Genomic DNA, 68,686 nt, shown 5'->3' on the forward strand with positions numbered 1-68,686 from the left:
CTATTAATCTTATCATGAAATAGTTCTCAACTATCATCATTAGTTGGTGTATAATATATACAGTATAGCAACCATCCTACAATCAATTTCGATTATGGTTAATTTTGGTTAAGCCTTCTTATTAACTTACTTAACTGACATCGTCATTTGGATAATAACAATTTGCATATTCTTTGTACTGTTATATGACCACTAGAGTACATGACACTCCAGCCAAAATGTTGAATGCTGAAGTATCATTTGATGACTCATCCGATGCCGATGCCCTCTCACGACTTATTGGAGTTCAGCATTCCGGACCGGAGGACATGATCATTGCCTCGATATCAGTTGATCCAGAAATACGGAGTGTAGTAGCAGCGGCACTCCAGTGTCGTCAGATGAAGTCAGAAAAGAGACTCTTCGAGACCCTGTTCTACAATAAGTTAGAAAGTTCCACCTAGAAGGGTGGCCCTCGAAGATCAGTTCAACAGAGCTTCAGCAGTTTTATCAGCTCAGATTATCTCTTTCAATCATCGACGATTGTCTCATGTTTGCTGAACGTGTCATAATTCCAAAGAATTTGCAACCGGCAGTCCTCGAACAGCTGCATGCAGGACATCCCGGAATAAACCGCATGAAAGCTCTAGCACGAAGTTATGTATACTGGTCACAATTAGATACCTAACTCGAGCAGCTATCTTGTTCGTGTACAAAATGTGCATTGGCAGCAAAAGCACCACGAAAAGCAGAGTTGCAATCATGGCCGATACCACAGTCACCGTGGCAGCGTATACATTTAGACTTCTCTGGTCCATTCCATGGACAAACTTACCTTCTGGTAGTGGACGCATACAGCAAGTGGCCGGAAATTTTCATCATGGAACATCCAACAGCAAGTTGCACAGTTAGAAAACTGAGGCAATTATTCAGTAGTTTCGGGGTACCAGAACAAGTAGTCAGCAACAACGGCACACAATTTACATCATCTATCTTTTCAGAATTTTGTCAGCAGAACGGAATCAGGCACATCCGAACACCTCCATTCCATCCGCAATCGAATGGCCAGGTAGAAAGTTTTGTTGGTACGTTCAAAAATGCTCTAAAAAAATCAAGAGGGGAGGGTACCACCGACGAGATCTTAGAGAGGTTCCTGTTTATCTACCGTCCTACACCGAACCCTCAAACAACAAATGGGGTCTCTCCAGCGAAAGCGTTACTTGGCAGAAAAAAAGGACACATTTCGATGTCATCCATCCGACGCCAGCTCGTGAGCCCCAACGAAACTTATCGATGGAGAAGCAGTTCAGTCGACACCATGGGGCACAAAGACGATTGTTCACGGTGGGTCAAAAAGTACTTGCTATGGACTATCGTGGTAAACATCCTACGTGGACAGCTGGTCGGATCGTGAGAAAGAAAGGGAATGTGGTTTATGAGGTGTCAGTTGGCTCAGAAGTTTGGATACGTCATGCTAATCAACTGAAAGCAACTTCGATAGCCAGCAGCAAGAATCGACACCGGATACCTCTTGACGTTCTGCTAGACACCGTTGAAATCAAAACGCCCGGAACAGACAGGTCAGTTTCTGTGCAAGTAAAGAGCGATACAACTTCCTTATTGCCTAGACGATGGACAGATCGAAAGCGCAGGCCAGTCACTCGGTTGCAGTTGGACCCTAGCACCAGATCCTACGAATCTGCTCAAGGGGGAGGTGTTAGCGGGACATAGATTGGATTAAAGCATGTTTCATGTATGATGGTGTTGCTGTGCGCTGATTGGCTAATTCTAAACCGATCAGCCCGGGCAAATTATTGGAGAAAAATCTAGAAGCTTCTTATGTATATACTATAAATATATGAACGTTATTCAATCTAGTGATTGCTGTTCACTTACGATTGTTATTTTGAATACAATTTCATTCCTGTTCAACGTGTTCTGATTTTGGGGTCTTGTTGAGTGTCATTGTATAAGAATACTAAGCAATAGGAATAACTGGGTCATTTATTAGCAAAATACAATTATAACACCATATATGTATGCACGCAAATCCTATTATCAACTTTTGTTTTGTATTGCTGTGTCCTTATTCAATTTGACTATAAATTGCCTATGTAATTACTTTCTACTCGCTTGCTCGCTGATATTCGCTCAGGTGCTGTTAGCTTTCTGGCCTGAGTTATTTGACAATAAACTGTAGTTGTTGTTTCTCTTTGCTTTCTGATTTTATGCACCGTTAAGATTGGAATTATAACATTTATCAAGGTGAACGATTAACGAAGCACGGCACTACAACAGTTTCAATGTAAATGTAAAAACGATTCATTTGTTTCAAAAAGAACACATACATATGTTTTCCAATTGATTAAATACTGTAAAACAACTTTTGTTTGAGTTATACAAAATCACTTGTATAAATATTATTTAAATGTTTCCAGATGTATGTAGGAGTTTCTAACTTCTAATAAAATTCAGTAAGATAGTAACACCGAATTCCTATAAAACAAAGTTGTCATGGAAATCCGCGTCTAAATTGAAATATTGTTTTCATTAAGTGCATTACATATTTAAGATATAAAGTATTACCATAACTCGATTATTACTACATAGAGAATTTTGCTTTTTGTGTACAATTTAAGGTGAAATGAAAATAAGTGACCGAAGAAATATAAACTATTCAGACATTATGAACATTATGAAGATCAAAAAAAATGAATAAAGTGCAAATAACTCAGTAAAACGTACTTACAGACTAATGTATATAGATACTATTAAAACAAGCAAATAAACTGAATCATTGCTTATAAAAAAAATAATTGTAAATTCATTCATCTATAAAATCTGAACTTGACTTTTATGGAATAATGTAAATTCATGCATAGATTTCACATAAAAATTAGCATTCACATAGCTTGAAATATATATGTGCATAAAATATAATGACCTTCTTATTTATTGATTTAATATTTTAGCTAAGTTACACAAATGTAATAAAATGGTAAATTGTAATTCATAATTTGTTGATTCTTCCTCAATCTTTATCAACTTTGATAGAAATCACTGTGAAAGATTTCAAGAAATACAGTACTGTTAATAGTGACAAAATATGGCAGGTTACTGTTGATAGTTGACAAAAGACCCTGTTTGACCTACTTTTCGTTCTAGCTGGTTCTCATCAACAGGATGTGTCTGTTATCTCAAAGAAACTGATGCTTACTACGGGAATAGAACCCGTGTCAACCCACTTCAAAGTATGGGACTTTAATACTGAGTTACTGAAACCTCGAGTAACGTGAAAAGGAATCCGCCTTAAATCATCAATCCCATCAAGATTACAGGTATGCTTTACTAATGAATGTCAAATACTACGAAACTTAGGTTCAAAATGTTCTCTCGACAACTCTCAATAACCTAGCACCTTAACACTGTTCACATAACATCCAGTTGCTTAGATTAGTGACCAAACTGAGCCAAAAAACTAGAGAGACATACCACTGGCCTCTACTCAGAAATCAGACAGCTGCTACAAAGTATACTCATTGAATTGTGTTCCATTAGTACATCAGTAAGTAATTAAATTGCGTTCATTGGTGCTTTTGAAGGTAAATATCAGTTGACTCCAATAACCAGGTTTAATTTCACTTCAAGTTCTTCAATATCAAGAATCTGTTTACCAATACGTGTTAGCATAAAACTTAGGAATCAATGTATCTAACATGTCTGGGTAATCGTAGTTGTACTTGGGCAGTTTCCTTCGTGTTTTCTAGTAAAAAATGAAAAAATTGAAAAAATATTTGTTGATTTTATAACGAAACTTATCAGAATTCGTACTTTCGTAATACATGGTCATAACAACTAAAAGAATATCTGGTTAATGATCGAATTGATTTATCGCTGCAATTTGAAAAAAGATGTTAGTTAAGAGAGTTTTGTCAGTTACTTACACAAATGAATCATGTTATTCACAAGCATGGATGGATGATGGCCGACAGTGGAACCCAGAAAGCTCGTGTCGAACTATTTCGGGACTCGTCAGCCGGATGTACCAGCATCCCACAGTTGATATTCACTCTAAGACTGGAACCCATTACCGTTAGCTTCAAACGCAATCACGTTATCCACTTAGCTAATGAATCCTGATAGTCACTAGCTTGTTCAAAATGAACCATGTAATTCATATTCTAAAAATCAGTGAACAGAGGCTTCTACTACTTAGTAAGGACACTTGTGAATTAATTGTATATAAAATCAATTTAGAATCCATTCCAGTTGTTCAATTCAGTTGTATATCTCAATAATTTCTTTGAAAATAGTAGCCAGTCGTTAATTTGACGGACGTGGAAATTTAAATGAAAACAGTGTTATGTAAATAGTTAGTTATTACAACAAACTACGTAATAATAGGAATAGGAATTGAATATGTTTGTAATTAGGAAACTGAATAATAATGTTTGGTGTTGTTTGTAAAAATAGTAAGGAATTAATTAAAACGAATGTCAATAAGATCAGGGAATCAAATTAGTAAAACAAACTATTTAAGAACGAAATCATAGATTTAAATTAAACAAAATGCAAACAAATGGAAAACATATTAAGTGGTGCAAACGTAATTAAGTAAACTAAGAGACTGTGTAGACTTTTTCGTACACATACATTAGGGTTTATTCATATGTATCCCTATGGCTTCTGTCGCATGTAAGAGATGGATTCTGAAAGAATAGACGAACTCGAAAGTTAACTTTGTGCTGATGAAGTGATCAATATAAAATAAAACATTTGATGGTTTTTTTTTATTCTTTGGTTAACGAAGATTGGCTATATTAGACATACACACAATCACGTACGTTATAGTATTTTTAAAAGCCATCAATAAATATTCCTAATGAGAATAATTACTGACATTTATTTATTTATAGTTATACTTATCTCTAAGCCGTTGTATGATAAAAGATAACACGCATTATATATATCAGTCTGAATGCTACTCCGATCATCTAATTCATGAAAGAAAAATTATCTTGTTTCGATATGCATGGAATAATTTGGAAGCAGTTATTGCTTTGATATAGTGGGGGGGGCAACTTTGCCATGAACACACATAATTAGCCTCAGAACAATAACATTTTTTGAGAGTTAAACATATGCATATTTTACAGAGCATAACATTCAAGCCATACTTAGTCAGGTTTAGGTCATGGAGTTAGGTTGTATTGTTAACCTTACTGAATTGGGTCGGTAGTTAAGTGATTCCTTTAATACCGCCATGTTTATCTAATAATCCTCTCCGTAAACAAACAGATGAATTAAAAATAGTCAGGAATTAAAATAGCACACCTCTCGCTTCAGTGTAACAATGTGAGTCAATGTCAAGCCCGAAATTACTTGTAGCTAGTCCTCTATATAATGAAAAAGCATAATTCATGTATTAAATGACAATGTTTTTATTTTAATCATAATTATCTGTATAAGTAGTTTGCAGATTACATATTTCGCGGATTAGTTGAAGTTAGACATTAACACTGTTGGATGCCTGCTCAGTGATCTAGAGCTTAGGCATTCGCGCGCGAGACCGATAAGCCCTGGCTTCGAACCCCTTGAGCGAGATCGTGAATGCGCACTGCTGAAGAGTCCCATAGTAGGACGAGACGGCAGTCCAATGTTTTCAGGTTTTCTATGGTTGTCTAGCTTTTCTCGACTCATGAATTCAACTATTAAAAATTCTCTTTCTGATTGTAGATACAGTTTAGTGCTTTGAAATTTATAAACTAATATTTTCAAACGTCTACCTTACTAATGACAAATACCGATGAACCTTATTTGCCTTCACAATTGATTTATATAATTTTAAGCTATTTCAACTTTGTAGTTTTATCATCCGTAAAATGATCTGACCGTTAAACAGTCGTAAAGCAAATTTACGGTCAAATAAAATAAAACCTATGGGAAGAAATCTATCAAGTTCACGTAGTCTTTAAAAATGACAATTTCAAGCTAACCATTATTAAGATATTCAAAGATTATCAAAGTGGTTACTAATGTGTTAGTTAAATAAATAAAGATACAGTTATATTAGCCAAGTAGATTCGTAAATAACTCGTCAATGTTCAAAGAGATGAATACCGGTTTTATTTAACAGTGTGAATTCAGATGCATTTAACTGAATTGTAACAAATACGACAAACTGACGTATTTCTTTGTCTGATTATCGAAATCCAAAATAATCAATAAATGTAAAAAAAAACCTTTAAATACAGTCGGTGAAACCAAAACACACTGGATAAATTTGATTAAATTGTCACCAGTAAATATTGTGACGTCGGTTTATTGATTTCTGGAAAGTCGATCATGCTGATTACTATTGGTTCATTAATTTATTTAATAAGTTAATGATTCCAAATTCATGTTAAACAATTAGGAGTAAAATCTTAAAGTTTGTCCAATGCTTCCAGGTTTTCCATGGTTGTCTAGCTTCGCTGGACTCATGAATTCAACTATTAAAAATTACTACAATATCCATAAACCTCCATTCTGATAAAAAGAAAATTCTCAAACGCTGATAAAATATAGTAAACAGGAACTCTTTATATTTTCTTTGGTTTCTAAAACCTTTTTACGTAATTGATATATCCCAATGAAGACTAAAGTGCGGGTAAATTCCGGGTTATATTAATGGACAATTATTCTACATATATTCTTGATGTTTGACTATTGAATGATTAGATTATGTATATCTATATTCATATTATTATAAGCTTCATTTTGACCTATGGATTATTATTATGCGAATTACTGTTCCTAAACTATACTCACTTTATTGATGACTGTCTCCCACGTTCACAGCTACATTTGGCTTGATCTTGTACAAATATTATTATCTACTTTATGGTGTGATGCGGTCTATGTGTCTGGTATATAAACCAAGTATACTTGAAATAAATGATTCTCATAGCAGAAGCTGTAATTGGAGTTCTGGACCCGATTGGAAGGGCTAGGCGGACAAAGGATCAATAAGGACGCTAAACTGATCATATCGGTCGAACGTTATTGTTTTGGCACAGTGCTAAGATTAGACAAGTCCTATTCCAATTGGTGGATAAATCACGTGATAAAAAGTCAGGCATAAAAATACAACCAATCTGCATGCGGCCTTCTTTTTTAAATTTATAACAGTAAGATAATGTTATAACTTATCATCACATATGCTTCTGACACTTCAACAAATTTAAAGATAGTTTATAACACGAATCAACATTGGTTACAGCACTTTCAAGAGACAAATATTACATTGTACAGCTATTTCAATCCATTGAACAATCACGAATAAGATTTCTGTCATATAATGAATCTTCAGGTTTTGCTGGTTGGAACAATCTGATAACTAGTCACTTCTCCATAACATATTAATTAAAAATTTTAAAATCCAACTGATTCATTAAAGCTTGTAAATCTTATCAAGTTTTTTTCAGTGAGTATCTCATTCCTCATTTGAACGACTTAATATATCATACTTCTCATCACGGTACCATGAAATCCATTTTGAAGTCAATCACTAGTACAAATTTCATATATATTATCCAACAGATTTCTCCTCCCGCATTTTTAGCTGACATTACTTTTAACAATCCCTTTTATACGTATACAATCTTCTGAATGGCGTCGATTGTTCTATGTTATCCGGTGTCATGCCGCAAGCACATGTCGTAAAGAGTTTCAAAGGTATCTACATCTCCTGAAAGCTAATTTGAAATCATCCTCTTGCAGACCATACTTATGATTATGACTTGGAATTTTCAACATGATTATGAATATAACTTCAAATGAAATCAAAAGTAGACTGGAAAATAAATTCACAATCACACTAACTCATATCAATCTATTTCATTGTAATTTCTTGTTAGATATTCAATTTCATTTTATTATTCAAGATTGAATTCAATGTTTTTTTTCTCAGTATGTCTGATTTAGTTAAACAAGGTGAAACATGATCTTAACTACTAAAACAAATTCAATGAAGGTTGTTTTTTTCTCATGTTTTTCTCAAAAATTTGAATTTTACACATTTTTAAAGAAATATTTCGTTTAGATTTTATTACGAAAAATCAGATTACTGTTTATCTATTGTATTCATATATGACTAAAAATAATAAATAAACAAAAATACAAACACAATCCTTGCAGTGATGTACATTTTTAATTTTAGCTATATCTAGATTTGGTCGATAGCAACAGCGTTTTATGGGACAGGACAAACCAGCTTCCAGCTGAAGAGGAAATTAGGAAAAGACGTTGGAAGTGGTGGATGGGACTTACATTGAAGATATCACCGAACTGCATCTTGAAGCAAGCCCTAACTTGGAATCCGGAAGGGAAGTGGAAAAGAGGTAGGCCAGAGTACACATTACGCCGGGAAATAGAAGCAGACATGAAAAGGATGAATGTTAACTGGAAAGGATTGCCCAGGACAGAGTTGGATAGAGAATACTGGTGAGCGGCCTATGCTCCTCCACGAGGGGTAACAGGCGTAAGTAAGTAAGTAAGATTTGGTGAATATTCATTTCATCTAGCTTAAATTCACCGCCTTTATCTTTAAAAAAAAGAAAGAAAGATATATCCATGTCGTAATAATGATAAACTATGTATTTAAATTAGATTTAAATATATAAGAAACTTCAATTTTGAAAAATATTTAATTTATTCATTTTATTTTGTTCAATCAAAGTGTTTATTTTTTTCTTATTTTACGTAAATTAAAGAACTTCATTTCTGTGTATAGAATGATATATACATGTACAATTATATATGTATATTCTGTAAAGATATTAGCACACATATACTGGGGAAGCAGTATTCATACTATGATAAACCATGTATATACTGTAATCGATGTGACACGCGTACAAGAAACGAATATACTTGTGAATTATGCTAATTTATATTATAGATAACTTCTATGTATATGTACATATATTTAAGTGATGATGTACGTATTAAACAAGCATACAAACTTAAATTAACGGAAATACTAATGTACTTCTATTTCATTGTACAGTACATGTATCTTACGGATATTAGAATAGGAAGGTTGATTAATGCAAACAGATATTTACTAGAATTTAAAAACCAAACGGAAAGGAAAACAAGTTACATGTAATGGAAGATAAAATACTTTTTTGTATTGATTTATTAAAATTTATTCTGAATTCATTGAGTAAAAATTTATCTTAAAAAGGGGTATGTGGATACGACAAAGTGTTTCTTTCCAAAACATGAGACAGAAAATAAAGACAGAATAAAACCCTGTCAATGGAAAAATATGAAAACTTCATCAGTTGTCATACAGTAAAGTATGATTTACCTTTCAATGTAAATAATGAAATTTGAACTAAGAGAATGAATAATAAATTTCACAGCTTATATGATTAAATAACCCTAATTAAACAATCACTGACATAAGAAAACATTGGATAGTCATTTCATTATATATGGTTAGACAGAAAATATCATTTGAGAATACTAAAAATATAGATCTATTCAAGATTATCAGATTTTCTAATAATAAACAAGGTAATACATTCACTAAGATCTTGTCAAATTTCATTCATAAAGACTTTTGAAAGTGAAGGTATGAGTATAAACTGACAATCAATAAATCAGACCGTAATACCGTTATATAAGTGAAGTATTTTCATAGATTTTGATATATATATATGTTCACATTAATTTGCATTTTAATTACTTAATATAGATTCTTGGATAACAATGAGTCTTGAGTGTAGTTATCATACAAAGTGATATTGATTTGTTAGTATGTTAAAGTTTCCAGTCTTTAGAATTCAATTAGTGATAAATAAACTTACATAAGTAAAAAATAGCATATGGCTGAAAAATCGAATTCTTTGATTCACATTATAGATCTTACTTTTCACTTTAAAAATCTTATAAATGGGCTTTCATCATAAAACAGCATAGAAAATTAATAAAAATGGAAAGTAATGAACAGTTTGTTCACCATAGCTTAAAAATGCTGACCAGCCAGTAAAGACGGCTATATGAAGTATTGAGTTCATTATCCACATGTCTTGAGGAGTGTAGGATATTATTTCAATTTCCCTCATTTTGTGATTTATCATTGATCATGGTTTTTTTTAATTATAACTCAAAGTAACTTTTTATTTGACATGCGGTTAAGACATTTTTGTGGCAAGGGTTCATCGGTCTCTGAGGTGATGTTTTTTTTATATCACAATGTGACTTTATTTGAGTTACATAATTTACAGTTGTAACATTAAATCTACATAAAAACAGAATGAATGATGAAATATATATTTCTTTGTTTTTCGAATACCTACAGCTTGAACACACAATGGGGAGAAATTAGTTTGAGAAATTACTTTGGTACAGAAAATTACAGGATCTAAGCGTACAGAAGGAATATCTTCAACCCTTGCTCCTCCCTTGGCCAACCACAAGGCCAATTAATCAATAGTAATCTTAACTATTGGATGACCTAATTTGACTATGTACCTACGACCTTTCGTAGTCAAATGTAATCGTCTCTCTTATCTTTATTCACAAATCTTTGTATTATTATTATTATTATTATTATTGGTTAAACACCATTAATAATCTCCTCAATACATGATTCCTTCACTTCGCATTCATCCCTCCTTATTACGTCTTACTAATTTTTCACACAATTTAGTCTTCCATTCGATCCAATTGTAATTGCACTATTATATCTCTCTCACCCTATCTGACCCATATTTATTCCGATCACAGATCTCAAATTTTCACTTAACATATATACAGATTCAAGTTAACATTCTATATGAGAGTCATATCAACATTAACAATTTTATTCTATTTGGTTTGACAATCCTAAATCTACATGCTTTAAACGATGTACTTTACCTTTAACCTGGCCATTTTTTCGGATTATCAATTTGGATATATAATTGTAGAACCTGAAGAGAATTTATCGAAAAGAATATTCTTCGTTCAAATATTAGTTTTTTAAATTACTACTTGTCAAAAAATTCATAATATTGAAGTGTCAACAAGCTATGCAACAAATACCATATAGAACAAAGCAAACAATTCAAATCAATCAAAATAAACAAGTGAATTAAACTCCATTCACCTTAATCAACAAATATCGACGAAGCCGTACATTTAGGTAAACCTAGAAACAAAATGCGAGTCCTGGATTCCACTGCTAACCACTATCCATCTTTGCTTATAAAGCCTGTGACTTAAGGCAATATCGCGGCAGGATGAAAATATACCAACAAGAGACTGATCAATTGCAGTCCTAAACTACAATAAGAAGATACGAGCAAACATTATCAAGTGAATCAACCTAAGTACATTAGTTACAAACATTCTGAATTATAACCGCTTTGAAAAGATTATCCTTTCAAATAGCACCATTTATTAATAGTTTACATTATAATACACTCATACCATTTAATTCATTGTTTTTTTATTAGTTTGTCATTTACAATGACCTTGATTTATCCACTTATGAAATTGCACCATAATATTTTATTACATAAAAGAGTACTTTATTATTAGTCTACCGAACGTTTTTTTTGGAATGGTTCATTTATTACCTTATTTATTGCATAGTAAATTATGTTCACTACAGTATTTGTATATATACATAAGGATAGATGAATTAATATGAGGACAAATATATATTGAATGATAGCTTGGTAACAAAAAAATAAAATGATTGCTTACCACGTTTCTATAGAAAGAAAATAAATATTGTCAAGTGATCTCATAATAATTAGTTTCTTTTATGTTTTAATTATGCAACGAAATGTTTTTTTCCAAATTATATATGTCAAATTCAAGGCACGGTATATTCGAAAATAATATTTAATAGAATATTCAAGGGGTTAAGCTCCTACTACGAGACCTAAAGGTCCTATACGTTTGAACAAACTCTTGAGGAATCATGCATACACAATACTGAGGTGTGAAATATAGAAATAGCTGTCCATAGATCTTTAATTTTCAGTCGTACGTCATCAACAACTTGTTGCTGATGTTATTTTTTATTGAGATTTTGAGTAATCAATTAATAATTACAACCATTCTCAACAAGTCTTAATAAGCTTCACATACTTAATGATACCTTTATCCTGCTCATTATTTAACCTAGTTTATCTCAGAAAATGAAGAGCTTTTTATCCTAGATGCTGCTAAGGTTAAACATACAAACCGAACAAAACCTTCTGCCATATAGTGCGTTACGTATTACTGCTTATATTAAAACAAACATGTTTAGCTTTATCTTGCCATTAGTCATGAACAGAATGTTGATTGATCAATCAAACAACGTTGATATAAATATATTTGAATAAATTTTTATTTATCCAACCACTGGGAAGTAAATAATTACCGTATTTAAAATTGTCCATTAAATGAGTAATAAGTTCTATATACTTATAAAGCCTTTCAAAGCTCAGTTATTCCTAAAGAAGTCTTCTTCACAAAGTGAACTTAACGTCTCTACACTATATATTGTTTAGAAAACTTTTACAAACTATCCATGATATTTTCTAAGATTCATTTACAAACCCGAAGCATTTGACAGTTACGTTTCTACAGTTTATAACTTCTCAATAATACTCCCCAAACATCTCACTTCAAGTCGAACCTACAGTCTTCATATTTCTCAGTGATTATTTTACGCTTAAACCAAAGAAATATAATCTTAATGTCTTAGTTAAAAGTTATGACCAGAAAGATATCAGTTAATGGTAGGAATGAAATACCGATAAACCATCTCAAATTATCATTGGGTATTTAAAAATGCTAACAACAATATTCCATATAAGTAGGAAAAAAATGTTTCGTGATAACCCTTATACTTCTAACAAACAATCTTCTTGAATAATGATAAGTATTACATATCAGTATAAACACCATTATCTCATCCTTCAAATTAGGTATTTCAAAGAAAGATTCAACTCAGACAACTACGACAGTAAACTGTCTTTTTTTCATAGTTAAAAGCGTGAGCCAATTGAAGCTAGATCACCATGGAAAATCTGGAAGCACTGGACGGTCGTTTCGTCTTATTATGGGACTCCCTATCAGTGCGCATCCACGAGATTCGAACCCAGGGCCTACCAGTCTCGGTTGAAGTTAGACATTAACACCTTTGGATGCCGGTTCAGTGGTCTATCGGTTAAGTGCTTGCGCGCGAGACTGGTAGGTCCTGGGTTCGAATCTTGCGAGGCGGGACCGTATATGCACACTGCTGAGGAGTCCCATAATAGGACGAAAGGGCCGTTCAGTGCTTCCAGGTTCTCCACGGTGGTCTAGCTTCAATTCACTCATGATCTCAACTATGTAAATACTAAATCTCCACAAAACCCCTTCTGTCTTTTTTTTCTTTATAACAGTAACCGAATGTGCATAAAACATTTAATTAAATAAACATTCATATCATTGCATTCATAACTCTACCTTAATATTCGAATCATGTCTAGTAAGTAGCTTCACCTTTCTATAAAATTTATATTTCAAAATTACATTTTCAAATGTAATTCATAAACATGGATTGAAAAAAAGGTAGTAAAATAAATAACTCATTGTTATTTCATTTACATTTGAATTAATTAGAATTAAGATTTTGTTTAAAGAGAAAAAAAATTAAATTAATTTAAATCATTTTGAATAGATAGATAGATATTCAAATTTCAATTTAATTGTTCATATACTAACAGAGAAGTCGTCATGTGGTGTTTGCTACTTATATTGACATGAGTAGTATATAACGATAGTCAGGATTAGAATGTCTGGAAGCAAAAGATCGAGAAGAAAAGAATAGGAACAGAAAGCAGTTGGTATGATAATGGAGGAACAATGAAGTTTGAGACGATTGACTGATATTTGCGAAAGGAACAGTCAAGTTTGAGACAATTAAGTGATATTTTACAAATTAAGTATTCACTATATGGTTCTCAGATTTGACTAAGATGTTCTGTAATGTTGTGGTCCAATACATTCGATTGTCCCCACTTGTGTTCTCGTTCAGTATACTCATACAAACATAATTGAGCAAACGAACAAATGTTAGGGATATTCAAACATTATGCCCAACCACCGACTGCCCCGACGTGCAGTGAATTGTGGTGTAGGAGTAGGCTGGAAGAAAGCTAAGGACGGCCAGACCAAAATGTGGCACAAATCCATGAAGTCTCTGACAAGTGGACTGAGTCATGTTGGTAATTGTAGACTATCTGGTTGGGATCCGCGAGATGATAGCAATCGATGGTTAGAGACCTTGAGTGACATGGTTTAAAATCGTTTACAATGGCGAAAGTGCATCCACACTTTGTGTTTTCCCAAATTCTAATCTTCTGAATTCTTCATGTCTCTATCTTTTTTCTCTTGCCAAATTTATTTCTCTGGATTATACTCCTTCAATAACATCTTCAAACCCTAATCTTTCGCATTACTGTTTATACTCTTACTACTTCTACCACTATAGGATTTGAATCGACAATTGCATCTCTGTGCTAATGTGGTATGGCAACTCGAACTGATGTACGTACGTATGAAGTTCTACGTTGTGACTGACTGTCAAACATTATTATCCATAATTAAATATTCATTTTATTCTACTTATAGTTTGTCATTATTTTATTGAATGATATATTACTATTTATTCAATTTTTAATTACCTTTTGCTTCTCATCTTTATTTTAACGCAGAAGTACATTAAATATTATCATGATTTATACCGTTGCTATGAGAATTAATAATTTTTTTTTTAAAAAAAGAAAACTTCTGTAACCTTGACAATAATATAATATTTATTCCATTTATGATCTCAGTCAAAACTTAACAATCTTTACAATCTTATATCGATAATTGAAAATAATAAGTACTTGCTTTTTTTTGTTGTTGTTATCATTATAGTTTTCACAAATTGTTACCTTATTAAAAATCACGTGAACTATTAGTATATTATCATTACAATTTGAGTAACACGTGAATTACTTTATCCTAATTGAATGGATTCAAATTTATTAAGATTTTTGTTATTGGTTGTACTAAAGTTATTTTTTATTAGTGTCAACATATATTACAGTAGGTTAACAATACTACAAATGATTACTGATTAATTAAGTGCAAAGTAGTATGTATATGTGCGTGTACTATTTAATTTTATAAAAGAGCATTCTTATTTATTAGTGAAACAGTAAACATGTTTTGTTTTCTCATATTTCCCCTCCTTTTCCCACTCACATTGAAACCCTAAAGTATTATAAATAATGAAATGATGTTTGTTGTTAGAAAACATTAAAAAAAAAAGAAATATCAATCGAATATTATTATAAATAAAATTGAATTTGATTTAATCTCGCGATGCGGGATCGTGTATGCGCACTGCTGAAGAGTCCCACAATAAGACGAAACAGCCGTCCAGTGCTTCCAGGTTTTCCATGGTGGTCTAGCTTCAATTAATTCATGATCTCAACTATTAAAAATATAACTGTTTAAAAGCTAAAAGAGTTGGAAAATATCAAGCTAAGAATATGACGTATACACTATAGTATTTAATAGTATTCGTTACAATAGTACCATTTTGTTCCAATACAGAGTTCTCAACAACGTTAAGAGGATATTGCAATAAACATATCTCTTTAATATTTATTCAAACTATAAATAGTCAAAACTTGTTTTATTAATGTGTTGGCAGTCGGTAATTACCATCCTTATTCAATTAAAAACTTCAGATGTTAAGCGGTTTTTCTCATCCACCATATATAAAGTGCTTGATTTTGAATGTATTCATCTCTCATTTTTTCAAAGGATAGATTGACCAATTCATTATTGATCAAATGGATATTCTTATTATAACCTTTTCAAAGATTTCTTTTAGAAAATCACTTAGTAAAGAAGTATTATTTAGTATTACATTTTAATAAAACTGCTCAAACTTGTTATTCCAAATTTAATTAATTTGATGGTATTGTAGTGAAGAAAACATGAGTGGGGATAATCGAATATATTTAAGCCCGAATTACAGACTATTTCACTAAATTCTGATAACCATACAGTCAACAGTTAATTTGCAAAATAACTATCAATTGTTCCTTTTGCAAATATCAGTACGCCTTCTCTGATTTCATTGTTCATGCATTTTTGTACCGATTGCGCTTCATTTCTGTTCTTTCCTCACCGATCTTCTGTCAAAATACATTCTATGTCTGACCATCACCATATACTACTTATATGGATATAAATAGACCACACCACAGTATGATGAAGTTTAACCTATAGATTACCTTGATGTAATACAAACAATTAGGATCATTGTGATAGATGGTTAATACTTTGCTGAATAGATTTTTTTATCAAAGTGTTTTTAAAAACTAAGTTAAAGAGAGGTACTTTCCGAGGTATTTAAATAATACATCGTTTATACCTACTGTTGTTCCGATTGAGTTAGGGTGAATTTCTCAAGTTCTTATTATTTAATGAATTTAAGATAATAGTTTAGCTAAATTGTTATTTTATAAATTGATTGAATAACATTTTCATTTCACTTGAGAAAATAAATTACTAAACAAAAATTTATTTATAATCAGAAAATTAATTATTGTTAATCAATAATTCTGATTGATTGGGTTCCGTTCCTGTGAACAAATAACAATAGAGTAAATAATGATGTAAACAGAAAATAGTAATTTCATAATGGGATTTTTTCTATTGTTTTAACGATACCTGATCAGATTTTTTTAAAATGAAAAGAGTTTCGTTCTGGACTTATTGTCGTTCAAATGAGTAATATTCATCATAATTACGGTGCTCCTGAAAATTCTGAGCCGAATAAAAATAACGAAAGTAACATTTGCAAATTATAAATAATTCACTTCAATTCCTAGTCTTTACAGTAACTAAGACAATTACGTTTACTTATTTAATCATACTCTATTGATATTAAATAACTGGAGCACATATGGCCAATAAGAGACTGACCAGTTACAGTCCTAAACGTCAATGGGAAGATACAAACAACAATACCAAGTAAATTTAAACTTCACCCCATTGCACAAGCAAGTAGCTATCAGGATTCAATAGCTGAGTGGATAACGTGATGACGTTTGAAGCAAAAAGTCCTGGGTTCGAGTCCCAGAGTGAACATCAACTCTGAGATGCAGGTACATCCAGCTGACGAGTCCCAAATATGACGAAACGCGCGTCCTGGATTCCACTGCTAGCCATTATCCATTCTTGCTTATAATGCTCGTGATGCCAAAGCTGTTTATGGAGAATGGAATTTTTTCGCTTCTTGGTGAAAGGAGCTCTCATAGCTAATCTTGTACTTATCGATTCCTTGATTTTCCCCTCTATCTGAGTTAATTTTATCTTGTGTTAGTTAGTTATCTGATAACTTACTGATATCTCTTGTTGCATGATTAGATTTTTCATATGTATATTTATATATCCAAACAATAATCTCAGTTTTATCGTACAATCTTACTCTTTATGTATTATACTCTCTATATTCTTTATTCGATTTCAAAACTCTATATCCACTACATTAACTGAAGTTTCACAAACCGTATTCTGTATAGACTATCAACTAATTAATGTAAAACATCAAAACGGAATTTTAAAAACCACTTTATTTCTTTAGATCCTATAGTTCTTGCCGTGTTTACCACATACTTCCAGTATTATATCTCTACATTCTTATAGAGTGGTACGATATATTATTTAACGTATTATATGTTTCAAAGTGATTTAAATATTTTCTATGATTACCATAGTTCATGCAACATGATAAGAAAATACATGTATATGTATATACATTTTGTTATACACGTGGAAAATCAAGAATGTATTCATCATTCGATAGGTAACCTATTTTAATACTCTATATATATCAAGCTGAGCATCTTATACATCTTACACAAGCATAAAATATCATTAAATATATTTCAAACTGAACTTTGTAATTGTAAGCTGAAAATTTAGCATCAGTTTATCAATAATATAATGTAGTATGAACGTAGTAACACTGAAATGGAATAACATTTCAAAGTGTTCAAGTCCAATAAATTTTGTACTCAAAACTATATTATTGTTTTTCTACTGTACTTTTTTCGTATTACAGTGTTTATTCGAATTTTTTGGCAGACCACATTATTATTACTTATATGTAGGCGTTTAAATCTTCCCTTTTTAGATGTTAATAAGTGACTTTTAACCAGTCTTTGCTAGTATACATACATCCTGAGCTGATTGCCTGAATGTTTTCATGAAGTCACAAGTACTTAAGTTAAGATTGATAGCAGCTAGCAGTGGAATCCACAACGAATCTTACGTCCTATGCAGGATTCATCAACTATATGTACGATTCATCCCAGTGTTAATGTTCACTTAGGGATTTGAAGAGAAACGTACTAGGTCCGAGTCCCGGGGTGGGTATCAACAGCAGAGTATAGATACATCCAGCTAAAATGTCTGGAAGAAAACAAAAAACAGGTTCAGAATTCTACTACTAACCACTACTTATCTTTACTTAAATCATATTATCCTTTCAATTTATTCAGGCCTTATCTACTTCATATTACATTACTTTATCAGTCAGATTTGTACATATTAATTGGAGTTTAAACAAAGTTTGAGACTTAGAAACTATTTAAAGGTCAAAAGATGCTTGTTCTGTAGTTTCAAAATATTAATTTAGTGTTTTAAGTGTAATGTAGGATCATATACTTTTAATATCACTCATTAAATAATTTGCTACGTGATGTAACGTCATATATAAATGTGTTTTAAGTGTTCTTTTAACATTTACTTTGGTGACACTATGTGGTCGACATACATGAGAAAGGTCATATCAATGGTTATGTAAGTTATTTATAAAATCAAAATCTTATCAAAAATTAGAGGGGATCGAAATCTACGTTCCTTTTAACAGTTTTATATCAATATTATTTTTATCACGGACTGACATCAATCAACCAGCTACTAAAAACCATGAGCCATGTTCAATGACTGTTGATTACCGTTAGCAGTGGATTTTATTATGTTTATTGGATTCTATTACTTGAAATTTAAGATTACCGTGTGCCAAATTTACCTTGAATTATCATTAATTGGTTTTTACTTTGATTATATATATATATAACTCAACGGTAAAGAGATATCAATAAATGTTCATCTGTGAATTTGTCAAAAGATCACAAACACATACTATTCACTTAAGTTTCGTGGGATAAAAATTAAGTAAATGAAACTAGCCGATCTGTAAAATTTGCAAATGAGCATTTCAATAACAAAATATTGAGTAAAAAGTTCTTATTCACTTTTCAAACCAAGCTGCCATCATAAAGAGAACTAGGGACAACCATAGGGTGTTGAATAAGTGCTTTGTCCCATTTGTGTAACTCTCAGCTGTTCTTATGTTAAATCTTCACCAAACTATAGTTAACTATTAACCTCATGATGATTACCATGCATAACTCGGAAAAAGTACTGTACTAAACAGATTCTTCAGAAATGATTTAATCAGGATACAGATCCATATATTACTTCTCTAGTCTGTGAAAATTTAATTTTCATAAAACATTCCAAAAGTTAATTCATCTATATAGGAATAACAGTATCCTATTTTTAAAGTCAAGGACTTCAAATTCTTAGACTCAATATTAGCATTTAATCACAAGCATTTTAAAGAAGAATTAGATAATTATTATCAGTAAAATCCATAACATAGGCTTTGTCTAATTTAAGACTAGCTCACACTTCACAAGTTAGTGACTCTCTAAACTCAGTAGGTAAAAGAATAACATATTGAAGTTTTTAGGCGAAAGGCTCGGGGTTCGAGTCCCTGCGTAAAACTTAACACGAAAGTTTAAGTGCATCCATCTGACAAATCACAAATAAGATGAAACTCTCATTTTGGATTTCAGAGTTAATCACTATCCAATATAACTTCAAAGTATAATTCTCTACAGTTCATATTTCAATTACAAATCTAATATAAGTTGAAACAAGATAAATTAGTTTCACAATAAATTCAATTTGTAACACTTGTTCCCCTCTGAATCAAACTGTTAGTAACATGATATAATTAATTTCTATCAATTGCGGTATTCATAAAGTCATGTTTATCTCATTATAAAACTTTTATCAATATACATAACGACGAAATACATTCATGAAAATGTAATCTCTCTTAAAATACGAAATAGAATAAAAAATATTCACTTTTATAAGATAGACGTTTTGTTTTTTAGATCGGATATTTTCTATTTCTCACACACTTTCATTGATTTCATTTTTATTGGTTAAGAGTTTGCACTTTAACCATTTAATGAAATAGACTTTTTCAAAGTTTTACTCTACGGTGGTTACAAAAAACCAAAAATAAAAAAATAATAGTGAAGTACACAGAACATATTGATTTTGTTTTAATGAAAAAACAAAAAAGATAAATTGAGAAACTATAATGAAAATTTACGAATTTAGTGATTAAAACTCAGTGTTGTAATTTGATTCAGTTTCTGAATCAGTACTTATTAGATATATTTCTATTGGTTATTCATTCCTTGGTAACACAAAGTGTAATGTGTAACCGTTTTATTTTTTGTTTCACGAAAACAACCAATTATCTTATTTCATCTGTCCTGATTCGTTCTCAATAAACTAATGTTAGTATAGTATATAATTAGCTATTCATCGAAAATAATGATGTGGTCACAGCTGATGTATCATCTGTAGAGAGTTATTAAATAAATAGATAATCCAAAGTAAACAATTCTTCACCGATATATCTTATCTGTTTCAAATAAAGATTCATGTTTTAAAGTAGACCACAGTGACAAAACATCACAAAAGTGTGTTCTCTTCATTCTCTCTCTTGATAGATTCTTGCACCAATATTCCTGTTGTACAAAACTAAATTGATTTAACTCATAACTTATTTTATGGAATGCCGTCTACAAATAAAATCAAATCATGCGGACGTCGTAAACGACTACGTTATTTTGAATCGACTACAGATTTAATAGCACGGAAATTAATCACCTATGGTGAAGAATTTAATCATAATCAAGTACATACATTATTATTATCACTTAAATCACGTAAATCATTGGCACATAGTAAACTACGCTGTGAACCAGATGGGATAAGATTAAAACGTGCTTCAAAATTTGGTCCACCACCTCCAAGAAAATTTTATCCATATAAAGATATTGAACGATATTATGTATTTGATAATGATCCTACAATACTTATATTAGGCTGTGTTGATCCTGAACAACATAGTCGTTATTATGATTTTTTTAAATTACCTGAATCCCATTATAAAGATATTACTACACTTATTAATAAAGCTAGAAGTCATTCTGATTATATACTAAATGAAGATGATACAACTTTACCAACACCAGGTGTATATTCATCACATTCTAGTTTGAATATATCTAATGAACAACTTTCACAAAATAATACTTCTATTCATGAAACTATAAATCAAACTAATGAAGTATCTATTGATAATTTACAACAAACAATTAATGATAATATAACTAATACTAGTCATAATAATTTATTAATAAATGATAATCATTCATTAGAGATTGAACAAAATCTAGATGATACCATTCAAGAACAATCTATTGATAAAGATGATGTAATTATACATGATCATAATGAAAATCATGAAAATTTATATGAACCTGAAGTGATTAAATGTGAATTTAGACCATGTGATGAACCAATAGCAAATATCGAAACAGTGGGTTGTATGAAAGTAACATCAACATCATCACAGCCTAATAATCAGAAAGTGGTTCAAGATAATAGTGACGATAATGATGATGATGATGATGATAAAGATAGTTTAAAGATAAAATTCAATGAATTAAAAGAAAAAGATAAAACATTTGCAAAATTAACTGAAAATATTAATGTGAATGATTTATCAGCTGTAGATTTTCGTTATGTTTCAACAAATCCTGATCAAGGTAATCGTATTGTTGATAATGGTGATATTTATATATTTATTGCACATTATAAACGACCAGAAAATATGAATAATTTTAATGATTATAATAATTATATTAATGAAACTGATAATAAACATCAAATCATTGATAATGGATATAAGAAAAATGTTAGTACAGCTGATAAATCATTTTCTCTACGTTACATTTAGAATTTTTAAGGGGGAACAAAAAGAAAAAAAGAAAGAAAAAAGAAAAAAAAGAAAGAAAGCATCAATTTATTATTAAAAAGAAATAATAAAACATTATTATTTTTGTCTTTCACATATATCTATTTTAATCATTATAACGCCTGTAGTAATAAGAACAATGTAAGTCGTTGATTTTGTTTTGTTTTGTTTTTTGCTTGAATTTGAAGAATTATAGAAACATTTATTTTGAATATTTTACTCATACTACTACTTCTACTACTATTACTACTAACAAAAGGAAAATAAGCCGTTTAAACGAAATATATGCTTATATGTTTTCATTGATATGGAGGAACTTTCTTTGTCAGAAATAGTATATATATATAAACCATTTAAACAATTAAATGAAATGTTATTGAAGAATCCTTTAGTCGAATCTATTCAAAAGAACTTTCTATGTATAAACGAATTATTACATCATTTGATTTTTTGAATAAATTACATATGTATTGCTACTTTCTTTAAACATATTAGCTTATCGTTATCATTGTGTTCTTCTTTTTCATTATTTACTACTACTGATAATAACAATAGTAATAATAATAATAATAATTGTCATTAACTATGTATGATCAAAATTTTAAATTAACTCTAGTAATATTTATTTTGATCATTTAAAGTAACTATCATTGATAATTGAATGTTCGAATGAAACATTAATACATACATAAATATAAGTATAGCCTAGAAATGAAGTACCTAGAATGAAGTACTCATGGAAACTTATGGGATAATATAAGTCATATAAACTTATTAATATTCATAACAACTATATTAAGATCATTCATAATAATCATCCTTATTGTAAACAGTGAAAAATTAAAAAAAATTCTCCTACCTAGTGATTAACTTATTATGTTTTTTTTTCTTTTTCATTTGTCCTTAGCTCCTATAAATATACCACACAAAAAAAATTTGTTTATTTATTATAGTTCTGTTCTATTATTGGAAATCTTTCAATATGTTTAAATCCTTGTTATATGAATATTGAGGTATTCGCTATTAGACAATAAATAACTTCAAGTACAATTATTTCAAGAATATTTTGTAGCACTTTTGATGAATAAATGTTAAGTTTATATTTCTTTAAATATTATAAAACAGTCAGGATATGAAATCTAGTTAGACATAAACACCATCGGATGCCGGCTCAGTGATCTATCGGTTAAGTGCTCTGGCAAGAGACTGGTAGGTCCTGGGTTCGAATCTCACGAGGCGAGGTCGTGGATGCACACTGCTGAGGAGTCCCATAATAGGACGAGTTGGCCGTCCAGTGCTTCTAGGTTTTCCATGGTGGTCTAGCTTCAATTAAATCACGCTTTCAACTATAAGAAATGCTTGCTGAGGGGAAAACATTTATTTATAATGTATATATACATATATAACAATATTGTAAGTTGAAACTTTAAATAGGGATTTCATGATACCATCTGCTTGAAGGTGATCGATCACTGAAAACAGTCTGTCTCTTGATTTTAGTAGTAATATTGTAGTGAACAAAACACGAGTGCGGACAATCGATTGTAATTAAGCACAAATTACAGACTATCTTACTAAGATCTGATAACCATACAGCAAACAGTTAATTTGCAAAATGACAGTTAATTGTCTCAATCTTAACTGTTCCTTCTATAAATATCAATCCATCTTCTCTAATTTCATTGTTCATGCGTTTTCGTACCAATTGCGCATCATTTTAGTTCTTTCCTTATCGATCTGCCAAAATACATTCTATGTCTGACCATCACCATATACTACTTATGAGGATATAAGTAAACCACACCACAATATGTTTAAACGACGATGAAGCTTGTTTTTTAAGGATTTTTTGTTTAATTTCAGCTGTTTTATTCACATATTCACTTCAATTAGCCTAAATCAACTAGATTGAATATTCTCTACCGTTTTGTCTGTAGAAACATAGAAACAGCGCAGAAATCACAATTTGAATTTCATACGATTAGAAAAATGTGTGATTGATTTGTACACTTAGAAAGTGTTGATTGCATTCTTTGTTAGCTATTTTCCAAACTGGGCCAAAAAATGATGGAACAGAAATTTTCCTATTAATTTCAATTTATTTAATTCGGCCATTCACCCAGTTGTTATCGGTAAACAACATATAAAAAAATGATCACTACATTTAAGTTAATACTGTCTTATTAACGAACTGTTTAACTGACTTAGTACTTCGTATTGACAACCGTGACTTGTATGACACAAGTAAGAACATGAAGACTATGAATTGGGATTCATTTGATCTCTAAAATAAATTAAACTATATATGACTACATTCTTTTTATGTGATTTATCTGCAGTCAGTTTTGTATCAAGAAGCTTTTGAGGATGTAAAAACCGTTACATATTTGGGCAGCATCAACGATGAACATGATGGATCTGATGCAGATGTGAAGGCGAGAATCGGCAAAGCAAGAGCATCATATTTACAACTGAAGAACATCTGGAACTCAAAATAATTGTCAACCAACACCAACATCAGAACTTTCAATACAAATGTCAAGACAGTTACACTGTATGGAGCGGAAACTTGGAGAATCACGAAAGCAACCATCCAGAACATACAAGTGTTTATTAACAATTGTCTACGCAAAATACATCGGATACGTCGGCCAGAAACCATCAGTAACATTATACTGTGGGAGACAACAAACCAGATTCCAGCGGAGGAAATCAGGAAGAAGCGTTGGAAGTGGATAGGACACACATTGAGGAAACCACCCAACTGCTTCACAAGGCAAGCCCTCACATGGAGTCCTGAAGACCAAAAGAAAAAAGGAAGACAAAAAGCATATTACGCCGAGAAATGGAGATTGACATGAGAAAAATGAAGAAAAGTTGAATAGAACTAGAAAGGAATGTCCAGGACAGAGTGGGTTGGAGAATGCTTTTCGGCGGCCTATGAACCATTGGGGGTAACAGGCGTAAGTAAGTAAGTAAGTAAATAGGTAAGTAAGTAAGTAGCAGTTTTGTATAAACTGAACTGTGTAGTATTTAAAACCAATAAATCAGTAACTTACGGTGTAAACACCTACTTACAATATCATAAAATTAAGCATCTATAACCAATATATATAACTAGTTGACTAAGTTATATAACAAATCCTACTTAGGAAGTGATTATACGTCACAGGCGATTGGAAAAGTCTAATTTTCATATTACTTGTGCTACAATCAATTGAATACTTGTTCACCATGTGAGATACTTTTAAGACCATTACAGTTTTAACTTAAAAATATAAATTCGCTTGTATAATTGAAGAAAAGATTTGTGATTTTTTCTGAATAACTATTCTCTTCTCCATTGACGAAGTGTTTCTGTACTTAAAAAAGTATAACTGATAGAGATGGAAGATTCTATTTACTTTTTATAAACAAACTCTGTTTTTTTTAAAATAAAGTACAATAATGCATTAACCATGTTGTAAGTCAGTTAACTACCACTATGATAACAGAGCTATACCGCAAGTCCACCTAAGTTGAACCGATTGTATGATGAATCCCAAATTATTAGTTTGATGATTTCGTAAACAATACAGGATTCGAAGTCTCTTTGAGGTTAATGTAAACATAATCCTAAGGATCCACAATTCAAGACGAAAATGCTGTCTACTACTTCGGTTTAGTAGACAATTTTAGTCTGTGACACAAGCTATCGTCTTATACGAAATGTCGTGTACAATGATGTTTGTTATTTAACAATAAAGTTAAAAAACTGTTCTATTAACGGCCACTTGTTCTCTATTTAACTGTTTACTAAATAAAGTCCTTACCTAACATGTGCACGACAAACGATTGGAGGAAGTAAGCGTGGTAAACGAAATAACCTCCAATCTTTCAGTAAATAAACCCCTTAATTGATAATTACTTTATTATGTCAAATATTCTTCAGTAAAGTAAATGATTCCCTTTTTAACAAATAAATGACTTTGTAAGTTATATGTTGTGAGGCATGATATTTCGGGTTTGTATTGTTTGATTTACATATAATTCACTCACAGGAACAATAGGTCGTGCGGACTAAAGTTTGGAATCCACGTTGTTTACACTTACTGATGTGTTTGTGGTTCATTAAAAAGACCAAAATTAAGTAAGCAGTGGTAGACATAATGCAAGCTTTTAGTTCAGTGCTTCATGAGATCGATCATGATTTGTGCGTATTTTATTCAGAAAGCAATTATCTCTGAAAAGTTAGCGAACTTTTTATTTTTTGTAATACCTTGAGTGATTTAATTCTTTTTAAGTTTCAAAATATACCTGTAATTGAGCATGTTTTTACAAGTAACACTAAGGGATAACTAGTATTAAATAATCTGAATGAAACTTGATCCCAGTCTAATATAAAATCTGTAAATCATTATTCAAGTTATTGTTATCTTAGTTAAACAGTAATGCTCACTAGTGACTAGCTCCATGAGGTATTTCCTGGAGTTCTAGTGGGAAGCAGTGACTAGTGGAGTACAACTAGGTCTGTTGTGAGATAGTAACTCATTGAAGACATTGGTGAACGGTTGCTCAATTTCGTAGATTGGTTGAAGTAAGACATAAACACCTTTGGATGCCGGCTCAGTGGCCTAGTGGTTAAGCGCTCGCGCGCGAGACTGATAGGTCCTGGGTCCGAATCTGGCGAGACGGGATCGTGGATTCGCACTGCTGAGGAGTCCCACAATAGGATGAAATGGCCGTCCAGTGCTTCCAGGTTTTCCCTGGTGGTCTAGCTTCAACTGACTCATGATTTCAACTATATAAACAGTAAGTTCCTCACTTTTCCTCACTTTTTATGTAGATTTACATCATGCTCAGTTACACATCTAAATTCCCCTCCCAGATATTAGACCAAAGCTAAATTAACTAAGTAATAAATCAATTGGATACTGTTAGAGGAATATAGATTGGATTAAAGCACGTTCCGTGAAGGATTATTTTGGGGCACGCTGATTGAATAAAAAATATCCAATCAGCACTAGTCGATACTTGGAGAAGACTCTAAAATCTTCTCATTTAAAAATTATAAATATACTAACGTTTCTCTTTTGTGTTTCCTACTTCCATCTACCCTTGTTATTTGGAATATAATTTCGTTCCTGTTCAATCGTGTTATGATTTGGGGACTTGTCGAGTGAATTGGTATCCAAGAATACTTAGCCATAGGAATAGCTGGGTCGTAATAAGAGAAATTATAACACATACATACTGAAAATATCGAATTTTTCTGTTATGTTTCATGTCACAGTTTGATGAAAACCGTTTGTATATCACATATAACCAAATATTCGTCAACTAAAATGCACAAATTTTTAATTGAAGGTGTATAGAGTCAACATTATTTTTATTTCTTACAGTAGTTCTTCCACTTATAAACTAAGTTCGTATTTTATCAACATAGGATTGAGGAGATTGTTGAGTCTCAATTGAGATCATGAGCCGAACAGTGTGGATGTACACTGCTGAGGACAAAATGACCTTCCAGTGCTTTCTGGTTTCTAATGATGATCTAACAATGACCGGTTCATGATCTCAAATCAAGTTTAAACTTCTTAAATCACCATAAGAACCTGCTTTTGTTGTTCGGGGCATTTTTCCATTTACTTAACATTAGATTTGCATTTTCTAGTTAACTGACTACATTTTAAACGTGTTTTTTTCACAACGTTTTTATTGTTTCTTTTATGCAATTTGATTCTGAATCAACTTCCGAATAATATTGATACTTATACCTGAACTAAATAATAACAGCTTACGAAAAAATTTATGATGAGAATCTGAGCGAGGCATTATTGTCAAAATTTAGAAAAAACTGCTTTACAGGTAATTGAAATATTACTTACTTATTTACGCCCGCTACCGCTCGTCGAGGAGCATAGACCGCCCACCAGCATTCGGCATCCAACCCTGTCCTGGGCACTCCTTTTAAGTTCTTCCCAGTTAACATTTATCCTTTTCATATCTGCTTCTATTTCCCGGCGTAATGTGTTCTTTGGCCTTCCTCTTTTCCGCTTCCCTTCCGGATTCCAAGTTGGGGCTTGCCTCGTGATGCCGTTTGATGATTTCCTCAATGCACGTCCCATCCACCACTTCCAACGTCTTTTCCTAATTTCCTCTTCACCTGGAAGCTGGTTTGTCCTCTCCCACAAAACGCTGTTGCTGATTTGAATTATTTTTTCTGGTTAGCGTTTTTTTAGCTAGTTAGTTTTTTTACGGGATGGGGTCGCTAACCCCATGCCTAACCCTCCTCCTTTACCCGGGCTTGGGACCGGCAGTAACTCTAGAAGAGCTACAGGCGGAGTTAATTGAAATATTCCCGTTCTAATAATTGAGAATATGGTTTGAACAAGTATGTGTATTCGGTAAAGTTTCATCAGTCCACATAGATTTAATCGGAAGTATTTGTAGGTAAAAACCACAGAAGGTAAGATATTTGAAAAAATGTTCTTTGTTTGGGTATGTTGGATAGGAAATTTTGGATTGCTATAGGAAGCTATGCTGAATAACGAAACATAACATAAACATTGAAAGTTTTACCAGCATTCTGTACGTAATAGTGAATGTTGGTCTAAATGAATTTTCAAGGTACGTAACTAATCTTCTCTCAAAAGTGAGAGAAAGTAAGTGTTTTGATTACGTAACACTCTGTATGTGAACACTTAAGTACGTACTAAAGTAGCAAAATGCATCAGCTTATAATCGGTGGCATATGAGATACAGTTTCAAATGGTCTAATTTGATTTCTAAACACTTCCTCGATCTAGTGTTTCTAGGTTATACTTCACGTAGAGTTATGAGTATACCTTGCTGTAAGGTCATAAACAATAACCAAAAAGCAGTCTGATCACTTCCATTTCTCAATATTTCTTCAGGTAAAATCATTTTGAGGTAATAAAGTAATGGATACCACACTGTTTGTATCTTCTCACATAATATGTCATTAGATAGTAAATTCACCGTCTTTTAATGAATCACAAACCTTTAAAGTTCTTTTGTTGGTTGACTAAAAAATCATATAAAGTAACCTAGAGAAATTTCTCTATTATCACTCAACTTTTACTGTTGTATGAGTTTAACTTTTGAATCACTAGTGAGTTTGAGTTTTATAAATAAACCAAGTGTTATCCTGTAATGATGTTATTTTCATTATTGTTTTACCCACATTTAATTTGAAGATCGATCGAATTTAAGTTATTTCGTAATCACCTCAAATAATCTAAAATCTTGTCTTCGTAAAAGGTTCACTAGTAACTTCGTGATAGGTTTTTAAGACCCTAGTAGGAAAGCATGACGAGTGCTTCTTTTTGAGAGTTTCAGTGCTAAGACAAAAACTTACCTTCTTTGCTTCCTAGTCTCAAATGACTTCTCAGTTCCTGACTAGTAAAACCAAGAAATCACATCTTCAACCAAAAAATCATGTTTTCATCTACCATTATATTTCTTTCCAGTATACGGGACTAGTCAATATTACAGAAACTGTTTACCGCTTACTTTCTGATGTGATTTAAAGGGAAATGGTTTAAAACAAACAGTCCATTCAAAAACCTTGAAATATATATATAGATATATAACCTGAAATAGATGAGCCTAGGCATCCCTATTACCAATTTCCTTGAGATGAATTATTTTTCTTGAAAATTTAAATTTTATTTATTTATAAAAAATAACTTCACACTTAAATCAGTTGTTCTGACAAAATGAAACTATGCAATCAACAATCTATATCTTGATGTTTAATTTATTCTATAAATCCACAAGCATTTGGTTGATATCGTTCTTACACTACATATTCGAGACAATGAATTTGATTTCTAGCTTAAATAATTGTCAAAAAAATATTTCGTTTATATATATATATATATATATATATATATATATATCAGAAGGGGTTTTGTGGAGATTTCAGTATTTTCATAGTTGAAATCATGAGTCAATTGAAGCTAGACCACCATGGAAAACCTGGAAGCTCACTAGTGACTGACTTCAAGGGATGTTTCCTGGAGTTTTAGTGGGAAGCAGTGACCAGTGGAGTTCAACCAAGTCTTTTGCAGAAATATCAACTCATTGAAGACATTGATGAACGGTTGCTCAGATTTCATGGATTGGTTGAAGTTAGATAGGCTCAGGGGTCTATCGGTTAAGTGCTCTGTCAAGAGACTGGTAGGTCCTGGGTTCGAATCTCGCGAGGTGAGGTCGTGGATGCGCACTGCTGAGGAGCCCCACAATAGGACGAAACGGCCGTCCAGTGCTTCCAGGTTTTCCTTAGTGGTCTAGCTTCAATTCACTCACGATCTCAACTATATAATATTCTGTAATGTATTAAAACACATTCACAGTTGTTCCCACTGGTGGTCTTGTTCACTACAATGTCTTTTGTAGATGATTATTCAATAAAATATCACAGTGTTAATCGAAAGATGTAAAGCTAAAAAATAAAATCAAAATTATTAAGTTTAGTTTAAAACAACAAAAAAAGAACTTTGTGTTTATTTAAAATACAACAAATTGAACCAATTCAAAAATATCAAAGGTCAATAATTTTTAAAATTTAGCTAATAGGGAGGGAATTCAAAAGAACAAGTATTGAAACTTGATGCCAATATTCTTTCTTTTTTTATTCAATAAACGTTCCATAAATGAAATCTTATAATGAATATTTCAAAGTTCAATAAATTTATTTTTCAATGTACAATTGCCTCTTAATAAATTATTTAAATAAAATATTTTCATTATAATTTTTGTATTCAAGTGTAGATAAATATTATATGAATGAATAATATAAAAATTATTGATTTATACTTGAGGATTTATTATCTTCATGAGACAAGTAACCTTTAGATTTGAGTACATGGTAAGACAGTGATTAGAAAATCGGTTAGTCATAAGCAATGTAGAACCTGGCATACATATACATAGGTTTGTGTTGTCATATTATAACAGTACAGTGAAATGAAATTATTAGGAGTAGTAGAAGTAGTGATTGTATCGTTGATGGAAGAAAAGAACAAACATAGAGAATATGATTCGGGGAGGAAGATTGAAATTACAGAATAAAAATTAGAAGATAATTTCAAGACTCAGGATATTACTTAGTTACTTACGCCTGTTACCTTTCATGGAAAAACATAGGCCTCTCACCAGTATTCTCAACCCAACTCTATCCTGAGAAATTCTTTCCAGTTCTTTCCGGTTACTATTCATCCTTTCCATTTCTGCTCCCAATTCTCTATGTACTTTGTTATTTAGCCTTTCTCTTCTCCGTTTCCCTTCAGCATTCCAAGCTAGCTCTTGCCTCGTGAGGCAGTCTGAGGATTTGCCCAATGTGTATCCTATCCACTTCCAACGTCTTCTAATTTCCTCTTCAGATGGAAGTTGAGTGTTCTCCCCCACTGTAAGTTGTTGCTGATGGTTTTCACAAGATGGAAATTGATTATCTTGTCTAGAAAATTGTTTATGAATACTTGAACCTTCTTGACGATGGATTTAATAGTCCTCCACATTTCAGCTCCTTACAGCAGGACTGTCTTCACGTTTGTGTTGAAGATTCTCACTTTGAAATTAGTTGACAGTTTTTTTGAGTTTCATATGTTCTTCAGTTGTAGGAATGCGGTCCTTGCTTTGCCAATCCTCGCCTTTACATCTGCATCCGATCCTACTTGCTTCCCAGGAACGTGAATGTTTCCACCTCATCCAGAGCTTCTCCATCAAGTGTGAATAGGTTGGTTGATCCACTCTGTGTTGTATTTGAGGATCTTGCTATTCCCTAATGTATATTGAGGCCTACTGAGTCTGAAACTGCTGTTACAATAGTTTTCTTCATCTGCTTTTGTTGGTGTCTATAGAATAGGAGGGATAGGTCATCTGAGAAGTCCAGATCGTCTAATTGATTCTGAGATGTCCATTGTATTCCGTGCTTACCCTCAGATGTCGAGGTCTTCATAATCCAGTCAATCACCAGAAGAAAGAGAAAGTTAGAGAGCAGGTAGCATGGTCTGACTCCGGTCCTCACTTGGAATGCATCTGTCAGCTGTCCTCCATGCACCACTTTGCACTGTAGTCCATCGGATGAGTTCCGAATAATGTTAACAGTCATCTGAGGAACTCCATAGTGTCGAATAAGTTGCCATAATTTTCTCCTGTCTACACTGTCAAATGCTTTCACATAGTCAATGAAGTTGATGTAAAGTGACGAGTTCCACTCAAATGATTGTTCAACGATGATCCGTGGTGTCGCGATCTGGTCTGTGCACGATCGATCCCTACGGAATCCAGCCTGTTGATCTCGAAGTCGACCGTCTACTGCGTCTTTCATCCGGCTCAGCAACACTCTATTGAAAACTTTTCCTGGGACTGATAACAAAGTGATGCCTCTGTAATCCTCACATATGCTCAGATCTCCTTTCTTTGGAATCTTGAGGAGGCATCCTTGTTTCCAGTTCATCGACACTTGCTTTTCCTCCTAAATCTTCCTGAATAGAAGGTGAAGCATGTTTGAGGTTACTTCAATGTCTGACTTCAGTGCTTCAGTTGGTGTATTGTCAATTCCTGCAGCTTTCCCTCCCTTGATTTGTCTGATCGCCATCTTGGTGGAGTAACATCTATAGAAAGGTCTGTAAGTGCTACTTCGACTTAAGATATAAGGAAGTATTGGAAACGAATAGATCTATACCACTGTCACCTGTTCTAAGCCATAATATCCAAAGTCCTAAATATTTAGTCATAGAAACAGCGAAAAATTCAACCCCGTAGTCTACTCATACTGGTACAACTTAATTAAACAGCTAATGACTTCGTGAACAGCTGCCATATCTTCATTTGATTGCTTCTAGCTTTCTTCTAACCCACTACCATATTAGCAAATATAGTGCGCCTTGAAAAGAATGTCTGCGTATACATAATATGTATCCCATCTACCTCAGTAAATGTAAGTTCACTACCTCATCAGCTGATATGAAAGTAAGAGCTATTTTTAACTAGTCGTTCAATATTCTCAGATTTTCAATAATTTTCTAAGTAATGTCAGTTGATAACAAAATGCATCTTCAAATAGCTTAAATATCTCCATGGAGTGTATTGCTCAAATATTTTTCCGTTTATATTTCATTATCATCCACTAGATTAATGCACTGATATATTTTTACTAGTAGAAAAATTTAAATAATCAGTAGGAACATGACCCAATGGATCGATTCATAATAGAGATGTTTGTATTATTCAGACGTGATCTATTAAAATTGCTGTTGTAAAACCTTTTACAGTCTTATCTTCTCAGATATATACGAAAATAATGTATATAATGGCAAATTCAAATTAATTGTGCTGTTTCGTTTTTTGTTCCCATTGTAAATGTGATTACATTTTTATATATTAAAAACTGGTAAGTTTTTGATGAAAGAAATTATTATCATTTGCCTTCAATCATTGGTAAAAAAGCTGAAAAACTAGTCTTCATAGGGGTTAATATCAGCCAAAAATATGGATTTACTGGAACGAGCTTTGATATCCAAACCACTGTGATGGTTTAAAAACTTATCATATTTATGTTTTTGCTTTTACTAACCTTCTGTAGTCATTTATTGTCTACATAGGTCGACTACTCAATGTAAACTAATGTAATGATCTCTTTTCTTCAGTAGCAACACTTTCGTGCTAAATATTATGAATCACGAAACTCTCCTTCAGAGCTACCATTTGTTAATCTACAACGAATGGCATCAAACGAAGTTCCCTATTAGGTTAAGACATCTTCGTGTCCTCATACAACTTGATTCATAATATTAGATCACTTTATGGAACTGTACGACATGACGTTACTCATTGATAGGTGATCAATAGCTGTATGAATGTCCCTCAGTAAAATCACTGAGTATTCGATATACGGCATCTCTTTTGTGGGATATCTACTGAACTATAAATCAGAATTCACTTACTGAACATCCCTTTTCGTCAAACATGTCGTCATAAACTTTTTATCTCACACTATACTTCTCCAGGAAATGTTTATGGCTTTTTGTCATACAATCAACACATGGCTTTAAGACATTTGAAAGTTATATACTTATAAAGAACTATGCCATAAACTGCCATGCCTAATTTACTATTTTTTAATCCGGGTATAAGTTTATAAACATTAACTTCAATGTAACATAAAACGAAGTACTGAGAGTAATTTAACACTATGCTATATATATTTTATTCTTTATTCATAATAGCCTTTGGATAATCATAATCGTGATACAGTTTTACATGACTCCAAAATCAGTTGGATGCACGTTAGCAATTAACTTCCTCAGTTATGTATAATTTTGTAGTTATACCCTTTAGTTTAAGTGACCAGTGAGTAAGCTTAGTGAAGCGTATGCTATACCTTTGATTTCGAACTTATGATTACTTTTGTTCATTTGTAACTTATCAGTTTCTGAATATAAAGTATATTTTTAAACTGTCATGATACTTTGACATCTGCATAGAAATATGTTAACGAACTATATCCACAGTTAAAAGCATAAAAAATATCTTTCATTTACATACTCGATAAAAAACTGGAAGTGAGAAACAGTCGGTGAATATTTGGATCGATGATCTATTAATATGAACTAAAAATGAATTTCATGCAGTGATAAATGCTTAATACATGTATGTACAATGACATACGATTAATAGATGAATTTCAATATTCCTTCTGACATCCGACGTTACTGAAAGATAAAGGTTTGTGAAACATGCCTTTTATTGATTTCTATCTTCCATTGTCTTCAGTGGGTAACTGCCTCACAACCTACAAGGTTGAACTCCACTTATCATTACTACCCCGTTAGAACTCCAGAAATTTCCTCTTCAAGTTATTTACTACTGAGCAAATAATAGCTATCAGTATGAGGGTTTTTAGAGCGGTATTTAGTCCATGAACTGACTTAAATAATTAGTACCTCCCTGTTTTAAATGATCTAACTTAAGTAGACTTGTTATTTTGATAACATTCAACAATTTCCGCAAAATTCCACAGTAATATTCCATGATTAATTCAAGATTTATATCTAATTTGATATGGTCTAATGGTTTGAGTTGTTTATACATCTTTTTACAGTGAGCAATCATGTCAGCTAGACATCTAACAATTGTAAGTATTACATTTTTCCTTAGCGTCGCGTATCATGAACTAACTGTATCTTTGATGAGTTTTTAGTTAAGGATTACGTTACGGTTGGTTCACATATCCAGCTACTTCCCTAATGACATTCATATGGTATATAATAGAAGGTATTTTTAACAATCTCTCAGTATACTATACCAAAGTTAATTATGTCCTTTGACAGACCGTTTCAAATTCATGGAATAAAATAACTGAGAAATCTTGTCAATATCTTATAGTTTAATGGTTTAAAGGTAAAATCTTTAGCCTAAACTTATGACAAAAGTAAGTAATTTTTAGTGTTAAATAATATACAGGTGGTGTGAAAGTTTTGCACCTTATCTTTATCTTCTACTGGATAAATATTAAACTATGGTTGAATCCACTTTGATGTTTCTTTTTGAAAATTTGTTTATTTAATTACCTTAGAGATAGTAAGAATGGCCGGCTAGGATTAAACAGCTATTCAACACTTCAGGGTTAACAGTGCGGTTTCATAAAAATTATCTTCAAACATTTTTGTGATTAAAACTTCTTAACTTTCCCGATAAATAATTATAATGAAGTAATGGAAAATCAACTTTATTCTACCCAATAACAACTCTAGATTTTGTTACAACATGTCTTAAAATCTTGGTCGCACGAACATTTAGCTTCTAGACCAATAAACTAGCATCCAACGAAAATATTGTCTAAATCTAACTGGTTCACTAAACTATGAGACCCTTTTCATGTTCTTGGCAACCGATTCAGACATTTGGACCATCTGTTTTCCGACAGTGGAAATATTGCAATAAATTAGTTGGGTTTTCTTTGAACTGAATAATTATAAACGTTAGTTTGATGTACTGATACACCATAATAAAAGTTTTACAAATTATTCCTGTGTTAACTAGCAGAAAACTCAAAAAATGAAAATACTTTAGACATTTATATACTTCCCACCTTGTCTATTTCCTTAAAACACCAGAGATCAATACACTAGAATCTATGCAATTTATATATCATGGATGGGAGAAGTAGTGTTAACAACTGAAATGGTTGAAAACTGTAGTAATTAAATGTGCGTATATATATACACCAATAAATAAACAAAACCGTAGTTTATGTACAATTAATATGTATTTTTATGCATTGATTTGGACAGTAATATGCCATACTTGATGTTAAGCAAATAATATAGTTTATAACTCAATGAATCTAAAAGTTTAAATAAAACTAATATATGATAAATAGTTTAGTCTTAAAGCTAATCCCACTTGGCTAATCATTCAAACGTTTCATAAAATTTCCTTTCAAAACCCCTACTGTCACGTGAATAACTGTACACAAATAAGTACTATTTCATTTCTACAACAAAGTTTTCTGCTTAATCAAAAATTTTGTTGCTCAGCAGGAATAAATTTCCTTTATTTAACTATAATAGAAATGAACTTATATATATATATATATATATCCAATTGTACTATAATTCTTTTCAATATTCCGAAATCTAGAAAATAGAATTAATGATTTCAGTATATTGTTTTATCATAATCTAAAATTAATCTTTAAGTTTACAATAATAAAAATGTAGTTTTCAGAAGAACAAATGAATGGATCGAAGATTTTCAAAAAAAAACATCTTTTCTTCATAAAATTCAAACCTGACAGCTATTATAGACTATTCAATTCAATTTCGATGGAGTTTGGTCGACCAAACCATCCAGCCCAGAGAACAAAACTACATCAAAATCACCCACCTGAGCTACAAATCTTCTCCACCATCTAAATTCAATTTCACCTGAAGAATAAATTAAAAACGAAAAGGAAGAGTATAATTTTCATTTGAGACTCTTCAATAAAATATTCACTAGATACATCATTTGAGTCCAAAAACCATTACCTATACAAACCATAATAAGTGCTGAAGTTTTAAATTCCCTACTTGACAAAATAAATAATCCATGTTTTTGGTTTCTCCGGTTATTCTTTTAATCACTCTATGACGTTTCCTAAAAACATTGTTACGAAGTTTTTCAAACATTTCTGTTATTTGATTGTTGATCCTTTGCTTTGTAGCTCATTCAGAAGAATTCAATTTATTTCACAGAATCTAGCTCATAATTGGTGTTGAATTTAAACGAATATTGCTAGATGATTCAGCTGTATGAAGCAGAATGTCTAGATTATGAATTGTATTTCTATATTTTAGCAACATTTTTGGCATATAAGAAGCTTAGAATTTCTAGTAGATTCATACGTAAGTCGTTGTTTTGACTAAGAAATAGATCTTGAAGAACTTTCCATCACATACAAAATTATTCAATAGCCATGAATTATTAATAAGTGGACAATTTAACTACAGTTAGATAATATCTGATAATTCAACAAGAACTAGGCAGATCATACGATATCTTAAGGTTGAATTATAAGTGAAATATAAATGTAGGGGAACGAATGGAATTAGGTGGATTATTCACTTAACCAAAGTCACTGCCTACACGTCGTTATCTGATTTAATTATAAATACACATCAGCTGTAAGTATGGTGATTTAGTATTTGACAACACAGCTTCCTATGTTATCTTTGCTTTTTTCCATTCTCCATAAGTAAATTGATAAAGCGATAAGAATGTGCTTATTATACTATATCTGTTGCAGTTACACTACAAAATCTGTCGTTTCGTACTCACTTAAATTACAAATAATTCATTTTTGATTTAAGCAGTACACGAAATATCAATGGAACACAATATCACAAATGGTATGGATTATGTTCCAATAAAACTGTTGTAAGAAATTTTATTAACAAAGAATGAAAACAATAAAAGTTGATGAATCTCCATGTCATAACATTAATAAACAAGTCAAGTAAATTCTATTGTTTCCAACTTATTTAATTATGTGATAACACTTTGACAAAACAATTTCAAAGGTATTGATTCAATTTCTTACCTCATATAAATCACCGATGTTATCCTATTTCGATCGAATTTACTTATTTACATATGTTTATTCAAATACTCCTGATAGAGACAAATCAGTAGATACAAAACAATTATTCTCAACTATGGTGTAACAGAGTTTACACATGTGAAGTAATTAAAAGTAATCATCAGTGAGTACTGTGGACTTTGTCGATTTGCTGTAACACCGAATTGCTATAATAAAGGGCAAATTGTTTATAATCAGTAAAATCAGTTCATCATTTTACATGTTTCCCCATACGGTAAAACTCTATTGAATTATAGTTGATGAATGTTGACAATATTAATTCTCTCATACTAATCAAGATCTCCAGCAAATAGTTTAATGTAAAAAAAGATAGGTGAAACTGAACATTCTCAAATCTTACAAGATTTTAACGTAAGAATTTATCTGTAGTATTCAATCGTTCCCTGACTAGCATTTATTTCCTGTATATATGTTATAAACATTGTGTAAACCTCTGTAAAGTTGTCAGTTATTTTGTACCACAAGTCGATATCACTGGAAACAATCCCCAAAAATTTATTGTCTGTACCTAAAAGCCCCTGAACATCCATAACATCAAATTCATTTATTCAGTTTGGATTTACTTCACCACCTATTTTTAGTGTGATGAAAAAAAATTCAACGGTTGATAGATTTTGATTGTGAAAAGCCAACTGAATAAATGACCAAAAGTCATCTTATTTTAGTATTATTCTCAATGCTATTCGAAAAGCATCAAGCAAGAAGTAATTCGGTATAATGACACGTTCATTCAAATCAGAACTACTTTTCAGACTTACTTTCAATATTACAGAAGTCCAGTCTTATTTAATAGTTCTACATCTAACTTAGCTGTAGGCTGTTTAGGGTTTAATAAGTTTTATGCTTAATGGCCGCCTCTCTCTTTTAATAGTATTAAACAGAGTTGACTTATTTAATTCTGTATGTTTAGTACAGAGGGAAATTCTCTGTATCTAATCATTCAACAAGTTTACTTTGATCATCATAGGTATTATAAAAATATAACTATGTAAGTAAATAATAATGATTTCAGAAAAACATTCTTCGAACAGTGACTAATAGGTAAGCATCATTAGTCTTGAAAGGTTTGATTGGTTCTTCTCTGATAAATTCTTCATCCTTTGAAACGTATTGTTCTGTAAGACATCATAGGAGATAACTTCAAGCTAAGCAAGCTATTTAGAGATATTTTGCTAGCAATGAGTCCATTGTTATAACTTTATTTATTGAATTGTCTTTGAAGGATTTATTACCTTTGTATTCCTTTGCATTTTCAATGACTGTTTTATGCGATTAACCTCCAAACATATAGTCGACAGATTTTAGCCGCATGAAAAGACATTGAGACTATGTCGATATTTTCACCGTCCGTTTATTGACCTGAATCTAATGTTCCCAGCAATTTATGTACGATGCATTATCTAAGTAACAACTTTGAAATATAAATGATCGTAAACAAATGTTACTACAGAACATACTGTATAACCCAGATATAAATAAAACCAGAATATGTATGAATTTAATGCACTTAAGCTTCTCGTCTTAAACGACCAGTGTAGCAGCAGCCTCAGAAGCAGTAGATTCAATATAAACAAAGGGAAAAGCAAGACTCTCCGATACAACAAAACATGCACCAATCAAATTACACTTGACGGAGAAGCTTTGGAGGGTGTGGAAACCTTTACATATCTGGGCAGCATCATTGATGAACACGGTGGATCAGATGCAGATGTGAGGGCGAGAATCGGCAAAGCAAGAGCAGCATATCTGCAACTGAAGAACATCTGGAACTCAAAACAATTGTCAACCAACACCAAGATCAGAATTTCCAATACAAATGTCAAGACAGTTCTACTGTATGGGGCGGAGACGTGGAGAACTACGAAAGCCATTATCCAGAAGATACAGGTGTTTATTAACAGCTGTCTACACAAGATACTTCGGATCCGATGGCCAGACACTATCAGCAACAAGTTACTGTGGGAGACAACAAACCAGATTCCAGCGGAGGAAAAAATCAGGAAGAAGCGCTGTAAGTGGATTGAGCACACTTTGAGGAAACCACCCAATTGTGTCACAAGACAAGCCCTCACATGGAATCCTGAAGGTCAAAGGAGAAGAGGAAGACCAAAGAACACATTACGCCGAGAAATACACACAGACATGAGAAGAATGAACAAAAAATGGATAGAAGTAGAAAGGGAGGCCGAGGACAGAGTGGGTTGGAGAATGCTGGTCAGCGGCCTATGCTCCATTGAGAGTAACAGGCGTAAGTAAGTAAGTAAGCTTCCCGTCTTAGTGAATTGTCCAATTTGAGTAACATTTACGAATCACCATCACTATAATTTAAGTTGTCAATAAATGAAATGAATAAACTGGGGGATTTTCGTAGTAAAGTCATTCTATTGGTGTTAAAAATCATTTCCAAAAAACAGTACTCTTAATTCAAACGTTAATGAATAAGAAAATTACTTACAGGATAATTCAAGTAAAATCATCCCATTTTAAACGTACGCCCACATACTACAACAATGCTGAGCGCAAGTTAACTGCTTATGGTAAGACACAAAAACAAACATTCAAAAACGAGTGAATATCAATGATTTCTAAATCTATACTATTTTGCAAATCATTTCAACAAAACTGGTTTCGGTGACGCTTGCATTTTATCTAATTTATTTATAATAAGTACTTGGCTGATAGTTACACAATGTTCAATGACATCATACTATTCAAAACTAGATTGTAGAAAGTATTTTCACCCATAGATGTCGACGGCTTTTTATAATCAAACTGAATCCAGCAATAATTGGATAGGTGGCGAATAAAACTGTTTAACATCTAAGCTAATCCACGCCGTCAGATATTCATGATAAATTATATATATATATATATATATATAACTAATCGGACATTTACACAAATGAAAAGCTGATATCCTTTGTACTTCAAGAAAACTGGACTTAGAAATTGCCTATTCATGATAACTATTCTCCCTACTAAGAATCCTAAATAATTTGTAATTTCATTATCGAATCCCCTAACAATTTACTCCTGGATTAAATGGTAAACTCAAACGCTGCAACGATGTTCACTCAGATGACTTTTGCACGTCAATACTGTGAAAACGTAACTTCCATTCAATATAAATCACAGAAAAGTGTGTATTCTGTCAGAACCACGATTATAAAAGATGTAATTCTTTAAAACAGAAATGAAAATCCAGTTTCCTACTCAATTATACAAGCTACAAATGACTGATAAAATTCATTATAATCAGTTATTGTTAATATCTTCATCAGTTTCAATGAAACAAACCACATGAATTATATTAACCAAAAAAACTAGAACAGTAAATGTGAGAGGAATGAATATGTGATAAGATAGAATCTAATTTGTGAAATACCAAGTCTGTTGTTAATCCTAAAATTCAATTTCATTTTGTAGAAATTTATTCCTGAATAAATGTAGGAGTCTTATTCTAGCATCAAAATACTTGCTTGGTTTGATAATTTCTGAACAGATTTTCTATAATAATTAAACATTTATATAGTTGACTTAAATTCTATATCTTACTAAATTGACTTATCTCAACAATGAACTTTTATTATGTCCTCAAGTTATAATACATCTGTGAGGACAAAAATTGTTACAATATTAATTGTGTATGATTGGTAATATTGAGTAACCATCCAATTAATTAATACGATGATACCATCTTATTTAACATCCATAATGTGCTAAGCTACTTATGATTTATTTTGTACAGGTTGTTCTTAACATAAACGGAATCCTCAATCACTATCGATAATAAAAATGTCTTTCTAACTCCATAGTCTTTTGAAAATGAATTGAACACACACTATGTTATAAGTATATATATATGCATACATATATATTTAGTAATTTTGTGTTTATGTGGATGAGTGTATTTCTGACGGATTATCTGCATTATGAAAGAGAAGTACTGGGGAGGAAATATTATGTTCGATAAGAAAAAAAGACTTTTGTTGAATAACGTAAGAAGATATTAGATTACCAACAAAAAAGTCAGTCAACATAATAAATAACAAAAAAGTCTGAATAAGCATGGAAGATCGACAAGTGGAACGTCTTTCGTTCCTTAGAAAAACAAAGGTATGACGAAAAGTTGAACAAAAGAAACAAAGACTATATTGTCCCAAAGGAGAAACATAGATCACGTGTTGTGCACGAATCATGTACGCATACACACGTCATTTGCTTGAGAGTGAGTAAGACAGATAAAACAATAGTAAAATTATGCACATTGTTATGTAAATTAAGTGGGTATGTATTTCTGTATGTGTGTGCACGCTAAAACATAAATTTTAATAAATGAAAGTAAAAGGAATCAGAGAGACAGCAAATTCATCAAACGGGAAGAAATTCATCAACGAGGTCAATTTTGTTTAGTGGATGAAAATATAAATGTAATATATGAAGTTTTATAAATTGGTAATGCTTTATAGCCCTCTACTTACTCTGAACGAAGTATATATATATATATATAATGTTGCGATCACTAATAAACAATTATTTAGAAAATAATTACAACTGAACAGTACCCCAAGAGAAACGGAAAATAAAGAAAACCACGTAATCTTCTCAACATTCCTTTTTCTTACTTTCGCCCATCAACTCGTATGAAAGCAATGAAATGTTTGAATAGGTAGGGATTACAGCAGCAATCATTTGGGGTGATATATAATTAAAACTAATTCTGTATAAATAATGTACAGAGATAAAATAGCTCACTCATGAACGCATACGTACATACATATACAAATACATACAACTCACACACGTTATCAGTAAGAGAAAAACAAGGATACAACCAATGTTTAAAGTCGAGCAATGAGTTAGAGTTTCTTTGTGTGTTCAACCATATACCATAAATATACAGTATATATATAGTATATATATATATATATATATATATATATATATATGTTCGAAAGGCTGCCATACTTCGCACTTAGAAATCACTTAGACGACATATGCTAGAAAAATAATAATAGTAATACACATGTGTATAAATGTAGTCTACTTGATTAAGTATAAATAAACAAATGATATGAAAAGTAATTAACAGTAACAACCATTTTGGTGACACATCAAATTAACATGCATATATATATTACATTTAGTCTAATAGGCGGGTAAGAAGTGGAATTCAAATGTTACGAGGAAATCATAAGCATTGATCATAAATAATAATATACAAAACACACATATACTTGAAAATTATATTTCTCAAAAATAAAATATCTAACGACTTGACACTAATCATGATTAACTGTATTGTTATTTGTGTTGATTGATTGTATCGTGCTATTACAAAAGTAAGGATAGAGAACGGTCAAATAGGAAAAGAAATGATACAAAAAAATAATATTATTATCACCAATAAATAAAATGACAACAAACCAATTGTAAGAAAAAGCAAATAAAAGAGAGAGGAAGAAATAGAAATCATGAGATCATACATTTATATATGTGTAACACAGTAAATAAGATAGAAATTGCACTGTAATATTGAGTCATAACACATATGCGTGTTTGTATGTGTATTCATAAATAAATACAAAGAGATTTTGTTGCAGTACTTGTAAACATGCATTAAGAATAAATAAAAACTGAGGTAAAAACTTGGTAAGGAAGAATGTATACAATAGGGTGTATTATCATAGAATGAATCAATAAGTGACAGTCTGGCAGTTTGAGGATGAGAGGGATTAGGATAGGAGTTGAAAATCAACGTATTCGAAATAAACTAAAGTTTAGCTAAATAAACAATACATATTGACAGAACACGCATCACAGCCCATCCATAATCACTCATAAATATTAGTTAACAGTAAACGCATAAGTACACAAATACACGCAAGCACAGGTAGAGGATATGAGAAAAGGGAATCAAATTAAGACATAAATAATAACTATGCATTCTATGGAAGGATAAGGTTTAAAATAAAACCGAAAAAGTACATAATCTTTTGCTTCTCATAAACGGAACGGATGGGCTGAAGGGAGAAATAAAGGACTATTAGTACAATAACTTCCATGATCGGTAGCAAATATATCAACCAGCTTCAACGAGAAATTAAGTTTTTGAGCATGTTGAACAATATATATATATATATATATATATTTATATATTGAAAGCAGATCTGAAAGGTTTGTTATAAACATTCTCCTCCCTCAGACACATACACATTCACATACACATTCACATACATTCGCAATTCTCTTTGATTAGAATAGACTCAAAAACCAGGACAAGATCAAACATTCAATTGCAACAGTCTCACTTCTTTTTCCTCTTCACAAAATGAAAACCACTCAAAAAAAAATTAATAAAATTCATAAGAAAGCAACAATGATAATAATAGTAGTAAGCTGAATAAAACTACAATTAAAAAACAAATGGAATAAAGAAATAAATAATAAGTTAATTTATTAGGTATTTGAAATCAGAGTTTAGAAAAACAAATCAGGTAAGATAAAGTAATAAATGCATCATTGATCTGTATGAACTCCTACGAACTCATTGATTGACTGAACCATTTATTTTGTACAGTAGAACAGAATAAGGTGTAGAAATATAATTTCAGTCAGAATGAAGTTGAACCTGATAGGGAGAAAGAAAAAAGGAATCAAAACAGTTTTAATAAATTAGTAGTTGATGGATACTGTAATTGAAAATGTCCAAAGTTCAATAAATCTATTATCATTTGAATTTCTGTTTACATATGACAATTTTATCTAAACCTGATGAACTACGTGTATGTACAAATGTTAGGAATGTTAAAAAGTGGCAATTCTTACTTGAGCATAAATACACTAGTATATAGTTGGGAAAAAAAAGATTTAGGCACAAATGGAAGTTTATAGTACATAATTTTTATTCGTTACAAACACATGCTTTTTCCTCTAGAAAGCTTAATAGGTAACGACACACACCAAGTTTCAATACACAACTGATCAAAATGCAAGCATATGAGGTATAAAATGTGTATTTTATTAAGGTCAAAGTAAAAAGTCACAATATTCCTTTTATGAAAGTCAAATCAAATCCAATAATAAATATTGCATAATAGCAATAATGATAATAATAATCATGATAGTGGTAGTAATAATAATAATCTCAAACCCTTAGTAATAATGATATAAACATCGTATCTGTTAAACAAGTTGGCAACTATCTTTACTAAGTAACTTAATGGACAAGGTATTGGCGTTTGAAGCGAAAGGTACTGGGTTCAAGTCCTAATTTGAACATCAATACAGGAATGTGTCCTTTTAGCTGAAAGTTCTGAATTTTCACAGAACCGAATTTCCGCTAAAGAAAATTTAAACTAAGTGGTTTTGAAATCAGATACTAGGTTTTATAGTGGTAGATATGCTTTTCTCAAAATTTATATTCATTAGAAACAGGTAATTAAGTGAACAATTTCTTAAAATATTTGGAGCATCATCTACATGTTACCTGTCTGTGATTTAAATTTAAATGATATCGAAAAACAACCAGAACTAGAACTCGAAAAAAAACGTTATCAACAGCTTATAGATACTACTGAAGTGAAAAATTATAAGCAGCTAATATGTGGGTCCCAATGTAATAACGAAATACTGGTTCCCGTAACACACAGAAATAACAAGAGTATGCATAAACGTAGTATTTGATGTATTTGCATGGATATTAGAAAGATAGTAAATAATTTCTGAATGTTAATAGTATTATGATCCATTAAACATACACAAATAAATCATTGTTTAAAATGTTTCGCTTCGATATTTAATAGGAAACGATATGCCCAAGTAGCCATGATAATTTTGTGAAAAATTTTTAAACTTTAACTCTGGCTACTAGTTTAAAAGTAAGCAGAAATAGTAATAATAATAAACACATGATATTCTGTATTATTTACGTAATTCTTTATAGCCAGTCAAAGGCAACATATACACATGAAGTGTACTAATCTGCAGTAAGTTTTCTATCCATCCAAATAGTTTAGACGGTGAAGATTAAAGATATAAAACAATAGTTTTTGAATAAAAAAATAAGAGTAGAAACGGAAAATGTAGGCATTTATTTGTGCAAACTAAGAAATAGTTAAATAATACACTTAAGTGTGACTAGTGATGTCTAACGAAATTAACTTGTGTTCAATTTTGATTACTTTTGAATATACGCCCAAAATTATGAAGTTTTCAGTAGATTGAAAGAAAACTAACGGTAGCTAAATCAAAACGTAACATCAGTCCATGAAATCAATGATGACTGGACTGAAACATGTACATTCGTTCGAACTGTCTGGTTAGGGTCCACGCAGTTACTTTAACCGGTGGTATGAGACGTCGGTTGATATGGATCAGAATCATTCGTAATGATGTAGATGGGTTCACGTTTTGTCTCAATTTAGATCCTGAGCTCCGAGAACACTTTATGTGTCTTTCTTCTTTAGATACTTCATCTTTTCTATTGATACTGACACTGATACTAATTTTAACACTCTGGGATTTGTTTTGAATAGTTTACCTCGTTGTGCAATAACAGTGAGGCAACTTGAACCGACGCACATATATCTCAGATTATGCATCTCTAAATAACCAACTAACTTTTTGGAAAATCATCTAAAATTTACCACGCTTAAGGTTATTTCACTATATTATTCCGCCAAAAATTAAATCCTATTATGCCGATAGACCAGTTTCGTATGCAAAAGTTTATTGGAAAGTTGGAGCTGATTCCTTAGATGCGTGTGTATGTGAATATAATTACCAAAGTAAACGAAGAATCCATCAAGTGAGCATGTCATCTCAGAAAATATAATGTATAACCAATAATAACGCTGGAGATGGTGATAAACAAACACTAGTGATGAATATTATAAATTATGATCTTTATCACTTCTTAATTGCTTATTTATGGGCTGTGAAATGAAAATGTCATTACACAGATATTTACTTATCGATTATCAGATAAATGGAATTAAACTACTCAAATATAGTGAGTAGTGAAAAATTGTTTAGAAGAGGTAGTGAAGAACCTGATGGCCGGTAATCATAGCCACCCAGAATATTGTTTTTCCAAACAAATTAATCAATCACATTGATTAAAAATTCATACTGCTACACCCAACATTTAATTCTGCTATATTCAGTTACACTTAAAGCTGATATGCATCCTATAAATTCTGTTGGAACTAAATCTCTATCACATCGATCGATAAAAGTGGATTATCAGAAGGGGTTTTGTGGAGATTTAGTATGTTTCATAATTGAAAGCATGAGTTAAGGGCTCTGGCTCGAGAGTGGTAGCTCCTGGGCTCGAATCTCGCGAGAGCGGGTTCGTGGATGCGCACTGCTGAGGAGTCCCATAATAGGACGAAACGGCCGTCCAGTGTTTCCAGGTTTTCCATGGTGGTCTAGTTTCAATTGACTCATGCTTTCAACTATGAAAAGTGGATTAGTCATGTCAAACTCATCACGTAAAACTTATTGTTAGTTACCTATAGTCGTAAATTCCACACTTTCCTTATAGGAAGAAATACTTTAATCACAAATCTAACTTTTGTTACGGTATAACTAACTTCCATGTGATAGAATCATTTCACTATATCTGTTGCAATTCAACCCGTTTGGTGAAGTAATTGACTGACTACCGAGTAGTGACCAAAGTCATGCTTATCTAATCTTTTAGTGTTGATTTAATCATATCGATCAAGCTGGAGTGTAGTTACTGGTCCGAGCAACCCAACATCACATGTGACATCCTGAAAGACAAAGCGGTTTGAGGTAGTTAGGGAGGAAACCTTGGTTGACATAGGTTTCGTGCCAGCTTGTACTCATCAGCAAGACATACCTTCACGCTTAAGAGGACCGATGTCTCTATGAGAATCGAACCCGATTCACCTGCTTTCAGAGTCCCAGATGTTACCATTGAGCTATTCTGGTCGTTAACCATCACAGTGTAAAGTAACCTTATTTCCAATATCGAAAATATCCGAAAATTATTTTAGAACTAGATATATAGCAATCTTGCTTAAAAAATTCTAAAAGGCCCACATTAAATTGGTGGACATATTTCTAAATGTCCCTACGATTATTTGGAAGAACTAATAATAATTTTATTAAACGTTTCTCCCAACTATGTTCTACACTTCGTTGTTAGCAATTAACAAAAGTAATGATTCTGAACTTTAGACTCTTCATACTCATAATGAATTAATAAATGGCTTAAAATATTCTGATTGAAATTACATCAATCAGTGGACTGATAAACTTTTGGTTGAAACCTAAATACAAGATGTGAACATTTGCGGAGAAGAACAAGTAAATGCTTTTTCATCCCGTTTACATAACAACTAAGCAATAAACATGTATGACGTATTTGAAAATAATCACAGCAGGGTTCTTAATTCAGTTGTTTTTTCGTTTACTTACAAGTCTATTGAATAACAGAGGCTACTATCTACTTTACGAAGTGTTTATTAAATGAAAATAATTAATTTCTATGGAAATGTGATATTTCCGTTTCTAGCTAACCAAAAGTGATAGATGAGTGAAGTAAATTCAAAAAAAAATTAACTGTGCAAAGTTAAAGCCCAAACGAAGTCTACATTGATTAATTCACGAAAAAGGATACTGATTCTAATCACTAATGCATTTATTTTATTTTCGCTAAAAATTTGATCATGGTATTAAAATACCACTCTTCAAAATGGGAAAAATTTACATACGTATTTTGTTTGCTAAATATTGGCAATATACTATAACTTCGGAAAAGGATTTGAGGTTTGAACTCATTCTATCCACTCTCATTAAAAACAATAGCAAATCTTCAATCTCACAAAATAAGTATGATTTTAAAATTTACCGAACGACAAAACAAAATATTGCTTATTAAGTCTAATTTATTTCACTGAAGCTAGACAGTGATTAAAGATAGAACCCTTAAATGATTTTAAGAGTCCTATAAATCTATAACTACCGGTATACTAAATAGAATTTTCTATTGCACAAATCATGTTGCTTCATAACGACTTCACTATGCTGACTAAACACTATTATATTATAAATTATCAGTTGATAAAACCAAGTTTATTTTCCAGTCTCCTCTTTTCAGTGTATTTGTTTCGATAAAGTAGACTTTTCGAATAACGCTATGAAAGAGCTCATCACAATCATTAGTTGTATTTAGATCCTATTTATTCAGCCCTAGTACAATTGTATAAAAAACGTATGAATTCCTATGATCAGTTATTCTTTTGGCTAAATAAGTGGTAAGATTAATTTTCGTGTCTATATATACTGAGATTTAGTCAGAGATTCCCCAACCTAAGCTAATGTATCTAAAATAAGACACCAACCAATACATTAAATTCAGTGGTACACGAAAAATACCACTAAAATTATAGGTCAATTCTAAAATAATATTTAGTTGGTGATAAAACATACTGATCCCTAAACATTTATAACGAGTTGATGTTGTATTCTCTTCCCCTCAGCAAGATATCCCTCAAATATCTGTGAATTCGGTAAAATTAGTCATAATCAAGAAATAAATTTTACAGAAGTACAAAAAGAAAACTTGTATTCCAAAGGACGTGTACGATGAAGTTCAACACTAAATTAATTGTAACCAACTAATGAGATATAAATTACCATACACCCTAACATTTTTGTAAGACCCTTCGATAACGTACTAAGTAATTTTATTAGTAAGAAGTTTTCAATGAAGGATCCTTAAATAAATACAAACAACAACAGATTTTATTTTGTGACACAAGATTTATATGTAATTATTACAAGAGACAGAATGTGGAAATTTAACTAAGATAATGTAATTAGTCTGCAGTTTGTCTAATATTTCCTGTGTTTGTAGAACTACAAAGATACTCAAGAATTAGTTATTTATCAACCAGAATGTGTTTCATAGTTTATGCAATTCGAATAAGCTTAATGAAAATGTGTCTGTATAGCCGTTATAGCCGTAGTCGTGTTATACACTGTTCGAAAACACCTAACTCAATGTAATTGTAAAAAATTAATAAAAATAGCCATATCAGACTACCATATCGACTTCCAGCGAATAGTGAACAAAAGGGAATTGGCCATGTTATCCTTCCTTTGAACTTCACTGACACATCTACTTTATAACTAGATTTAAAAATGATTTTCCCTGTATTTCTATTAATATTATAAAATTTGCCTCCGAAAATTTTAAGATAGCTTACATCGGCTTCTTTACAATTCAGTACACCCACATGGTTTTCTGTTCAAATTTATATAACTGTATAACTAAGAGTAACTAGAAATATGGAATAAATTAAATATATTATTCACTAAACCCCATGCACTTCTAAATAAAGATTACAGACATGAAGTTTATGTTCAATCATAATATGATTGTTCAAATTACCATGGGGTTCTATCAAGACCACCAAGATCATTTTTATCGCATTTGCGAAATTGTCATTTCTCCGACTTTCCAGACCCTGAGTTAGGGGTAGTATCCCAATATGTTAAATGGTGCAGATAATTTCTGACTTAAGAATTGGATACTCAGAAAGTACTTACTCTAGGAAATCCGGTCCGACGAATAAAGAAAATGAAAAGAAATGATACGGGAATTCAGCGAATGTTTTGATCATTTACATTCATATATAACCAGCCCAAATTGCAGAATAACTCAGTTCTCATGTTCACAGTTGTAAAACCGAAAAATTAATGACAAGCTCTCTGTCTAACTTAATCATATTTTTCTAGTACTTTATGCAACTGTAACAGATATTAAAAGAAATGAACTGATATTATAACATTTAGTGAACCAAAAACAGTACATGATGTAAACTTACCTCATGTATTGAATTTATCGACGGTGAGTTTTGACATGTCGATGAAGATTACCCAGTTGAGCAAATGCTTTAAGACATTGTGGACATCTGTAGGGTTTTTCACCTGTATGCGTGCGAATATGAGCTCGTAAGTGATCTTTCTGAGGAAATGCTTTGGGACAATAACGACATGGATACGGTCGTTCTCCAGTATGAGTACGGATATGAGCTTGAAGGTTATCCTTTCTCTCACAAGATTTCGGACAATAAGGACATTGATGTCTACGTCTTGAACAACACGTAACCATATTCGTAGATGATGTCACTATAGTTTGTAATGATGCAGACGAGGTGGTAGACACAGTAACAGTAGTGGATGGAATGGAAGGTGTACTAGGACAGGAATAAGACAGACGCCGACATTTTACGTCTTGATATTTACTACTCTGTTGAGCTGCTAAGTTGGATGGTTGTGAAAAATTACGTGAAGAAAGTAACTTATCTGCAGAAGGCAACACAATGACACTTGTTTTAACATCGTTTTGTTGATTATTCGAAGTACTTAACGTACCAGCTTTACTATTTGTACTATCTTTATTACTACCGTTAGAAATAACAGAGGATAATGAAGAGACTGAAGGAAGTAGAGAACTACCGAATACTGAACTAGAAGTTACAGACTGATTAGATTTGGATGTTTCCAAACTACCATTTAAACATGAAATAGAAGGAGAAGGTAAAGAATTATTATCAAAAGATACACATGAGGAGGAAGACATAGATGATGATGACGCCGATAATGTAGTCGCTGAAGGAGAAATAAATGCATGGGTATTGAAGTTTTGCGATGATATAAATAAATTATTACTATTATTATCATTAGAAGAAGTAAGTGAAGCCAAAGATTGAGATGATAAAACCACTGTTTGTTGAGGAGTATTAGGTAATAAAGTCAATGGAAAGGATAATGATGTATCATTTAAGGTATCTACTGAAGTTCTAAAATTCATATTGGATGTATTTGCTGTAGTAACTGAAGACGAATTTAATGTTGTGGAATTACTAACTAAAGTGTTAATATCATGACTGGTTAATGTTGATATATGTGTCCATGATGATGATGAGGATGAGGTGGATGATAATGACGATGGTGACGATGATGATGACAATGTTGTCGTTGTTGTTGTTATAAATGCAGATGATGTTGTTGAAAAAATCGATGTCAATGGATCTGTAGCACATAATGGAAAAATATTTGATTTACTAGAAACTGTTGGAAGAAAAACTAAATTCCCTGAATCAGAAAAATTTTTATGATTAGGATTAGCAAACACCACGGTTAAACCAGCATTAGTAGTAGATGAAACAGATAAAGAATTAAACGTTCCATTTATTGTACTGACAGGTAAGGAAGTATTAAAATATGTAGGATTAATAATATTTGGCTTAGAAGTTGGACGAAGAATAAATAATTGTGTTCCCAAAGGTAACTGCGCAGCGGTTGAATATTTGATATCGCCTGGGATAGTACTAAAATTATTTGGTAATGTAGCTGAACTCTGAAAAGTTGATAAGTGTGAATTAGATAGCACAGAAGTGGATAGGGTAGATGGAATCAAATTAACACGTTGTTGTGTCGGGAGTTGTACAACTGGAATATTAGAAACATTTCCATTAAGATTTGTAACAATCCCAGGAGTTGGGAGAAGAAAAACCGATCCATTACTTTCTGAAGCAACAGCATTATTAACTGAAGTAAAATTTGGAAGACATGGCGTGGAATTTTGTCGTACAACATTATTGTTTTTAACATTTAGAAGTATGGACATACCAGGACTTACAGTTGGTAGAGAATTTATGATTTGTAATGGTAGAAGAACACAACCAGAACTGGTAGATAAACTTGCAAGCTGTGACTGGGGTGCTTCAACACATGCTCTACCTTTAAGAGATAGAACAATAGGAGCAGATGACTGCAGCTCTGCAGGAGAGATAACACCAGGAGTAACAGGATGAGAAACAACAAATGTAGATTGTGTGCTAACAGGATGAGGTGCCATATGAAAACTTGGAGTCGGTATTATTAAAGGAGTATGAGTAACTGAGCCTCCTTCTTTGGAACTAATCGATGTGAAACCATCAACATAACCATTTTCTGTAAAACATGAAGTAGTAAAAGGACTGGAGGTAAATGGGTGATCATTAGGAGTTGCAAACGAAGATCTTATTTGAGAAGAAACTATCAGTTGCTTACCACATTTATTCGACTCACAAATTGATTCCCGAATAATATTGGATGAAAAAACTTGATCGAAGGAGGAAAGAGAAGAAGAGCTCTGAGATATAGTCGCTAGTGATGCATTTTGAGAACTAGATCCAATCAAAGTGGTGAACCGAAGATTTGGAATGAAAGGTAATTCACAAATTGTTGACTGAGGATCTACGTTTATAATCTGCTCTGGAAAAGATGATTTATCCTGATGGTAGTTCCCTCCAACAGTGGAATCAACACGTTCACAAAGATCCGATTTTAAAGAAAACATGGGCTGAAAGTGAATAAGAAGAAAAGAATAAGATGACACTACCCTACAGGTACTGGCAATATTTTATGTAATACAGAACTTCTTAGAAATGTATTACAGTACACTGATTATCTCACAAGGTATGACAAATGAACTAAGTTAATATTGTAAATAATAAATATGAAATATGTTACATACTATGCTTTACCAGTCAGTCTTTAAGTTGTTACTCATATGTCTTGTCAACTATATGTGAAAATATGTAGTGTTTTGAGCTAACTTTGCCAGCTATACATTTATTTTACTGATGTATATATATGTGGCTTGAAAAGCATTAACATATATCTCAAAAAATTGCATTGCTTCCTATTTTGCAAAGAAAAAAGTATCGAAACATGAAGTCACTGAATGTTCACCGACTAATATTCAAATTTTCTCCAGATGATTGAAAATAATCTCAAAAAGTTTGTTTTGTAACAAATCATACACTAATTATGTATTCACCTCAGAGTGTGGATAACATAAACGAATGACTCTTAAATACTTTTGGATGTTGGGTATGCTTCTTAAAACATTCCCATTACAAACCAGAAAATTAGTGGACAGTGAACTGTGGAGAATTTTGATATTTCGAGATGAACTTTAAATTTGATGTATTTATATTATCAACTAATGTAAATCAGCTAGTCAGATGGTTTAAATGATCTTCATATATTCCTGTTATTATCGTTAATCAAACAGATTCAATGAATCACCCCGCGTTTATAATAAATCAAAACTCGAGGACAAAAGTAAATATTCATAATAAATAGTGTTCAAAGAATCTAATCATTTAAGAGTAAATTCAATCAAACAGATAAGATACATGATTTAACTCACTTGCTTCCTTACATCATTCGGAGTACATATTACATTAACAACTGATGGGACTTTTAATGCCCCATTATGTTTTTCATCTACACACGTTGAAGAAGGAACATTGGGCACAGATCTCGTGTTAGTAATGATGCATTGAAAATCACTTAAATTATTTACGCTTGCGTTAGGACGATTCAGTACATCTTTGACTATGAATTGATTTTGAATTGACTGTTGTGTGAAAGTTTCAACTTGATTAACACAAAGATTGTTCGATACTAACGATGTTTCTGCAGATGACGTTGATAATGAAGTTTTGTATTTGTCGCACACGTTCGTTGGTAATATTTCGTGTTCAGATAATTCAGAGGTAGAATAATGCATAACACAACTTGAACAATTCGCCATTAAATCCTGATGATCAGAATTAGATGTATAGGGATTGTTACTAGAAATAAAATTGGAAGTATTAACATGTGGTGTTGACATCAAAGGATCTATGTTGTTTGAAAGATCATTGTCATTACAAGACATAAGTTCATCCGATGTACCTTGTCGTAAAGATAGTAATTCCGGAGAAAGAATGTGATGTTTATTTGTATTATCAGCCATACAATCAGGAGTTTGACTGAAATAGGACTTTTCATAACTCGGATCTGATGAAATATCTATATGATCAAAAGGTGAATGTGGACAACCTGATGATTCAGGTGATAATGTAGGTGGCTGGGCATTGTCTAGTAAGTGAGAATGTCCTAATGATGGTGAGCGAAGGATAGGTATACATAGGGATGCCAATCGAGCTTCATGATCTATATCCTCAATATCAGAATCACCAGCAGAAACAACGTCCACCAAATCACTCGGTATTTGACGTGTAGATTCACTAACAAATTGAACAAGTTCGCTAGGAACCAAATCACTTTCTTCCTCTTCAAGATTAGGTGGGCAATTACTGTAAACAGGTAAACAGTCACTTTCATCAACACACTGGTCAAGTACTGAATTTGCAGTTGATAGTGAAATACTTGCTGAAGATGAACAATCTAAACTTAGAGGGACATATCTCAATGACTGGAAATCAGCAAATGCACCGGATAGAGGACTAGATGGAAAATCTTTTAAATCAATAAATGAAGAGGAAATTTCAACTTGTGATTTTAAGTAAACTTGTGACCTTTTTGAGAAATCAGAACCGTTATGACTATGTAATGTGTTTGAGTTCAATAAGCACTTGTTGGCAACTGGGTCTTGACAAACGTCAATATGACTTCCGAATTTCGTAAGTGTGGCAGCCAAAATTGGAGACGGGTGAGGACGTGATGCCAACTTTTCAAAAACTTCTTGCATTCCTGGAATAGAGTTATTATTGGTTGGGGCTTCATCACTCAATGGCGTAGGCAATGGTGATAAGTAAAAATCAGATTCATCGCCCGTTTTGATCAAACCACAATCTTGTGTTAAATTGACTGCCTCACTAACAATAAACGGCTGCAACTTTAAGGAGCCATGGTTAGTTACCAGTCTAGTTTGACTGCTCATCTAAAAAGACGAAATCACAAGCAAAACACTAAAAAATACTTTCTACTACATAAAGTCATGTCACAGTTTCACACATAACTTCTAAAAAGCGTAAAATAATACTAATATTTACTGTTATTGAGAAGCGTGTGGTCTAAAAATTCACTAATTTAAACAAATCTTGTCATTTATTAAACACAGAAATTGATGAAAATATCAATGAAAAATGAGCCAAGAGTAGTTTCTCAACTATTTAAATATATACCTATCTTTTTATCAACCAGAGCTTATACAGATATCTTTCACAAATGCGCTTCACTTATAAATACAGTTTGCATTTTTGATGGAACTAATTAATGTTTAGTAACAGAGATGCACAGAGTTCAGAATTTGAACTGAGAATTTTTCTCATCTCATACGAAAGTCGTGATATACTTATACTCAAACACTAGTCGGTCGACAAGTTAAATTTCAGATTTCTATATCCATTATAGGAAGCATAGGAAATTTGATTGACATTTGAATTTGTCATAGAGTTCATAAAACCAAATTCCATCTTTAGATATTACAAAAGTGATGGAAATTTATTCGAAATGTGCTACTACTTTTCGTCCACACTGAAATAAACTTAGTTTATGAACAGCAAACGTACGGCTGATTAGCAAAAGACATGTTTGAAAATTCCCACTGGGAGATATGTGCTTTCGAATAAAATATCACTATCGTAAATCAAATAGAAGGCATCGAAACTTCAAGGATATATTAACTATAGGACCAAAACCAAACCAAGGATTCATAGAACTGACAAGTGAAAGGATTATTCAGTAAAAACCACCCAGTTTTCACTTGAGTTTTAAGTACTAACCACAATCCACAAAGGTTGAAGTATTTTAAAAATAAAACATAGTCTAGAGGATCGATTAAAAATTACAATGTAAGTTTTCTGTCTAATAAATACGAGGACTCAGATATTAAGGTCATTAGTTTCGGACTCAACTCAACCACCAACTAATCAAATACCATATTGACCCCTCACCATTGCTCACCATCTCAACTTTGGTAGCTCACCTTTATTCAGGCAAATTCGTGCGATCCTGATAAATAGCTGCTGCATCAGCCCAATGGACCTGGAAATTTGACAGTGACTGACCACAAATATCCTTTTATTTAAATCACCTGGCCCCTAACTCACCAGACATAATTCTGCGAATTGTGTTGTCAAGAATGAAAAATCATCATGTGATGGCGGCACTTAGGTAATGTAAAGACGATGAAACGTAAGACAGAAAAACGGCTGAGAAGTCCGATTTTTGTTTTTAGAAATAGGGATGGAAATCAAACAAATGTATCGTTCAAACGTAAAGTATTTCAAAGGGAGTAAATTTAACTTGTTCTAAGTTTTGTAAAATAACTTTGTTGGGAGCCCAGTTAGTGTTTTGCTTCGAAAACACTTCGTAGTTTCCTACGGACTACTCAAAAAAGGCCTTATATAACTAAATTATTGTTGTTTTTCCACTTTATCTGGCAGCTTAAAAAACAATCTTTAAATATGTATTGATAAGTTTTATCGTGAACCCAGAGACAACAAAACACATCAACTAGGGATACTATCTTGACATGAGGATCCTCCATGACTGTTGCACCAACACAAACGATTTCCGACACTTAGAACACTTATCTATAGGTTTCTACCATCCCAGATTTGTTGGATGGAAACTAGTGAAATTAAAACCAACTCACTCCATGTTCAAAGATATAAATAAATTACTGTTTGTAATGGGGTGCCAAGGCAAGGATTTTATTACCTTTGATGGCCGACATCTACATTAATACATCTTTCTTAAAGCTATGAAGAGAAGAAGAGGAAAAATAAGCTTTTAAACCAGCAAACTTCTTATTCCCCAGAAGGAGTTCTGATCCCCAAATAACTAGACTAACCACAAAGATTGCAGACAAACACTTCTGAAAAAGCTGTGTTGCCAATTCTCAAAACTTGTTCATTGTTTGTGATTATCCTCTCAGACCGATTAGATAACCAAAAATGGCTCAGTCCACTTGTCAGTGACTGGTTGGGCATACGTAACACGTGTCCCAGCCATCTCAACTGGAGAAGTTTCACTACTTCATCAATTGATTTGCCATCCTTACCTAGTACCCGTTTCCTAACAACTGCATTACTTACTCAGTGGTCCCAGGATATACGAGCAATGCTTCGAAGACACCTATGATCAAATACTAGTAGCCTACGAATATCCTCCACTCTTATCGACCATGTTTCACTGCCATAAAGTAGGACGGAATAAACTGCTGACGAGTTAACTCGCCTACGCCACAAATGACGCAAGTTGGCAAAAGCTAGATGAGCTTTCTGTATCCGTGCTGAGATTTCGTCACACACCAGACCATAAGGGCTGATGAGACTACCAAGATAAGTGATGCAGTCAACACGCTCAACTACTTCACTCCCTATCATTAGTTCGAGTGTCGATGCAACCCAATCCTGAAGTAACATCTTGCACTTCGAGGGGGAGAATCGCATCCCGAACATGCCTGCATTGTTGCTTATAGTGGTCAGAAGACTCTGCATTTTGTCAGCGTCTTCACCAAATAAAACTATGTCGTCGGCGTATTCTAAGTCAAAAAGTGAGTCTCCCAGTAAAATTTCAACTCCAGGAGATTGAGATGATGAAAGTGTTATCTCTAAAAGCATGTCAACGACAAAGTTAAACAAGAATGGAGAGAGTGGACAGCCTTGACGAATACCATTTGAGGTAATCAATTCTGATGACAGTTTACCATAAGTTCTAACTAGAATAGTTGTGTTCGCGTAGAGAGCCTTTATGAGGTTAATGTACTTCTTTGGTAATCCTTTTAGTGCCAAACACTGCCATAGAACCTCACGATCAACGGAGTCTAATGCCGCCTTGAGGTCGAGAAATACTACGATTGTGGGGCGTCTGAATGTGTGTCTATATTCTAGGACCTGACGTAGAGTGAATATCTGGTCTATACAACCACGTCTAGGTCGAAAACCAGCCTGGTTTTCTCTAGTCTGCTCTTCACGAGCTTTGGTAAGACATCAAAGTATTGTTGAAGCTAATATTCTAGACACTATATTAGTACGATGGGACTCTACAGGTTGGTACGAAATGGGTGTATAATTACAATCCGAGAAGCTCAGCGAAAATATGAAAAACAGTTGAATCAATCTGTAATCGAGCCACCTAAGAGACTATTCTTGCACATAAATTACAAAACAAGGACGCATCATTGGACTCTCAACCTAATTACGTAAGGGAGTGTACCTCATATGATAGAGGATGATCAGGAAAAAGCAGAGGCTGTGGAAAACTATTTCGGGACAGCTTTCACTCCGGAGTCTCTTTTAGACGAAGAGCTAGACTCAAATACGAAGTCAAAATATCGTCCGCTCAATGTGGAATTCGATTGAGACGATGTACTTAAGACCCTTAGCACTTTAGACACGGAAAAGTCAACAGAACTGGATTAGCTACACTCTAAAATCTTGAGACTAATTGTACAATATATTGCTGCCCCATCAACTAAGATATTCAATATGTCACTTCGTCAAGGTGGGTTAACTACGTACCAGAAGGATGCAATTGTCACCTCAATACATAAAACAGGATCAAGACAACTTCCATCAAACTACAGCCCCACAAGTGTCATGGTTAAACTACTGGGAAGAATAATCAAGAAGACCATATTGACATTCGTGGAAGCAAATAACTTGTTAAACAGTGCAAAACATGGTTTTAGAAAAGGTTTATCTCTCAAAACAAATCTTCTTATAGCAATAGAGAAATGGATAGAGGCTCTACACAATGAAAAATCAGTGGATGGTGTCTAAATAGACCTCAGAAAAGTATTTGGTAAGGTATAGAAAAATAGACTGCTCTTGAAGCTAGAAACTTTCGAATTGCTGGACCTCTACTAAAATGAGTTGAGGATTTCCTGGTAGGCCGTGGGAAGAAATTAAGAGTAAATTCTATGTGCTTCACCTGGAGAACAGTACTTAGTGGAGTATAGCTAGGTTATGTTCTGGTTTTTTACTTTTTAGACTGCATGTAAATGAACATTCAAGTATAGTTGAATCCCCAATGCTACCACATGCTGACGATGTAAAAATCTGGCGAGATATAATAGGGGACACAAATGCATGCAGACTTCAGGCAGACTTAGATATTCTGATTAGCTGGTCTAAAAAATGGGTGATGGCTATCAAAGCGACCAAGTGTGTCAATATGCACTTTGGGGATACAAAGTTTAATAGGTACAGAATAGGGGAAGTGCCTGTACTCATAGTCCGATCTCACAAAGATCTTGAGGTGACAGTGAGTCATGAACTTAAGACCACCGCCCGCTGTCTGGAGGTTGCAGCTAAGGGATTTAGAACCCTATGAGTTTTAAGATGGACATTCAACAAGTCAAGCACTACTATGTTCATTACATTACACACAATCTTGAAAACTGAGTTTAAGCTGTAAGTCTCTGTTTGGGAGGTGACTCGGATATCCTGGATAGAGTATAGAGGGCAGCTATCCGTGTGATTCCAGAACTCTAGGGTTTGCTATACAAAGAGCGGCTTGGGAAGCTAGACCTCTTTACTTTTCCCTACCGCAAATTAAGAGGTGACCTGATTTTAATGTATAGAATAAAAAGAAATGATTTTGGACCTGATATATCCTCTTTTTTTATTCCCACCAGATTAGGACAACTCAGAGGACATAGCAGGCGAGTAGAAAAGCAAAGAACGGACAAATTACTCGTAGCATACAGGTTTTCACAGTGGTGTCCGCACCTTCAATTGACTCATTCAAGAGACTAGACACTCACAAAAGCATACTAGAAAAGGAATAACATGAACCGTAGGCCTTCAGTGCTTACTACACAAATCTGAAGTTGTCTACATTGGCTCCGAGTCCTACGATGCATAGAAGAAAACTGCAAAGCCTTAAAGGTAGTCAGCAGAAGATGTACTCTCAGTTCATGACGTTAATCGTAACTGGACTGTCATGTTAGAATATCCACAATCCTGCTTCCAGTTTTAAGAAGTCATAGTATATGGTTGAAAAGATTATGCGAGGTTAATTGGTGCCGAGTGCAATGCTGAAGATGTATTTAACCCTTACCTTTTTTTAAATTTTCAGTTTTAGCATTACAACACACTTTGTTATCCAGTTCGTAGTCTTTGGAACTACATTCTTTATGGTAAGCGCACCAATTTAATTAATATTGATTAAAACTGAATTCCGCCAGTGATTTAACAAGGCAGAACAATGAAATTTGCGCAATTTAACCTTGTCGTCAAGTTTACAGGCAGAAGTTAAACTCCTAAATTTCAGTAGAAAACGGTGCTATGTCTATAAGTATACCTGAATCAACCACTATTATTCGATTACAGAGCCTATAACAGATTTACGAACATCTTGTTACGTCCTTTGATAAAAAAACATGACCACAAAACTTCTTGGTCGACATAGCGGAAAGACAATCTTAAGTCAAGAAATATATGTACTGTGAAGGACATTAAGAAAAGAAAACTGGGGTATAATGACGTATATGCTTCTATATAGTGCAGAGTGCTCGCATTAGTGTCAATAATAAATTAGGACGTACTCATGGAACTAAGTGAGCAGTGAGCACTAGTTATTCGTAAAACTTATAGTTCACATTACATACGAGCCCTTGTTTTAGCGTTATAACAAAATTATCCAGACAGCTTGGATATCATCACAATAGAAATTCAAGGAAGACCATGTCTTCCGTAGAGTAAACGAATCCAAGGGCAGGGACGCGAGGGCTAGTTGTAAGCATGATATACACTGATTTTTTTATTACGACAGAAGAGCTACTACTTGAAACGGTAGTCAGTGACGCAAATTACATAATACATAAAGTAGGTGAAAACACAACCCACATTGGAGATCATTTAAAGCAGATCGTGGAACCTTCCCCTGGAAGGTGATACGTGGCAAAAGTTAGCCAATATTTTCGAGGAACTAAATCCGTTTTAGTCCTTTTAGGAATACTGAAAAATCCATTTAAAATTTTGTCCCTAGCATTACTGAAACTACGCTTCATGTTTGAATCGAAGGAAAACGGAATAGAAATAGGCAACACATCCTACATACAAGGGCCTTAAGTAGGTGCTAAATAATTTTAGCCTTATTGGTGTGTAATGTTAAGGCATATAAGGAACTAACAAGATTAGTCCACTTATCAAACAAGAAAAATACATGCGACCGAATTCACTGTAGTCTTTCTCAAATAAACCATATGGCGAACAGATCAGGCTAATTTTTGGGAAGTGAATGTATGACAACGCACACTACAAATTTCCAGATTACTTCAGTATTACGAAAGTTGTATAAGACGAAGTTAAACCCACTTGCAACAGTATCATAAAGCACAACAGATGACTTTTGGAATAAAGAATTCTCCTGGATATCGGTTATCAACAATTTCATTTAAATCCGTTAGAATCCATCGAACCCTGACAAAATAGAACCAAGGAATGTCGGAAACCCAAAACATTATTCATTCCGCGCATTGGATAGCGCGCTGAATGGCAGATGTAAGTAACATAGACTAACTACATATGTGTAGTGAAGTTGAAATCCTTCAGTGCCCGAAAATTACCCCTAAACTCAGTAGTTTCGAATATATTCTGTAAATTATTCGCGGTAAGTGGCTCATACAGGAAACTTCATATCCTACCGCCTTATGGTGACAAGTGTATTCAGTGATATTTGTACCGACAAAATAACGGTTATATTTTTGTGATACTTCACGTGTAACCACATTTGTATCTAATATTTATTGTCTGTCAGTATCAATAAAATCGGACACAACTGGTTTGTTGATCATTACACACGCTACCGCCGTGATTTATATAAACAGTACCACAGTCGACTATTTTTCTGCTTTTGCTAGCCATGGCCTGTGTGTGAAGAATAAAACGGTGTTAAGACACTCTTTCTGCCCGTTTATACTCGACGGTACCACGTGTAGAGGAGCCTTCTTCAATCAGGTCCACTAATGTGCGTTTGCTATCTCAGAAAGCATACAAGTACCATTCATTTCTCAACAACTGTTATCATTTTTCTTTATTTATTATACCATTTTGTTGTGCCGTTGTTACCGTTTTCGCTTATTCATAGACTGACACTTTAATTTGCAGAGTTAGTTTTTTCGCATACCATCATTGACTTTGTGCGTTATTGCACCTTGAATATGTTCTTTCATTGGAATCCACCATGCTTCCAAATATCTAAACCATGAAAAAATAGATAATAGTTTGTTTATCGGGACATCATTTTGAGTGATTACGGATTATTCTGTGTTACCAAGAAATATAATTCTTACTTTTGTAGAGCCATTGAAATGTCACTGAAACCTAGCCAAATCATCCGTCAGTTGGGTCACTAAATATCGAACAGATAATCGATCCCTCGTCAAGGTCAAGGACAACCAACGCTCACCAGTTAATCATACGCCATGGACTGGCCCATGCGGTAGTGGTTCTACTTTCGCTTGTATCTACTTTAACTAATATATCCCTGTACTAACGTCCTTTGTGTTGTACAGTCTTCAGAGCATCCATGGTCTCTTGATGCGTCGATGAGGCAATCCACGTAAGGTGCTGGTCGCGAGGTGTGAATTCGAAGTTAGCTTGTTCGTTACACCGTTCCCGTCAAACTCGAGTAGACCTCCAATCATTCGACATAGATCATCAACATTGATGGTCTATACTTTAGCTCCTTACAGTCCTTAGTTTTTAAAAACAAGAGTAAATATTAGAAAATGTGACCCGAAAACAACGTCCCAAGTAATCTTACAGTGTGCCTTCGAGAATAAATCGCAAATCTTCCCACAAAAGCATTGGTACAATGTGACATTAATACTCCCTCTATTGACGAATACCATGTTTTTACAGTTTCTGACCCCGAAAATATTTACAGCTACATTGTGCATGCTCTTTCGTGTACTTCACCCTGCGATGTAAAGTTTGGTGTTAAAACGTATTATTTATTCCAGAGGGATTACGAGCTGTTTGAAATATCTTGATATTATCCACTAGTCCCTTAGTACTTCATAGGTGACGAGTTTGAAGCTTTCGTTTGAGATTCTTATGGCACATTGATTTGCCATATGTGTTTTTGTAGATTCCTGAATCCGTTCCACATGAAAACCATTTTTTTCAGATGGGAAGATAATGAGAGTTTTCCTAGATGAAACAGTAATATATTTCTGACAAAAAAGGTTCACACCATTTACACATGATTTTTCAGAAGTTAACAACATGGTTATGCAGTAGATGAGGCTCAAGTAGAGTTAGATCGGTTAGACATTATAACTGAATAGACAAGAAGCAAGAAAGTATTGAGTCGATTTATGCAAAAACCTCACAGTACCTTTACGGCCAATATTAAGTATCAAAAACGGGGGGTATGGTATAGCCACAGCCTTGAACAAAATATTTATGGTTCAACTAACGTGCCGACGGACTGGAAAGAAGGATACCTCACCAAGATACCAAAGAAAGGAGATCTGAACAAATGTGAGAATTACAGAGGCATCAATTTTCTTATCAATACCAGGAAAAGTTTTCAACAAACTGTCGCTGAACTGTATGAAAGACATAATAGACGCCTGACTTCGAGATTAGCAGGCTGGATTCCGCAAGGATCAGTCGTGCATGGACCAAATCACGACACTACGGATCATGGTGGAACAATCAATTGAGTGGAATTCGTCACTATACATCAACTTCATTGACTGTGAGGTGTTTGACAGTGTGGACCGGATAACATTGTGGAAACTTCTTCGACAATATGGAGTTCCTCGGAAGATCGTCAACATTATCCAGAACTCACACGACGGACTACAGTGCAAAGTGGTGCATCGAGGACAGCTGACAGATGCCTTTTCAGTAAGGACCGGAGTCAGACAAGGCTGTCTACTATCCCCCTTCACCATTTTTCTTGACGATTGACTGGATTATGAAGATGTCAACATTTGAGAGGAAGCACAGAATACAATGGACATCTCAGAATCAATCAGTAATTTGGACTTCGCAGACGGCCTAGCCCTCCTATCTCATACACACGAACAAATACAGACGTCGGGAAATAGAAGCGGATATGAAAGGATTGCTGGGAACTGGAAAGGACTGCTTAGAACAAGGTTGGATGGAGTGCTGGTGGGCAGTCTACGCTTTTCAGTGAGGAGCAACAGGCTTAGGTAAAGTGAAAGCCCTACAGGTCCTTGCGAGGAATGTGGCGAGAGAAAATAGGAGCAAAATCACAGACGGCGTAAATGATTGAAAAAGTCTTGTCGTCAGGGGGTCAAATTAAGTATTTATAGTCAGCAGATAGAAATGAAACTGCCACCAGAGAAAAACAGTCTTTAAAGACACTACAGACAGATCACAAAGACAGAGTGCAGTGTCCTCTGAAGTGTAACAGATTTGAACGAATGAATGAAATGCCGAATTATAAAGCGGGATAAATATTTGACACATTCGGAACATTATTATCAGAAGGGGTTTTTGTGGAGATTTAGTATTTATCATAGTTGAAAGCGTGAGTCAGTTGAAGCTAGACCACCATGGAAAACCTGGAAGCACTGTACGGCGAACTCGTCCTATTATGGGACTCCTCATCAGTGCGCATCCACGATCCCGCACCGTTGGATGCCGGCTTAGTGGTCTATCGGTTAAGTACTCTGGCGCGAGACTGGTAGGTCCTGGGTTCGAATCCCGCGATGCAGGATCGTGGATGCGCACTGCTGAGGAGTCCCATAATAGGACGAGTTGGCTGTCCAGAGCTTTCAGGTTTTCCATGGTGGTCTAGCTTCAATTGACTCATGCTTTCAACATTCGGAATGATAACAAGGGAATGAACAAGAAACGGTGCGAACCATGAAAGCGGCTACACCTTTCACGTGATTTAGATATTTCATCCACTTCTTCATTTTATTTTGTATATTTATCGGACGATCGTCTTAAAACCGATATAAATCCCATTGAAAGTCATGAAGTAGTAATAGACTTAACTGCGTCAGAGGTAATGAAGCAATTATTATAGTTTCAAAAGGTCATAGTGTATAGTCTGCCCAATGATTTTTCATTAAACGTGGTAACGAAGCTCACACAATGCTCCCGCAACATGAACAATGTAGCCTGTGAGTGCGAACACCGAGCGATACAGTCGTGTTGTCTGATAATCTTTCGGTTTAAAAATTTTCTGACGATAATAAGTATGCATGAAACTATCAAAAACGGCTGTTTTAAAATTTAGCTATCCTGCATGATAGAACCCCTCCTCAACCCAGGAAACTCGGAAAGAGGCACTCCATCCAAAAAAATATATTCGTCTGCCATTAGAATGAAAAGTTTAGATATTGTTAAGAATGCCAATAAAAATACCATTGATGTCTCCCTACCAAGACATAAAGACAACAAACTCGTTTAATAGCAACCACGTCTATTGTCAGAAAATACTTAAAGAAGGAAGAAGGCACTGAACACACCAGTAAAACCTAGACATTTCGAGATCCTAGTCACGAACAATGGAGAGGGACCCTCATTGCTAGATATGCTACGCAAATGCGTAAACAATAGCCTACGCAAAAAACCGTAACATCGTCCATGTAATAATGAACAACAAAACACAATACACGAATGATAATTCCTTATTATTGTACCTAAGAAACTCAAGACAAAATAAATTACAATTGGCACAAATTAATACTGACTGGGGAAATAGAGAGCAAACTGAACTGAATTGTGGGAAAATTAACCCTGTCGGGAGTAGTAGTAGTTCATTCAGCTACACACCATTTTTGGGGTTAACGTACAGGATATTTGAACCCTAATACCTGGGAGAGCATCGACTAGCACAACTGCAGGGCATTCAGCATACTAGATCAAATAAGTCGGACAACATCACACCACATATGGTTAGAATTTTGGAAGGCACTGCACTTGCTATACTGGCCTCATACTGCTAGCTGAGTGGCATTCCCGACCACTCTCTAAATCCGACCACTCATCCATACATCAAATCCCCTTTTACCCGTAACTCCGGAACACACTTCGACTTTCACCACAATACCTTCTGGATACTCCTTCCTCACTAACCATATTGACAACAAAACAAACGAACGCGGATACGAGATCTACACTCCTGATAATCCTTCTCGAGAAAAATTAAACAACCCACTGGATACACGTCACGTCCTTCTACAAGAGAAACATTTACCATACCTGTCACTAATGGTAATCAATATTCGATCTGTACTAAACAAAACGACTCACGTACGCGTCCCAGTACTTCTAAACAGTCCTTCACTTGCCGTGATGGCGGAAAGCTGGTTGTCTTACTATGTAACAGACTCATACCTATGAACCTGTAGTGTCATTGATCTTAACCACAATTCTCGAAGCTGAACGTAAGATAACTAGGAAAACTCACATTCAATGCGGAGAGAAGGTCAGTAATAGTGAACATGGAAGTAAATGTATCAGCATAGCATGGCTCAGCCTTGCAGGCGTGGCCATTTTGTGTAGCTCACACCTTCCCACATCAGATATATTATTTTGTCCCAGACGAATGTTTTTCTTTAGAAGTGCTAAATGCTATGTTACTGACTGTCATATTGGAGTGAGCAAGTATAGGAGATAGTATGACTTCCACGTAAGATCTAATAGATTAGGTAGTCAAATCATGACGGGTCTACGACTTTAGGATTAGGTCTATTATTGTGGTAGCAATGATAAATGGGTGACGATGGTCTCATATATGGATCTAAAAGTATGGGAGCCAAAACCAATAGCGCTGAGGTCCTCTACAAACGACTCAATTCAACATGGCTTGCCGCATATGCCCATTAATGCAAGATACTAATCTAATATATAATTCAGGCTCCAAACACTCATAGCCTAATCGATAACGCTATAAATGAGCCATTAGCTGAAGCTGTCTCTCTTGACTTCGCCAGCAAAATCATTTTGATCATTTCAACCTCCCAAGCATCAACTGGAAAATGCACTATGGCCCATCGTGCCTTGATAGCATACTTAGCTCTCTGAACATACATGCTTCATAGCATCATGTACACCTGCCTACATAAAACCATAACGTTCTCGGCTCGATATTCTGTCACAGTGTCACACCAGTAACCATAATGATTGAAGAAAAGTTTCAAAACAGGGCTCATCAAATATTTATCTGTACTCTACTACCTCTTTCAAAATGAAACAAAACCAAAACAACAACTGGAGGTTCACAACGTACAGACTCTGCACATGCTGACTTCCAGCTGTTCCAGCTGTAGTTACTTCTTCATTGGTCAAAAACTTTCAGGAACACTATATATGTTCCATATCCCCAATAAATCCGCACTGGACACTATTACTCTCTCTAAAGCGGCTTTGAAACAATAACTCCTTATCAGTGAAGGGTTGTGGGGGTTGTTAGACTTATTGAAATCATGGACCGATCAGTATTAGACCACTAGTGCAAAGCTGGAAGCAATGGATGGCTGTTTCGTCCTAATGTGG

General features: G+C 33.2%; 4 protein-coding genes and 1 non-coding gene across 5 annotated transcripts; 2 read left to right on the forward strand and 3 right to left on the reverse strand.

Moving 5' to 3' along the window:
- Positions 1-17,078: 17,078 nt before the first annotated feature.
- Positions 17,079-17,150, forward strand: Smp_tRNA_01905_Pseudo_TTG.1.1. Its single transcript has one exon. It is a non-coding gene (tRNA).
- Positions 17,151-20,953: 3,803 nt separating this feature from the next.
- Smp_166170 (hypothetical protein) lies at positions 20,954-34,509 on the forward strand (the record flags this gene model as incomplete). The annotated part of the gene is made up of 3 exons (XM_018797113.1): positions 20,954-21,814; positions 21,875-22,141; positions 34,438-34,509. The coding sequence occupies 3 exons, from the start codon at positions 20,954-20,956 to the stop codon at positions 34,507-34,509; spliced, it is 1,200 nt and encodes a 399-aa protein (XP_018652187.1).
- Positions 34,510-42,235: 7,726 nt separating this feature from the next.
- Smp_166160 (hypothetical protein) lies at positions 42,236-43,631 on the reverse strand. Its single transcript, XM_018797114.1, has one exon. The coding sequence runs from the start codon at positions 42,551-42,553 to the stop codon at positions 42,248-42,250; it is 306 nt and encodes a 101-aa protein (XP_018652188.1). The 5' UTR covers positions 42,554-43,631; the 3' UTR covers positions 42,236-42,247.
- Positions 43,632-44,984: 1,353 nt separating this feature from the next.
- On the reverse strand, positions 44,985-52,206 carry Smp_081660 (putative zinc finger protein; the record flags this gene model as incomplete). The annotated part of the gene is made up of 2 exons (XM_018797115.1): positions 44,985-45,257; positions 51,218-52,206. One exon carries the CDS (start codon positions 52,204-52,206, stop codon positions 51,232-51,234), a length of 975 nt encoding a protein of 324 aa, XP_018652189.1. The 3' UTR covers positions 44,985-45,257; positions 51,218-51,231.
- A 526-nt stretch (positions 52,207-52,732) lies between these two features.
- On the reverse strand, positions 52,733-56,118 carry Smp_081650 (putative serine-rich repeat protein; the record flags this gene model as incomplete). The annotated part of the gene is made up of 3 exons (XM_018797116.1): positions 52,733-52,755; positions 53,028-53,742; positions 54,598-56,118. 3 exons carry the CDS (start codon positions 56,116-56,118, stop codon positions 52,733-52,735), a joined length of 2,259 nt encoding a protein of 752 aa, XP_018652190.1.
- Positions 56,119-68,686: the final 12,568 nt, after the last annotated feature.

This window comes from Schistosoma mansoni, chromosome 4 (assembly GCF_000237925.1).
Source record: "Schistosoma mansoni strain Puerto Rico chromosome 4, complete genome".
NCBI lineage: Eukaryota > Metazoa > Platyhelminthes > Trematoda > Strigeidida > Schistosomatidae > Schistosoma > Schistosoma mansoni.

Bases quoted from the DNA above. Each gene is read 5' to 3' on its own strand.
- Smp_166160 (XM_018797114.1), bottom strand. From the start codon at position 42,553: ATGATTCGTGCACAACACGTGATCTATGTTTCTCCTTTGGGACAATAT.